Below are 72,089 nucleotides of genomic sequence, written 5' to 3' on the forward strand. Positions count from 1 at the left end.
TCATTAAAAAGTCTAATCAAGGCCAGGTTTTACCACGGCCAAGCAAAAGTGGGTTGTTAGACCTGTTACTACTTAATGAGGGCATGAGGCAGGTCAAACACAATGTATGTTGTTCATCCTCTATACTAGCAACCAATTTGCACAAATATGTCTCTTAATGCCCCCGATGTTCCCGTTCCCGTGACATTGACATTACAACTTGTATTAATTAACTTAGTTCCCGGTGCATTTTTCCTTTTTATGGTAGAACTTGCCATATTTTAGTCCCTGTAATCAACCTACTATAATAATAAAAAAGCTGGAAAATGGAAGGAAACTTCTGTTCTTCATTTTAGTTAACAATGAGAGTTGGTTTTCGTATTTTTGAAGATGAAACATTCCAAACTAATATTAGTTATGGGATTTAATTTGTAGCTTTTTTCCAACTAAAACAGGAGCACCACATATCACAATAACTAAACTAACCAACTAAAACATGGTAATATCATATGGGAATTGGGAGCAGCACGCCAGCACCACAAGTCTACAGACTACAATAACTAAACTAACATGTAATTGCAATAAAATACTTGACTGAAATTGCAGACTAACTCACTCACTAACTCTCAGCCACACACTAACTCACTCACAGTCACACACTAACTCACTTACTTACAAATTGATCAGGGATGAATCGCATCAGATCAAGTTAATTAACAACATGAAGTTCAATGAAATTGATTTGGGCGGGACATTTATAAATTAAAATTTCGATAATACATAAATCAAATTAAAATTTCAAAAATCAAATCAATTAATCAAATGAATGTTGCGAAAATATTAACAGAATATCTGAATTGCTCAAATTGAAGAGGTGAAGAACAAGAAGCAAAAATTTACCTTGTATTAGTCGAAAAATTGGTTGAACTCGTTCCAAACAAGTTATGCACGAGTTCTCGTGAACAGATCGAAAAAGAACAGATGGTGGAGCAGCGGAGAAGAGGAAGGTACGTAGTGGAGCAGAGGAGAAGATGAAGGTACGCAGGCGGTGAAGTAGCGGAGGAGCGAGCTGCAGATGCGGAGGAGCGAGCGAGCTGCGGTGAAGTAGCGAGTGGCTATGGAGATTGGGAGAATATGCGGAGGAGAGAGATTGTGATTCTAGATCTGTGGTAGCTAGGTTGAGAAGATAGATTGAGATTGGGAATTCGAAAAAATTTCCTTAATTGCAGCAAACTCGAGACATGGAGGCTGCGAATATTATGAGTTGCAGCATTCAGTACGGCCACAAGCTGCGATTAATCAGTTTAATTGCAACTTGTACATGGTTCCCGCGCTGCGAAATCATCTTTCAAAAAAAATTTAGCTTTTTCGCAGTGCTTGGTAAATGAAGTTGCTGCGAATAGTTCATTAAAACGTTGACCCGCGTTGACCAAACCCTTGTTGCAACTCGTATGACTTGCGTGAGTTGCAGTTGATGAGTTGCAAATGACGATTTCTCTACTAGTGTTTGAACTTCTGTAAAAAATTCCGTTTTGTGGGACCCACATCTAACGACCAAATTAGATTTCCCTCCTCTTTTCCTTTCTTCTTCCTCTTTATAATCTCTTCCTCCATTAACACACCTTGCTCGAAAAAAAGTTCTCAAAAATCTGCAAATTAATCAATTTCTCTTCCAATTTTTCAAGTACATTTCATTACCAAACAATTTTCGTCAATTCCCCTCAATTATCAGCATGGTGCAAGTAGTTAAACATGTAATTTGTAAAATTTTGAAATTAGGGTTCTTCGTATGTGAATTTTGGGGGTTTTTAACACAATTGATTGTTGCAGGTTGATAGACCACGTGACTATTAATTATTGTGGAGATCTTGGTAGTTTATCATTCCCCTTTATTTACGTTAATGCTATCCACTCATGACAAGGGGAAGAGCTTGCATGATACTTCTTAATAGTCACAGTTCAAGGGGAAGAGTTGTTTGTTGACCGTGGTCCATCAACCCTTAACAATTAATTGAGTTATAAACCCCAAATTAAAAAAAACCCCAAATTTTACAGACTAAGAACCCTAATTTCATAATTTCACAAATAACCCTTTTCACAACGTGCACCATGGAGTAAATTGTCGAATTTTGTTAGCTAATTAAAATTAGCTGGAAAATTCAAAGAGAAATTGCTTAGAATGGGGAAATTTGAAAAAAAAATGAGCAAGCTTTGTTAATGGAAGACCGTGTTAATTGGAGGAAGAAGGAAGGAAAAAAGGAGGGAAAGTTCAAAGAATTGTTGGAAGTGGGCCCCACAAAACGGAATTTTTGACGGAAGTTCAAATTAGATGGCGATTTCCTTAACGGAGTAAATTTAAGGTGGTTATTTAAAAAAAAAAAACTTATAAGGTGGTTATTTCAAAAATGACAACTTTAAAAGGTGGTTTTATCCAAAAAATCCTAGAAAATTTATTCAACAAGAAACTAGTCAAGCTAGTAAATGAGGTGAAACCAAGAAGGAGATGTGAGTAACAATATTTTTAGGAGGGAAATTATGTACTCGTAGGGTGTCAACTGTCAAAGGTGGTAAGGATTTATTTAGTTAATATTAGGACAAAGTAGTCAATTTACATTTTCCTTTCCCAAACCTCTAATTGTAAAAGATTCATACGTTGAACTTTTTCAGAACTAGGTTTTTTCACCCCCAAAACTCTCATCCGAACCTCTTTTAAGCAAACACTTACAATTAACTTTTTTTTTAAAAAATCTAAACCTCTAATTCAACTCAAAAAAAGAAAATCCCCCTCAAAGCTCTCATCACCAACCACCTCCAAAATGAACCTTCCATGAAGGACCCCCTCTTAACAAAAAAAATGGAAAACAAAAACACTAGAGCTGGAATACTAGCAAATACTTCATATTTCTATACAAAGCTTAAGGGGTCGTTTGGTTCATAAAACTGGAATGAAATGGTATGGAGATCCATACCTAGGAGGAATGGATTCTAAACCCCCATACTAATATAAAAGTGTTTGGTTTAGTAATGGAATGAATTCAATATCCAATATTTATTGTTTGGTTCACTCTTTTGAAATGGATTTTTTATCTTCATTATATTTTCCATCTTATTTTCATGGACTTATTTCAATACTCCTTATTCCGTTAACAAAATAATCTGATAGTTACTTTTTAAAAAATGATTACATAACCAGAAGGATAAATTGTTTTTTACCACCTAAAAAATCGATAAATTGTTTTTTACCACCTAAAAAACTAAAACTTGTATTTTACCACCTAAATTTTTTTAAAAAATTATTTTTTACCACCTGAAAAATGGGAAAATAGATGAAAATGTTATGTGGGGGGCACAATAACGGTAATATTTCATATATGTTATTTTCTTCCAATATTTCATGTAATTAACTCTCTTCTCTTCCCCCGCTTTCTTATTTTTCATGAATTCACATAAATTTTCATCATTATTAATTCATAAAATTAACCAAATTTAATGAAAATAAAGAGAGAAGGGTGAAAGAGTTAAAGAATTCATAAAGGGAGTGTAAAAAATTGGAGAGAAATTGAATTAGGTAGCCACACATAATGGTTGCATCTACTTTTTTGTTTTTAGGTGGTAAAAAACAAGTTTTAATTCTTTTTTAGGTGGTAAAATACAAATTTTAGTTTTTTAGGTGGTAAAAAACAAATTTTCGATTTTTATAGGTGGTAACTAACAATTTGTCCTGACCAGAATATGTTAAATAAAAAAAGAAAAAAAAATAAGAAAAGTAGAAAAGTAAAGTTAAAATAAGTAAATTAATGAAATAAAAATTATACATGGAATGAAACATCAACTTCTATTGCAAATTGCAATGGCATTTTCCCCCTCTCCGCCGAAACAAGTACGGAGTATTACATTATTCAACCTAAATTCCAAAATAATCAATCCAGCAATGTCGATATTTCAATTGCAATAGCGAACGACAATTAAAACTGTACAATTAACGTCCCATGTTCAACACCCAAGTTGGAGGAGGAGACCGGTGATGGGTCGCCGACTTCTGAGATGGAGGCTTGGCCGTTGGGCTGTGCTGGAGAAGAAGAAAGGTTGGCGGTGGAACTAAAGTGACAAGGCACCATTGCTGCTTCTCTCTCCTCTCTTATGAGTTAGGGTTTGAATCATGGGAGGAATGGATATTAAATCTTAAGGGGTGAGATGAGTATGAGATCCCAGGGGTTTAGGGTGGAATTAGAACCCTTTGGTATGAGGTTCCATTCTAAAAGTCCCCAACCAAACAATAATATAAGTGGAATGGATTTTAACTCCATTGCAACCCATTCCAAGATCTCCAACCAAACATGGCCTAAGTACTATGAATCCGCGAGTTATCCGTTATACTTGATTTTCTGTTAGCTAAGCATTTGATTCTGGTTCTAACTAAATTTTGAACATATATGGCTAACCGTTGAATCAATTCGATCTAGGTACTTCATGATACATTTTTTTTTGGTGAAGGAGAGGGGCAAAGCCCCTAAAAAGAGAAAATTGAAACAAACACACCTACTGGAAACTAACAAAGACTACCAGCATCAAACCAAAGCTACCTAGTAGACTAAACCACACACAAGTAAAAGAAACAAACATATCTAAACACTACTGTAGGCGAAGCCTTAGGCTGCCACTGCAGGGACTTTCCTAATCAACGCCACCCCACTGAAGTCCTCTAATAAAATAGCACGAAGACCCACTGGGGTCGCCTCTAGCATCACCATTTTCGGAGACAGACCCACTCCATAGTTTGCTAGCCAGTCAGCAGCCCGGTTAGCCTCCCTGTAGCAGTGTTGAATTCTAATCTCCCATTCCGGTTTACTAATCATCATCTTGCATTTATTTATGAGGTGAAAATAAGGAGATGCGTTGTTGTTCTCCTCAATAAGCATTTGTGCCACTACCTTGGAGTCTACCGTGATTACTACCTTCCTATGCCCAGCATTCCATGCCACAGCTAGACCACGGACCACCGCCCACAACTCCGCTTTAGTGCACGAACAGAACCCACAATTCGCAGCATACATCTCATGTAGTTCTCCTCGGTGACCCCAAATGATACCACCTGCTCCTGCCTCTCCCGGATTACCTTTGGATGCCCCATCTGTGTTCAATCGAACCCACCCTTCCCTAGGAGCCACCCATCGCACTTGAATTTCTATTCTTCGTTTCTTATTCGGACCTTCAGTACGTTCCATTCTATCGAAAGCCTGTTGAATTAGCCCCACTCGTGCCATAATAAATCCCAGTTGATCAACAGGTATCTCAGCATTCCTCTCGAAACACCTGTTGTTCCGCCACTTCCATAGCCACCAAAGTGTGGTAGCAAACACCATAGGCCAGTCTGGACCCCTTGTTTGGTAATTTGTTCGAAGATTCCGCATAATCCAGTCATTAATTTCCAAATCAAACAGTTCAGAATCGTTTATTCCTGGGAAACGACGCCACACCATCGTGGCAACTGGGCACTTACGCAAGATGTGATCAACTGATTCCTCCGCATTTCCACATACTAAGCAGCTAGGATCGTCTGCAAATCTTCTGATTACTCGATTAGTGTTAGTCATGAGTCTGTCCCGTAGAGCTAGCCATAGAAAAAAACGGGTTCGTTGTGGCACCGGGGAACGCCACACTACCGCCCAGTCGGGTTGAACTCCCAGAGGAACAGACCCTCGAATGATATTCATTGCTGACTTAATAGTAAAGCCCCCAGAGCTTGAGCCGTTCCAAAACACCTTGTCTATTGCCTCTTCGTCTTCTTGTAATTCAAAGGAGTCGATGCGCTTGAGAATTTCAGCTGGCAAGAAGTCACTAAATATCTCCCATTTCCAGCCGTGTTCCACATCCCACATTTCTTGTACTTTATAGTCTTGAATCTCAAACGGAGGTTCACGAATGGCTACCTCTAGCAAAGTATCTTTTGATGCCCATCGATGTTGCCAAAATAGTGTGCCTTTTCCATTACCAATTGCTATGCTTACCCCCTGTTTCAAAGTGTCAATATTATCAACAATCCCCCTCCAAGCATTGGAGGCGCTAGCCTTATGCTTAAACATATCCACATCACACCGCCCTTCACAATATTTACTTCGAAGAACTCGTGACCATAGTGTGTTGGGTTCCGACAATACTCTCCAACCTAACTTGGTCAAGAAGGCAGCATTTGCTTGTCTCATCGATCTAAAACCTAGACCTCCCTCTGCCTTAGTCTTCGTAACATTGTCCCATGATACCAAGTGGGTCTTTCTCTTTTCATCGTTCCCCCCCCAAAGGAACCTACGTGACAATCTGTCAACACTGTCACATGTCGACCTTGGAAGCTTCGTGGTTTGCATAGCATAATACCGCATCGAACTTATGGCTAATTGTACTAGTGTTGCCCTTCCAGCCATCGAAATTACTTTCGACTTCCAGCCAGCCAATTTGCAATTTATGCGATCCACTATATATTGGTACTCTTGCTTGGAAGTACGTCCGTTAATCGTGGGAACGCCAAGGTACGTTCCTAGATCATCTGTTTCTTGTATTCCTAGATTCGCACATACTTCCGCCCGAGTATGGGCTTGCGTATTACTCGAGAAGAAAACCCGGGATTTGGCTTTGCTAACTTTGCTTCCTGATGCAGCACAGAATTGGTCTAGACATGCTGCCATTATTAGAGCTTGGTCTCCCGTAGCTTCGCCAAATAAAATAAGATCGTCCGCAAAAGCTAGGTTAGACACTTGAGGACCATGTCTGCTGGCTCTAACCGTCTTCCACGCCCCCAATTGGATTGCATTCTCAATAAGGTGTGTTAGGCGTTCCATACAAATTACGTAGAGGTAGGGTGAAAGGGGATCTCCTTGCCTTATGCCCCTAGACGGCTTAAACTGTTCTGTAGGTTCGCCGTTCCACAAAATTTGGAGAGTTGGGGACGAGACACATTGCATTATTATCTCAATCATCGGTACTGGTATGCGCAATTCCATAAGAGATTCTCGAATAAACTTCCACCGTAGTCTATCATAAGCTTTCTCAAAATCAATTTTGATTTCCATGTACCCTGTTGCTCCTTGTTTTTTCCTCATCGTATGTAGAATTTCCTGGACTATAATGATATTGTCTGTGATTTGTCGCCCCGGGACAAAGCTACACTGCGTGGGTGAGACCAAAGTAGGAAGGATACTCTTCAGGCGATTGACAATAACCTTGGTTACCGCCTTATACACTATATTGCACAAGCCTATTGGCCGAAATTGAGTAACCATCTCAGGGTGATCCATTTTTGGTATAAGAACAAGAAACGCATTGTTTAGGTCAACGGGAAAGTCGCGACCATGTAGTACGTCTAGCACTGTTTGAACCACACTTTCCTTTACCAAATCCCAGTATCGTTGGTAGAATATGGGTTGAAAGCCATCCGGTCCTGGCGCCTTGTAAGGTTTCATATCGGAAATAGCATTCATGACTTCACATGCCACATATCTCCCAACACGCGGATGGTGCAGGGGCCTGTACGTAGATCTACGTGCACCTGCACCAAAACGCAAAAAACAAAAAAAAAATACAGAAAGAACTTAAGAAACTAAACAGAAAGAACATAATAGAGTAAACGAAAAGAACATTAACCAGAAGCTGAAAAGAACACTAATGTTAAAAAACTAAAGAAAATGTACAAAATTGAAAATACCATATTCTCTCTCCTGATACACTATAAAAAGAACAACTATTTTACAAAAAGAACATCATGTGCAAAATGCAACAGAAAAAGAAAAAAACATATTCTCGATAATATTATAAAAAATTAAAAAACAGTAAAAAGTTAAAAAGAACACAAAATAATTAAAAAAAAGAATAATAACTTTTTTAGAAAACACAAAGAACAAAATCAAAAGAAAAATAAAATAACAAAAACTCAAAAAATTTTAAGAAAAAGAACAAAAAAAAAAAAAAAAAACAAGAGAACAAAACACATGAAAAAGAACAACATTTTCTTTTTCCTTATCGAACAAAAGAACAGAATGAAAGGGACGAAAAGAACAACAAACCTATGTTCTTTTATTAGTTGTATTTGTTCTTTTCAAACCATTTAGTGTTCTAATTAAAAAGACAAAAACGACGATATTTTGATTCACTTAAAACTAGATCTATATTTTTATTTAAATGTATTTTTGTTCTTATCCAACACATCAGATCTATGTTCTTTTATTAAGTGTTATTTGATCCTTATCAAAAAAAAAAAATTAAGTGTTATTTGTTCTATTCAAACGATTTTATGTTCTAATTAAAAAAAGACGAAACGACGATTTTTTGATGCACTTAAAACTAAATCTATATTTTTAAAAAAAGTATTTTTGTTCTTTTACCACGAATCAGACTATGTTCTTTTTTAAGTGTTATGTGTTCTTTTAAACGATTATATGTTCTTTTTTTAACAATCTATGTACGTTGATATAAAAGAACAAACTATGTTGATTTAAAAGAACAAACTATGTTGATGCCACAGTAAAAGTAAAGTTGTGAAAAGAACATTACAATTTGAAAAGAACATTAGAGGAAAGAACAAGGAAACGTACCTTAAACACTTGATCAACATTTATCAGGAGCATCAATATCTTTTAATAAATCTTCAAAAACTGATCTCAATCCTCGGAAAATATCACGCTCTCCAGAATCCAGATACTCTCTTGCTTCAAAAACTAGCCAAATTGAACTAGTGTTTTTCTTAATTCACTCATTTTTCAACAAAGGAGAAACATTCAGAAGGAATTTTAGAGAGAGAATAAGGAGAAAATACATTTTTACTCTTTCACTCACCATCTCACTCTTTCTCTCTCAAAAAATCTCTCGTATGTTGAGAGAATATAAATCCTCTCCTCTTTCTCTCTCTAAAATGTATTTATAAAATGACTAATGGTTATGATTCATAAGTACAATTATTATATATATAGTTGCTGAAAAATGGAAAATGAAAAAATAGAAAGTAGAATCAAAGAATAACTGAGAAGGAGAAAGGAAAATTTTTTAAAGAGTGCATAATGAGAACTAAGCACGTGTTTTTATTTTGTTCTTTTAGCAGAATATTATAAAAAGAACAAATGAAAAGACTAAAAGAACAAATAGAGAGACTAAAAGAACAAGTCAAGTACCTTGTCCAACAATAATATATGATTCGGAATCATCATTTTCATCATTTTCTTATGAATTATCAAGCACATTATTCAAAATATCTGAAAAAATAATATGTTAACATGTATAAAACCAAGAAAAAGAACGCAACCAAAAGAACAAAGGATAAATAAAAAGTAAGAAGAAAAATAACACAATAAAATAAAAAGAACAAGTTATGAAACGCAAATGAAATTGAAAATAATAAAAAAGAAGAACACAATAGAATGAAAGAACAAATTATGAAACGCAAATGGTCTATTTTTCTACAATAATGAAACTGTTCTTTTAATACGAGCATAAAGAAACTGTTCTTTTAATACGAGCATATGTTCTTTTAATACGTAAAACTGTTCTTTTCTGGAAAAAAATCGTAATTACATAATTTGATTCATTAAAATCATCAAAACCATCAAAACCATCAAAACTCGATTGTTACAAAAACAAAATCATCAAAATAATCAAAATAATCAAAATCATCAAACACACGATTATTACAAAATCAAAATCATCAAAATGTAGAATTAATTATTTCAAAATTGAAAAATTACCTCCCAAAATCTGATTATCAGCTGCAGAATTCAGATTTGAAGAAGAAGAATCGATTTAATTTGATGTTGAAGCAGAAAAATCAACGAATTTTTGGGAATTTTCACTACTTTCTCTCTCTAAGAACCATTTTAGAAAACCTAGTTCATACTTTCTCTCTCCTCTTCACAATTTGAGTTCAAAACATAAAATCTAGAAGAATATATATCGCAAGAAGAAAGCAAATCGAATAAAAAACGCGAATTACAGAGCTGAAAAGAACAGAGCCTTTAATGTTCTTTTGTTCTAGGGTATTGTTCTTTTGTTCAAGGAAAATGTTCTTTTGTTCCCGGGATTTAATGAAACACGCGCGTTTTATGTGTTTTTTATGTCGTTTTGTTTCCGGTGCACCTAGAGCACGGTGCACACGCCTGCACCATCAAATTTGCTGTTTAGCTTTGCTAAGTCTGATTCAGAAATAACAGGAAAGCAGCCTGGTGCAATATATTCAACATGTTCCAGATTTTCTTCTTCTGTAAATAGAGATTTCCAATATTCCACTACCAATTTCTTTACTTCATCACTCTCCTTTATCCAATTGCCCGCCCCATCTTTCAACATTTCTATTCGATTATGGCGTCGGCGAATGACTGTGGATAGGTGAAACAGCTTCGTGTTACAATCGCCATCCCGTATATGGTCCAGTCGTGACTTCTGGAACCATAATAGCTCCTCTTGGTAGAGTACGTCTTCCATTTCTTTCCGTAATTCCGCCTCGAGCTTAATTAGCCGTGTTGAAACATGGGTTGATAGGGCTTTTTGGATGCCCTCAAGTCGTCCCCACAACTCTGATTTCTTGCGAAATATATTGTAAAATACTTCCTTGTTCCATTTGTTTAACTGCATTGCAAATTTTTGTTGGAAGGGGATCAACGGTTCATCATTCTTCCAATTGTCTTTCATAAAAGATTCGAACTCTTTGTGACTCATCCACGCAGCTTGGAATCTAAAGGGTTTTAAAGAAGTTGGAATTGGGGCAAAACCGCAGGTACTAAGTATAATCGGGCAGTGATCTGATTTACTCTTGGGAAGATGTTTAACAGACCCTTCCTCAAATTTCAAGCGCCAATCTTGCGAGGCTAAGAATCTGTCTAGACGAGCGGATTTAAAAGAGGCTTGCGAGTCTCCCCTAAACCAAGTGTGAGTTGGGCCTTTGAAGCCTAAATCTAGCAGACCAGACGAGTTCACCCATTCCGAAGAATATTCTGCACCTACGTTGCATTTCTGAACCACCTACGCCATTCCGTTCTTCCATAGTCAACGTGTCGTTGAAGTCGCCTCCCACCAACCATAGTGAAGGAAATAATGCCCTTGGTCCAAGTATGCATTCTATGTTAAGTCTAATAAATGCGGTTCGGTATTAATTAACAAGTTAATAATTCAGTGAGATCAAGTGAGCTGAATGCCTAGCTAGAGGCCGCTTCAGTTCAAGTGGAATTAATGATATTAATCCACAGCTTACTCTTGACTGAACCCGTAGGGTCACACAAATAGTACGTAAACGGATCAAGTATTTAATGGCATTAGATACTCCATCTATGGATATTCGGAATCGACGGATCTTGGTTTCAGTGGGAGCTGAGATCGTCACAGGCAAGAAATGAATACTCCGGAAACGATGATATTGCCGGAAACGGAAATATGGATCGTATCGGAAATATAAATATTATCGGAAATGGAAATATTGCCAGAATCGGAAATATTGCCGGAAACGGAAGTATTGTCAGAATCGGAAATATTATCGGAATCGGAAAATAATTCCGGAAACGGAAATATTAAATATTGTTCGAAACGGAAATTGATTCCGGAATCGGAAATATTAAATATTGTTCGTATCGGAAATGAATTCCGGAACCGGGAATTTAATCGGAAGCGTATCGTACGAATTAGCATCGGACGAGGCCTGCCGGACGAAGGCCCAGCACGAAGTCGGGCCATCGCCCAGCAAGCCAAACGCGCGCCACAAGCCCAGCCAAGGCAGCGCCCAGGCCCACCGCAAGGCAGGCCCAGCGCGCGCCAAGGCCACGGCTGCGTGGGCCTCGTGGCGTGGGCTGCTGCTCGCACGCACACGCATGGGCGGCCCTCGTGGCTGCCGTGTGTGTGTGAGTTTGTGTTCATGCATGATTCCTAAAACTATTAGAATTAGTATATAATTAAATTCCTATTCCTAAAAGGATAAATTAATTAATTAGAGTTCTTGTAGGATTCTAAGTTTAATTAATTCGTATCCTACTAGGATTCCAATTCCCTTTCCATAACTCTATAAATACGTGCCTAGGGTCACATATTTTAAGAGAGATTAATTCAAGTATTCAAAGTGAGTTTTGAGAGAAAAATTCAGTCATATTTCTTACCTAAGAGTGCCGAAAATTCTAGTACCTTAAGGGCGATTCTAGTTGGTCAATCTTAAGGCGGATCCGGACGTGCTGTGGACTATCTACGGAGGGACGACACTTGGAGTCCTAAAGACTTGTTCTTGTTCGGTTCGGGCGCAGCTAGGGAAGGCACGCAACAAAGAGTATGCATCTAAATTATGCTATATGATTATGTGTAAATAATATATATTCCTGGCTAAATGGTTGTTTCCGCATGATTTATGAATTGTCATATGTATCATAACCTAACAGTGGTATCACGAGCCCCTTATTATTTTCATAATCTAAATTGCATGAACATGGTTAAATATTACAAATTTTCATGAATTAAAAGGGGTGATTAATTTTCGTAATTGTTAATTAATTGCAAATTGCGTTTATTTAATTATACGTACGCAGTTTTTCGGCAGTTTCTTCGTTACACATCCAAATCGAGTGATTTTTGTGTCAATTCCGAACCCAGAATTCTCAAATTCGAAGCCTAACTATGACTTTTCGAAGGTTTTAGTTTTTCGAATGCAAAATTTCGTAAATTTAAGATGTTAAATTAAATATTTGCGATTCTTGTTGATAAATCTTGAATTTTTGATTGACCTAATGTATATGTTTAACAAGTTTGAATGCCTAGCCTTGTTAATTATGCAATCTAATTTGTAATTATGATTAATTTGTTGAAAATTAGAATAATTTAGAATTAATTTGATTTTCATAATTAATTATAATTTAATTAGAAACCTATGATTAAAAACCACCATAAAAATTGTAAATTTATGATAAATTTTAAATTTTTATGACCTAGACTTGAATCCATAATAATCGGAAATCAATTGGATAATAAATTTTCGATTTTTCGCCCTAAAATTATGAAATTAATATTATTTATTAATTTGTCATTAATTTTAAATATAAATTTTAATTTTTATGCGATTCGTTCATATAACTTGCACGCACAAAGCAATGGACGCTTCGTGTTACCCTTAAGGGGTGTTGTATAGTGCGGGCATGCGACGACGAGCAAGGGAGCTCGTCGCCCGTGCGGCACGAATGCAATAAGCAAGGGCATGGTGCACGAGCACAAGGCAGCAGCCCTGCCTTGTGTCGTGGGCCACGAGCTATGAACAAATGGGCATGGGCAAAAGGCAAGCCAAGGCAGTCGCGTGTGGGCAGCAAGCGAGCTGCGCCACGACGCGCACTGCCTCGCGCAAGCAAGCGCAGCCTCGCGCGCAGCGAGCGCAAGCTCGCGTGCCACGAGCGCTGCGCCCAGCGATTGATCGCCCGCAATTGCTCGCGCGCACAGCGAGCGATGGCTCGCGCGCACAGCGAGCGATGGCTCGCGCGCACAGCGAGCGATGGCTCGCGCGCACAGCGAGCAATGGCTCGCGCGCACAGCGAGCGATGGCTCGCGCGCAGCGAGCGCTGGCGAGCGCGCACAGCGAGTGATGGCTCGCGTGCGTCGAGCGCTGGCGCGCGCGCAGCGAGCACCATAGCGTGCGATGGCTTGCGATGGAAGATGCAGCAGCTATGCGACGAGCGCATGGGCTGCGCGCACATGGCCAGCGATGGCTGTGTGCGTGCGGCCCATGGGCGTGCGATGCGTAGGGTGTTTGCGTTGCGATTAGATCGTTTTGAATGTTTAATTTGAAATTTTTCAGTTTACGTAATTTTAATTAATTTTAAAATTAATAATTTAAATTATTTTCTTGGATTTTAATTTTTAATATTGTAATTATAATAAATTTTATTTATTCTAATTATTTTACTAAAATTAAAATCATGAATTAATTTAAATACGACTGAAATTAAATTAAACTTTTTGGATTCAATTATAAATTTTAATGAGCTTTAAATTTTAATTAAATTTGTATGTTTCCGGTTAGACTTGAAATACATTTTTATGTTTAAAATTAGTAAAGCATATGAATTTATTGGTTTAAGTGGGAGCCCTTTTAGTCATAAAACTCTTGATTAGGTCTACAAATCCTTAAGGTTAAAACAACTTGATTAGAATTAATAAGGACTGAATAATTGGTAGATTATTGGTGCCCTTGATTAATTGCTGCAAATGTTTACGTGATGCATAATGTGTTTTACTAACCAGCTATGTGGGCCATTCATGATAATGAATGGGTGAATGGTATATATTGTATGTGTACTGTTTTGCAGGTTATGAAGTGACTAGTATGGCCCAAATAGGATAGAAAATATGGTCTGCGTACCATTAATTTGAATGTAATTGGTCTAAAGTACCAAAGTTATTTTTCAATTCAAATATGGTCTGCGTACCATCAAATAGTTGAAATTAGTTATAGCTTATCCTATTTGAAGAAAATGGTGCCTCCCACGGAGATTTTCAAGACGGACTTTGAAGTCAAAGCTTCAAGATGAAGTCGGGCCATACTAGATCACATTTATCTTATGCATGTTTTAAGTTATTTATTGCTTTTAAATATGTCTTAAAATGCATGAGATCAAAAGCTTGATTATGTTGCATGATTAAGGATTTTAGTTCACTTAAAATCTAACCAACATAGTAAGAGCCTTAAGTTCCAAACTTAAAAATTGAGTTAAAAGGTGCCATGCCAAAATATACACTTGCTTGGATATCCTTTACATCAATCTAGTAATAGTTTTCGCTCAGCGAGGTGTTACTTATTGGTCCTAAAGGGGCAAGGTACACAAATAATTGTGAGTACATGTTAGTTTTGGTGAAACTCAACGATATAAGTAAGGAGTCCTTTTATGTCGTGGCAAAATCGATAGGTTTACCTAATAAGTTCTTAGACGTACCTATCAACCAAGAGTAGTTTCTAGACTATTAGCAAAAGGCTTTTGCTTACCTAAAATGTTTTAGAATTGAGTCGACAAACTGTGCTTAATTCTTCAATGGTTTTAGGGTCTTGGAATCATTTTATTCACACCTGCCGGAACAATAAAATCGAATAAAATGCTAATAACTTGTTTGAATTGCATGGTTGCTTTAATTTCAAGTTATTATTCATGATAAATGTTTAGACTTTGCATGCTTCAATGTATGTTTTAATTATTGTTTATAATTAAATATCTTGCACTGCAATAAATCCTTTTAGAAAGGTAACAGTAAATTTCCTCGATTGGTAGTGAATCCAAGAACGATTCACGGAAAAGAGAGAAAGTGAGCAATTTAAAATGTACGTTTCTTATATCGACTTTTATGGTTGTTTTGGAATATCAAAATCGAATGGCAAACCAATTGGTGCTTGTGAATTCAAAATACACAGTAGTTTTGAGATCATAAAGCATTGAGCTTAAACGCTCAGCTTTACCAATGGTTAACAACCTAATATCTTTGTCCATTTAATTCTCGAATGAGTCTAGTCCCTAGACATTCGAATAGATCGATGCTTAGAGAACTTTAGAAGCTTCTGGTAAGATCATCTAGTTGAAACTTAATATTCAACATAAATTAAATGTTAAGAACCTTGTTGGGGTGACATTGGACATGTCTAACAAAGTATAAAAGTCAACACTAAAGAATTCAATTCTTAAGACTATAGAAAGGGTACAAGAAATAGGAAAACGAGGAACAAATGAAAGGAATTTACGATTCCGTTTCTACCTATAAGTTTATGTTTAAAGAGAAGTGACCTAGCAATCAAACTTCCTTGGTATCATATACCGCTTGAGGTTCTTACTTCGGTAATAACTCAAACAATGGAAGCTAGGATACACTAATGACCTACAAGTGGGAAATGAAGCATGGCAATGCTACATTAATTGTAGGGTCATCTAAGTTTGTTTTAAGTCCTTTCAAAGGCTGGAACTTAATGGCTATTTTGTTCCATAATCAGCATACCTAAATTTCTGCTTCAAACACAGAAAGACTCACATTCAAGAAAAACAAAAACAATGTTTGTTTGTTTATTTGAATGAAATGGTCAATTACAGGTTGAGTCAATATGCTTGATTAAAACAAACAACTCTTTAAAGAACTTTACTAGGTTCAAATCAACCCCTTGATTTGAGTTCCACTAATCTTTGGCATTGTTGCTTAGACCATATCAACAAGTTAACATTCATAAGCTCTATTTTGATGGACTTTTGAAAATTGATTGATTTCTAGATCATTTTAAGACAACTAGTCTTACTTGTTGAAAGTAACAAAAGATATGAAGTATTGTTAGAACGCTTAGACAATAGAGTTCAAAGCTAAAGAAAGGTTTTATGACTTTATTATTTCACACAGATTTGAGTGAATATAGGTTTATTTACTCAAATGTGATATAAGTTGAATCTGTTTGGCTAGTTCAAAGATTCAGAAGTATAAAATCCACTTGGCAAGAAATCATAAAGATCTAGGTTAGATCATGTTGATGATTACTTGAGACCAAATATGATCATCAATGATTGTGTGTTGTAATTTCACAATCTAGGTCCATAAGATATGGCATATCTTAGTTGGAATAATCGAAGTCAATTGGTACTTGATTCGATTAATGATGAATCATAAAAAAAACTTTTCCTATAATTTCTAAAACAAAATGCTCAACTACCACCAAACTAAACCAAATTCGTCAAAGCTATTGAAAAGTAATTTCAGGATATCTTTTCAATTAAATATATCTAAAGAGTTGCTAAACTCAGTGGGAGCTTAGTGTTTGTTATTCAACAAACTAAGGCCCAAGTCTAGATATATGTTTCATTATGATTTATTCAAATGAGACACAAGTGTATTGTTTCTACCACGAATTTTTGAGAACATAATGTTTGTTTGCTCGAAATGATGTCCTTTTGGAGATTCGTTTCCAAAATGACAAGTGGGAGAAAATAGACCTCGAAAGTCTTCGAGGCAAACAACAAACATAAACGGACATTCCGGAGGCTTTTCGAAGTGCTTCAGAAAATCCGAACTTATTCTGTAAGGACTTTACAAGTGGCTTTAAAGAATAGACATCTCTTAGAAGACTTTACAAGTACTTCAAGGAGAACAGAATATTCAAAGGACTTTCAAGTGGCTATTGATATTCTATTGTTTGATGTTCTATACCCAAGTAGGCATAGAATTCAAGCCACTGAAACTATGAGAGTCTTCTATTAGATAGTGAAGAAACATAGAGATCATGTCAATGAAACTATGAGATTCTTCTATTAAATAGTGAAGAAACCTACAACTTGCAGTCAAACTATTATCATATAGATTAATGAGTTTGTGACTTGTAAGAAAGCTATGACGAAATATAGATTCCCTAAAATGGTTAGAGGCCATATATAGACTATATGTTTAAATGGTTAGAGGCCATAAAACATACTCAATGTTTTGATGACAAAATTGAAATTTTGTTGATTTGCAAGAATAGTTTCACACCTATTGGTTGCAAGTTTGTTTTAAGGATAAAAACCATCAAACATGGAATTGTGTTCACGCACAAAGCTAGATTAGTTGCTAAAAGGTTACAAGCAAATTCATGGCATGGATTGTGTTGAAACCTCATGCATAATCGTAATGCTCAAGTCTATAATTCAAGAAATGATTGCATATCGGTACATATAGCAATTGGATGACAAAACAATTCCTCAATAAAATGTTGGAATAAACTATGTACATGGTATGTCATAGGATTTGTGGATCCAAATAAATGCTTGAAAAAGAAAGCTAGCTTATGAAATCTAAGTACAGATTTAAGCAAGCAATTGGGAATTAGAAATGTATTTTAGTGAAGCTAATAAGTATTTTAGTTTCATAAAATGTACATGATTCTTATAGATATATAAGAAGTTTAGTGGGAGTACATAAAACTTAATTGGTCCTATGTGTATCACACACATATCTCTCTATTGTGAAATAACATTCAAATGCTAATAACTTAGGTTTGAAATTATTCATCAATGTTGGACCAAGGCGAAACTTAGTGCATACTGGGTATTAAGATCTATTTACAAAGATCTTATATTAATGTTTTAGATTAAGTAATGGCATTTACTAAATCAAACACGAATGACTCCATTGGAGATATTCGACCCATGTGAATAAATCTAAGTAATGAATGTTTGAACTATGTATAAGCATTTACTAAGTTAAACATCCAAGGATCTAAGTAAGATTCTTAACCTATATTATATGTCAAAGAATTTAGCTGGATTTAGTATCTACTGAAACTAGATGAGCTAAAGTTACATGAATAGAATTCAATTGGGAATTATTCTGCAAAAGAATTTATCATGTATGATATAATATGAGGATCGCCAAAAACGTATCGTATGACTTTAGGCATGACGAACATATACCAATCTCTATTGATCTAAGTGAAGATCAACTAGATTGAGATCAAGAATACTTATGATACTTGAAAAGGTACATAGGAATAGTTCTTGATTCAAGGAAACAAAGATATGTTAAATATTGATGCTACACGCATAAACACTGGCAAAGGATCAAGCAAGACCCTTTGGAGTTAACCATTGATAAGGACGAGCTATAGAGCATCGTGTTTTGAAAATGGCAACATGGGTTGGAGACCATGAGTTGTTGCGTGGGAAATTAAAATAATAATTTCTATGTTCCAAGATATAGTTGGAGAATCTTCCACATATCTATGAACTGCCTGGATAGGTAAATCCAAACAAAGCATCACTAGCAACCTATACAGTTGAAGTAAAAGTAATTATTGCCTAAGAAGCAATAAAACAGGGTTGTTTAAAGTTCTTCACTGAACTTGGGTAGATCACCTATCAGCTGGCTTGATGGTTCTTCATTGAAAAATGCGTAGAACCACTCTTGAAGCAAGAAAAACGTCTGCTAACTTGATGGTTCTTCATTGAAAAATGAGTAAAACCACCATCGAAGTAAGAAAGACTAGATCACATAATAAACAAACTCGAAAAGATCTTATCATCATATCTCGAAGAACATTCGATGAAAAGGATATTAAGATTGGCAAAGCATGATAACTAAACCTATGCAACAAGTGAGAAACAACACTCACGTTGTAGCACTGGAAATCAAGCATAGCTTTGAATTCCATGAATTGTTTTAGAAGATGGGTTTGAGGCCCATGGTTATAAAACATTGGGGTTGAACATTTATCATATATGAAATGTATTTTCATATTCCATTTAATCTTGGTTTAGTATTAAATGATGAGTCCCTTCAAATTTGACGATATATTCAAGATAGACTGTCAGGACCAGTCCTGTGACTAAGAAATGTCTATCAAGTGAACTTGAATGTCAAAGGTTGAAAATGGTCCCTAGTCGGAGTTTTCTATAAAATTGGACGCATAGAAAACGTTAGACGATTAGAATGCAAGATGACTAGTAGTTCTGTTTCTTGAACTATGTGGACATGGCAATGTCATAATCATTTGCATAGATACTTACTTTGGGAAGACTAGTATCGGACAAGACCTATGAAACTTTACTGTAAGAGATGAAAATCTGTCATAAGTAAATTTCATTAAATTATTAGACACTAAATCCTCAATACCTGAGTGATTTGAGATTACTTGTTTGAGAACTGGTTGCTTTGACGTTGACCAACCGTCTCACCGTAAAAGGAGGCTATAAAGGCAACGCTCAGGTAATCACCTATCAAACGAAGTCTAATCTCAAGATCGCAAGATTGGGATTGTCCTCCCATAAATCGGGATGAGATGCTTAAAAGTTGTACAAGGCCACTCGGAGAGCTAGAAACTGTGAAATGCATGGCCGTGCTCGGATGAATCATAGGCTATGATTATCTGTTTATTTGATCAGTTGAACTCTGAAACCGAGGAACACCTCTGGACATAATAAGGATGACGACTCTTACCTTATGTTCAAGAGCAAGCATCGAGCGACAAAGGAATTAGGAAATGCACACTTGTCCCTAAGGACAAGTGGGAGACTGAAGGAAATAATGCCCTTGGTCCAAGTATGCATTCTATGTTAAGTCTAATAAATGCGGTTCAGTATTAATTAACAAGTTAATAATTCAGTGAGATCAAGTGAGCTGAATGCCTAGCTAGAGGCCGCTTCAGTTCAAGTGGAATTAATGATATTAATCCACAGCTTACTCTTGACTGAACCCGTAGGGTCACACAAATAGTACGTAAACGGATCAAGTATTTAATGGCATTAGATACTCCATCTATGGATATTCGGAATCGACGGATCTTGGTTTCAGTGGGAGCTGAGATCGTCACAGGCAAGAAATGAATACTCCGGAAAAACGATGATATTGCCGGAAACGGAAATATGGATCGTATCGGAAATATAAATATTATCGGAAATGGAAATATTGCCAAAATCGGAAATATTGCCGGAAACGGAAGTATTGTCAGAATCGGAAATATTATCGGAATCGGAAAATAATTCCGGAAACGGAAATATTAAATATTGTTCGAAACGGAAATTGATTCCGGAATCGGAAATATTAAATATTGTTCGTATCGGAAATGAATTCCGGAACCGGAAATTTAATCGGAAGCGTATCGTACGAATTAGCATCGGACGAGGCCTGCCGGACGAAGGCCCAGCACGAAGTCGGGCCATCGCCCAGCAAGCCAAACGCGCGCCACAAGCCCAGCCAAGGCAGCGCCCAGGCCCACCGCAAGGCAAGCCCAGCGCGCGCCAAGGCTACGGCTGCGTGGGCCTCGTGGCGTGGGCTGCTGCTCGCACGCACACGCATGGGCGGGCCTCGTGGCTGCCGTGTGTGTGTGAGTTTGTGTTCATGCATGATTCCTAAAACTATTAGAATTAGTATATGATTAAATTCCTATTCCTAAAAGGATAAATTAATTAATTAGAGTTCTTGTAGGATTCTAAGTTTAATTAATTCGTATCCTACTAGGATTCCAATTCCCTTTCCATAACTCTATAAATACGTGCCTAGGGTCACATATTTTAAGAGAGATTAATTCAAGTATTCAAAGTGAGTTTTGAGAGAAAAATTCAGTCATATTTCTTACCTAAGAGTGCCGAAAATTCTAGTACCTTAAGGGCGATTCTAGTTGGTCAATCTTAAGGCGGATCCGGACGTGCTGTGGACTATCTACGGAGGGACGACACTTGGAGTCCTAAAGACTTGTTCTTGTTCGGTTCGGGCGCAGCTAGGGAAGGCACGCAACAAAGAGTATGCATCTAAATTATGCTATATGATTATGTGTAAATAATATGTATTCCTGGCTAAATGGTTGTTTCCGCATGATTTATGAATTGTCATATGTATCATAACCTAACACATAGGCCATTGAAATTTCTTCTTACTTCATTCAGAGCCTCCCATAATTGGGCTTTTAGGGATTAGTTTGGGCTAGCATACACTGCAGAGAACAACCAAGGATCTTCTCCATGTTTAGTAATTCTCACTGTAATATGTTGGGTGTTCGAGGCAATGCAGGACACTGCTACCACATCCGATTTCCAAAACAGCCATATTCCTCCACTAAATCCTTGTGAATCCACTCTAATATGTCCAGCAAAACCTATTTTATCACGCACTTTTTGTGCGTTCTCCCCACTTATGTGGGTTTCTACTAAAGCAAGTACATTGGGTTTATTGATACGAATCAATTCCTTCACTGTTGACAGAAACGCTTGACTTTCGGCTCCTTGTATATTCCATATCATTATTTTTATCGACATATTAAACTTACGCAAGAATTATGTGGTAACGTATTCTCTTTCCCAGGTTTGAGAAACCTAGATAAAGGGAGAGGAGTTTTTCGTTGATCGAAAGACTGGAAGGGAGGTTTATTAGAGTTAATATCCTTAAGATGAGTATGGGCACTAACTCTAATAGGAGAAGGACTCTCTTCACAAACTTTATCATTGGGGTCCTGGTGCGTTGCTGTTAGGTTATGATACATATGACAATTCATAAATCATGCGGAAACAACCATTTAGCCAGGAATACATATTATTTACACATAATCATATAGCATAATTTAGATGCATACTCTTTGTTGCGTGCCTTCCCTAGCTACGCCCGAACCGAACAAGAACAAGTCTTTAGGACTCCAAGTGTCGTCCCTCCGTAGATAGTCCACAGCACGTCCGGATCCGCCTTAAGATTGACCAACTAGAATCGCCCTTAAGGTACTAGAATTTTCGGCACTCTTAGGTAAGAAATATGACTGAATTTTTCTCTCAAAACTCACTTTGAATACTTGAATTAATCTCTAAAATATGTGACCCTAGGCATGTATTTATAGAGTTATGGAAAGGGAATTGGAATCCTAGTAGGATACGAATTAATTAAACTTAGAATCCTACAAGAACTCTAATTAATTAATTTATCCTTTTAGGAATAGGAATTTAATCATATACTAACTCTAATAGTTTTAGGAATCATGCATGAACACAAACTCACACACACACGGCAGCCACGAGGGCCGCCCATGCATGTGCGTGCGAGCAGCAGCCCACGCAGCGAGGCCATGGCCTTGGCGCGCGCTGGGCCTGCCTTGCGGTGGGCCTGGGCGCTGCCTTGGCTGGGCGCGCGTTTGGCTTGCTGGGCGATGGCCCGACTTCGTGCTGGGCCTTCGTCCGGCAGGCCTCGTCCGATGCTAATTCGTACGATACGCTTCCGATTAAATTCCCGGTTCCGGAATTCATTTCCGATACGAACAATATTTAATATTTCCGATTCCGGAATCAATTTCCGTTTCGAACAAATATTTAATATTTCCGTTTCCGGAATTATTTTCCGATTCCGATAATATTTCCGATTCTGACAATATTTCCGTTTCCGGCAATATTTCCGATTCTGGCAATATTTCCATTTCCGATAATATTTTCCGATACGTACCATGTTTCCGTTTCCGGCAACATCTACGACTTGGATAATATTTATATTTCCGATACGATCCATATTTCCGTTTCCGGCAATATCATCGTTTCCGGAGTATTCATTTCTTGCCTGTGACGATCTCAGCTCCCACTGAAACCAAGATCCGTCGATTCCGAATATCCATAGATGGAGTATCTAATGCCATTAAATACTTGATCCGTTTACGTACTATTTGTGTGACCCTACGGGTTCAGTCAAGAGTAAGCTGTGGATTAATATCATTAATTCCACTTGAACTGAAGCGGCCTCTAGCTAGGCATTCAGCTCACTTGATCTCACTGAATTATTAACTTGTTAATTAATACTGAACCGCATTTATTAGACTTAACATAGAATGCATACTTGGACCAAGGGCATTATTTCCTTCAGTCTCCCACTTGTCCTTAGGGACAAGTGTGCATTTCCTAATTCCTTTGTCGCTCGATGCTTGCTCTTGAACATAAGGTAAGAGTCGTCATCCTTATTATGTCCAGAGGTGTTCCTCGGTTTCAGAGTTCAACTGATCAAATAAACAGATAATCATAGCCTATGATTCATCCGAGCACGGCCATGCATTTCACAGTTTCTAGCTCTCCGAGTGGCCTTGTACAACTTTTAAGCATCTCATCCCGATTTATGGGAGGACAATCCCAATCTTGCGATCTTGAGATTAGACTTCGTTTGATAGGTGATTACCTGAGCGTTGCCTTTATAGCCTCCTTTTACGGTGCGACGGTTGGTCAACGTCAAAGCAACCAGTTCTCAAACAAGTAATCTCAAATCACTCAGGTATTGAGGATTCAGTGTCTAATAATTTTAATGAAATTTACTTATGACAGATTTTCATCTCTTACAGTAAAGTTTCATAGGTCTTGTCCGATACTAGTCTTCCCAAAGTAAGTATCTATGCAAATGATTATGACATTGCCATGTCCACATAGTTCAAGAAACAGAACTACTAGTCATCTTGCTTTCTAGTAGTCTAACATTTTCTATGCGTCCAATTTTATAGAAAACTCCGACTAGGGACCATTTTCAACCTTTGACATTCAAGTTCACTTGATAGACATTTCTTAGTCACAGGACTGGTCCTGACAGTCTATCTTGAATATATTGTCAAATTGAAGGGACTCATCATTTAATACTAAACCAAGATTAAATGGAATATGAAAACACATTTCATATATGATAAATGTTCAACCCCAATGTTTTATAACCATGGGCCTCAAACCCATCTTTAAAACAGTTCATGGAATTCAAAGTGATGCTTGATTTCCAGTGCTACAATGTGAGTGTTGTTTCTCACTTGTTGCATAGGTTTAGTGACACGCTAAATCGCACTCCTATCAAAGATAAACCTAACGTTCACCAACTAAAAATATAGCAAGGGAAGCAAGGATCGTATCCACAGGGAAACAATGTTCTTTCTACTATTAATCGGCAATTCTAGACTATTGGGAAACAAGAATATAGGTTGATTTGTATAATGAAACTAGGATGATAATAAAATAGGGAAAGATCAGATATTAAAAGGTCTAGGGCACAGGTTCACCGATGAACAACATTCCAGGATGACAACAATCGATAATAATCAATAAAACAGTTAATTAGACTAGCATGCTCTCTCGAATCGATACTAATCATAGACTTAGAATTAACGGGCTCTCGCTACGTATTAATCCCAATTCTACCTATTGAAACAAGCCTAAACATCAAATTGCATCTCTCGAATCTTAATTTGATATTGCGAAACTAATACAATCAAACCTGCGCAAATCTAATTGCAAAGTAGATAAGGGCAATCAATAGGAATCAACAGCTAAACCAACAATCAACAACAATTAATCATCCTTTCACATTCGTTCATGGATTCCCAAAACCCTAGAAAATCAACTACTCACACATATCAACAATAAGCAAAGCAATTGGCATGATTGAAAACATAATTAAAGCTTAAACAAAGAATTGAAATAAGGAATAATACCTAATTGAAGAACAATGGCAAATGAAAGCTTCGATTTTTTTTGATTGAAAATAAACTAAGTGTTTAGAACAAATTAGAGAGAGAAAATTAAACTTAGAAAAATAAACTAAGGGTTTAGTGCTGGAAAATAAGATGTCCCTAAAAAATAAAACAAGTTTGCTTATATAGTTTTGCCAAAATAAGGCCTAAAAACGGAATTAAAAACGCGAAAAACTGCTGGAGGTTGGCGTCGCCCGATCGGGCGACGCTTCGCCCGATCGGGCGAATCACTCGATAGTCGGCCCGATCGGGCCAAAATCCGCCCGATCGGGCGGGTTGCGAAATCTCCACAAAGCCTCCAGATTGACCGCCCGATCCGGATCGGGCGAGCTGCGCCCAATCGGGCGCGCGTTGATGAACTTGGCTTGCTTATACTTCCGCCCGATGGTTGCATTTCGCCCTCAGCTTCTAGGGCGATTTGCAATCTTCAATGTATCTCGCCCGTATCACCAAGTCTAACTCCCGGGGCTCAACCATAAGCATCTCAGGATCCCGAAAGTCGACGATGGAGGTCCCGAACTTCTCGGACTCATATAGTGGCCTTGATCAACAATGAAACGGGTCTAAAACGACCAATTTCTCATAATCAAACCTGAAACTCAAGGCACACTCAATAACACACATTAGTACTAGAAACGGCTCCTAAGAGCACGTTTGATACATAAAAGTACTAAGGGACGGGGGTAAAAATTCTATATAAAACGCATATATCAAACTCCCCCAAGCTAGATCTTTGCTTGCCCCTAAGCAAAGAAATCATCGATGAATACATAAATCAACTTCACCCCAAACACATCTTAAAACAATGGATACGATTCAAGGCAAAATCCAACAAGCATGCATCAATGTCAACCAATCAAATCCATCCAACCGCTAATCCGCCTTAACAATCGTCACGCAAAGCGAACCAAAAATGCACATTGGAATTCAAGACTAGTGCTCACATACTCGTCACTCATTTATGTGGCGGATAAAAGATGTACCCGTTCGCTCTCCTCCCAACATATGAGTGAACAATGCCCTCCCAAACTCACAACACTCGTGTGTCTAGAAAAACATACACTCAACCTAATAGTCGACTCGAAATGTGTCATGTCATAACTTGCATTGATAAACAACTACTTTCACATTAATACAACTCTATGCACAAAGGTCGGAAGGTCTTTCAAGCTTGTAATGTTAGGCTTAGGTAAGGGTGCGGTAAATTTGGGAAAAATGTGAGCTTAACGCCTTGGCTTTGGGGAGCATAAATCCTAGCAAAACCATGGTCAACCACAAATGATGACCACAACCACAACTTCCCACTCAACACATGATGAAACAACAAACAAACCACACTATATTTTCTTGCCTTTCTTTCACAATTAAAATCAATCACTCATAAGGATAAGAAATTACAATACTTGAGTGAAACAATGCTTTGAAATTTCTTGAGAATAACGATTTTTCCTTCTTATTTTTTTTACTTTTTTTTATTTTTTTTTATTTTTTTTTATTTTTTTTTTGGAACCTTCACACGATTTTTTTTCTTTTATTCTCCTCATCTCATTCATTTTTTTCAACAACAATCATGATAAGAAGAATTTCCCTTTTCAATACTCGATATGCTCAAAATGTACCACACTGCAACTCCCTCACCTCACTACTATTAGCTCCCCCAAGCTAGGCTTGGGACTAGTAACCAATGGGGAATTTACGGGCTTGTAATGTGGTTAGTCACCGAATAAATGGCACAGGCACAACATGGGTAGAAAAAGAGGGAACAAACGTATCTAATTTCATCTGAAGGCTACCTAAATAGAAAAATGCCTTCGTCCTCCACAACGTGCATGTATATGAGTCATAAAACATTACTAATAGTTGCAAACCAATACTCAAAATCAATGGCACACCAGGAAGCTATCACACATCCTAACCAAGTCAACTAGTCAAGCACCAAGTCCACAAGTAGTTGGTCAGAGTTGACTCATGTCAAGGCATCAAAGTAATCGGATCTCAAATCATGGTTAACAAATCAACAATGCTCGTCATCAAAAACCAAGAATCAAAACAGTTTACAATCAAGGGGCACAGGGAAGCATGGTTTTGTATTCATCGGAACGTATTTTTGTATAATTTTTTGTTTTTTTTTTTTTTTTTTTTTTTTCCAAAGCAATAAACTAATCTAGAATGCATTAAACACACCAAAATAAACACACCAAAATAAAGAAATGCAATGCTAAAAGAAAGACATACCTACAATGTACAAGTAGTGTGAAACCCCCCCAAACCAAATCAGACAATGTCCTCATTGGCTCAAGGGTATCGAACCTCATCATCAACATCATCTCGGCATCACTGATGGCCTTGGCCATCATTACCAGCATCATCACCATCATCTCGGCCAGCATGCCCACTAGGACCCGCTCCCCACCCTCCGTACTGGGTGGGTGTGAAGGTGCCCATAGAACCCGGAGCTCCATATCCCTCCGCGGGATAGGTAAACCAGGTAGGGTGCTCGTAATCTGGGGCAATATAGCCCTGCCTGGCATACTGATCATAAAATGGGAACATGGTCCTCTGGTGATCAGCTGCGAACTCCCGGAACCCGAGCTCAAGTCTGCTCAACCTCTCATCAATGGACCCCTGATCCTCATGAACTACCGGGCCACTCTGGGGCCTCCCCGTGTCTCGACGCCCCCTCCTGAAGTAGGTGCGAGGCTCTGGCTGGTACTGATGGGGCTCTGGCTGAGGGTCAGGCTGGGGCTGGGGGTCAGGCTGAGCCTCTCGCTCAAATCCAACAAATAGATAATGAGCCTGACCGGGTCTGAAATTGGTGCGGCCCTGAGGGTCAGGCAAGGTGAAAAGCCTGTTTCCCTCGAACATCCAGTACATGGCTCCCGGCCTAAATAACCCATGCTCCCCCTGCAGCCTACGGAGTCCAGCAAAATAAGCCAAATCAAGCAAGTTGCTACCCAGAACTGGAATCTGGTTAGCCTCAGTAAAATTGGCCGTGGCCATGGCTATGTGGGTGATCAACCCACCAATGGTAATCTTGGTAGTATGTGTGGAGGTGGCTATGGAGTAAAATTGAGAGGCCATGTGATGGGCAAGGTTCATTTTGTAGCTCTCCTCTCCTTCGGAAACGTAGCCACCTAGGATTTCTAGCTCCGTACTTCTAATGTTCTGGGTCTCATCCCTACCAAAGACAGTAAATCCTAGGAACCTGTAAAAGACAATGGGTACCGGGTGTTGTATCTTGGAAGCATGCAAATGTTGCATACTCCCGGGATTATCATTGCCCGTAAGCTTTCCCCACATGGTGCAGTTATTGTGAGTCTCCTTGGGTTTCCTACTATATGTGGTAGACAATCCAAAAATCCTACCAAAATCAGATAAGCTCATGGTGTAGGTCCGGTTCATCACACGAAATTGAACCGATGACACGGTTCGATAACCATCCCTACGAACATTAAAACTACTCAAGAATTCTAGAGTCAACCGCCTAAATGTGAGACGGAGCATACCATACATGCTACTCATACCAACACCAACAAAAACACGTTTTACATCACGCTCAATTCCCATATCATGCAATGATTTTTGACATATAAAGCGAGTAGGGATTACCTCCCTCAATTTGAGGTGCATGAATCGTGTTCGTTGCTCCTCCGTAATAAAGATGACATCCGGAAAATCCGTGTCGGGCTCGAATTGCGGTGGTGGAGATGGTGGTGTCGGTTCCCGAGCTCGGCTTGTGGAAGCCTCATGTTGATTTCTTGGTACCCTCGTGCATTTTCTTTGTGGTCTATTTGCCATTGATGAAAAATCTGAATTTTTGAGTTTTTTTTTTTTTTTTGAGCTTTTTGGGTGAATTTGGGGATTTTGTGGGGATGGGAGAAAACTTAAATCGGTTAGGTGTAGGTTGTAGAGGATGATGAGAGGAAGATTTTGATGAAAGAATTGTTGAATTTGGTGGAGATTTGAGGGAGATATGGTGGTTTGAAGTTTTTGGAGGTTGGGGTTTAATGGAGGAGTGAGAGAAAGTTAAGTTGAAGATGAAGAGGGAGTGAAGAAAGATTGGGGAAACCGTGAGTATATCGCTGAAATCGCGTCTCGCCCGATCGGGCGACATTCCGCCCGATCGGGCGGGATGCGATCCTTTTCTTTACATACGTGCGCGCCCGATCGGGCGCACCTCGCCCGATCCGAATCGGGCGATTTGCGAAAGCTCATTTTCTTGACTTTTTCCTGCCCATAATCATCCTTGACTTTTCCTCGAAAATTTCATCAACCGCCCGATCGGGCAAAATAATTTCGCCCGATCGGGCCTTCCACTCGTCTTTTGCGCTCGATCGGGCAAACAAACGCCCGACTCGGGCGTTCCACTCGCCAAAGCGCCCGATCGGGCAAAATTATTTCGCCCGATCGAGCATTCCACTCGCTGGACCGCCCGATCGGGCATGCTGCGCCCGATCGGGCGGAAATAAACTGCAAGAAACTCATCCGTGTGCGCCCGATCGGGCGCACCTCGCCCGATACGGATCGGGCGGTTTGCAGCGTGCTTGGCCTTGTGCGTAATTTCACTTTCTCGAACTTGGAGCTTTAGGCCTGCACATTATTAAACACCCAAACAGCGTAATGCCCTCTTCTCGCCTCACTAACACAAAAAAAAACAATACTTAAACACACTTAGGTATGGAAATACTAACTAAACACACAAAAATAGAATGAAAAAAATGCAAAAAAAAAAAACTTATACTACTTAAAGCGATAAAATACGGGTTGCCTCCCGCAAAGCGCTGGTTTATTTCTAGGTCCCGCTCGACCTTGTTACCTTGAATATGCAGTTTATGAGGCGGAGGGATGGAGGTGATGGACCTCAACCACTCCTACAGTAGCCCCATCATGGTACAACTTCAGACGTTGCCCGTTGACCTTGAATCGTTCACCATTTCCATTCTCTACTTCAACAGACCCAAACTTGCTTACCATAATCACAGTGAACGGCCCAGACCACCTAGATTTAAGTTTTCCAGGAAATAACTTAAGCCTTGAGTTAAAAAGTAGAACCTTGTCGCCCACCGCGAACTCTCTATGCAAAATGTGATTGTCGTGCCACTTCTTGGTCTTTTCCTTGTAAATCCGGGCACTATCATAGGCTTGTAGTCGGAATTCATCGAGCTCACATAATTGAAGTAACCGCTTCTCACCGGCTAGCTTTGCATCCATGTTGAGCTGTTTGATTGCCCAATAAGCCTTGTACTCCATTTCTACTGGTAGGTGACACGCCTTGCCATACACCAACCGATACGGGGAGGTACCAATAGGTGTCTTAAAGGCGGTTCTGTATGCCCATAGAGTATCATCTAGCTTATCGCTCCAATCCTTCCTAGACTTTGCCACCACTTTCTCAAGGATAGATTTGATCTCTCGGTTGGAGACCTCAACTTGACCACTCGTCTGAGGGTGGTAGGCTAGTCCAGTGCGGTGATAAACTCCATACTTGCGCAGGAGCGCATCCAGATGCTTCTCATGGAAGTGTGACCCTCCATCACTGATCAAAGCGCGCGGAACCCCAAATCTAGGAAAAATGATCTTCTTGAACAGGGAGATGACTGTCTTAGCATCGTTAGTAGGTGAGGCAACGGCTTCCACCCACTTTGACACATAATCTACAGCAACAAGGATATACAAGTTACCCTTGGACGATGGGAATGGTCCCATATAATCAATTCCCCACACATCGAAAATCTCAACCTCAAGGATCCCGTTCTGTGGCATCTCATACCTCCTCGAAACAGTGCCGGCTCTCTGGCACGCATCACAAGCCATAATAAAAGCCTGTGCATCTTTGAACATAGTAGGCCAGTAAAAACCACATTGCGACAGCTTAGCGTTTGTTTTCGACGGTCCATGGTGGCCACCATAAGGTGAAGAATGACACCTACTGATAACACCTTGAACTTCCCATTCTGGAATACAACGCTTGTATAACCCTTCAGCAGTCTCACGAAACAAGTAAGGATCGTCCCAAAAGTAGAACCGGACATCATGTAGGAATTTCTTCTTCTGTTGATATGAAAGATCGGCCGGAAGCATTCTACCTACAATGTAGTTAGCAAAATCTGCGAACCATGGTGACTGACTGGCAAGTGCAAGTAAATGATCATCCGGAAATGAATCATCAATCGGTGTAGATCCCTTACCATCGTCATACCTCAATCTAGACAAGTGATCTGCAACCACATTCTCAGCCCCTTTCTTGTCGCGGATCTCTAGATCGAACTCCTGTAGCAGTAGTATCCATCGAATAAGCCTAGGCTTGGCTTCCTTCTTAGAGAGCAGATACTTAAGGGCCGCATGGTCAGTATAGACTATCACCTTGAATCCAATCAGATAGGTGCGGAATTTATCCAAGGCATAGACTATAGCTAGAAGCTCCTTCTCAGTAGTTGCATAATTAACTTGAGCTTCATCCAAGGTCTTACTTGCATAATAGATGGCATGTAAAACCTTCTCCTTTCTCTGACCCAGCACTGCCCCAACTGCATAATCACTTGCATCACACATTATCTCAAACGGAATATCCCATTTGGGAGAACGGATGATGGGAGTCGAAATCAGTGCCTGTTTAATCCTGTCAAAGGCTTCAAGACAAGCATCAGTAAACACAAACGGGGCATCCTTGAGAAGGAGCTGGGTAAGTGGTTTAACAATTTTAGAGAAATCCTTGATAAAGCGGCGATAAAACCCCGCATGACCAAGAAAACTTCTAACACCCTTCACATTAACTGGAGGGGGTAATTGTTCAATCACTTGGACCTTAGCTCGATCCACCTGAATGCCCTTATCAGATATCAAATGTCCCAAAACCACCCCTTCAGTAACCATGAAATGACACTTTTCCCAGTTCAAGACTAAATTGCACTCTTCACATCTTTTCAAAACTTTTGTCAGATTTAGCAAGCAAGAATCAAAAGAAGTACCGTAGACGCTAAAATCATCCATAAACACTTCCATGATAGACTCAATAAAATCAGAAAAAATACTCATCATGCAACGTTGGAAAGTAGCAGGCGCATTACACAGACCAAAAGGCATCCTACGATATGCAAAGGTACCATAGGGGCAGGTGAAGGTGGTCTTTTCCTGGTCGTCTGGATGTATGGGAATTTGAAAGAAACCAGAATAACCATCCAGATAACAGAAAAACTTGTGACAGGCTAGCCTTTCTAACATTTGATCAATGAAGGGAAGGGGAAAATGGTCCTTTTTAGTAGCAACATTAAGACGCCTATAATCAATGCACATGCGCCAACCTGTGACTACCCTAGTTGGTATCAACTCATTTGTTTCATTTCTCACCACAGTTGTCCCCCCTTTCTTAGGCACTACCTGAACGGGACTCACCCACTTAGAATCAGACACAGCATACACTATACCCGCATCAAGCAATTTCATAACTTCAGCTTTTACAACATCTTGCATGACAGGGTTCAAACGACGCTGGGGTTGAATGCATGGTTTATGATTTTCATCTAGATGTATCCTATGCATACAAAAGTCAGGGCTAATACCCTTTAAATCATCAATACTGTACCCAATGGCCTTTTTGTGCCTTTTCAACACAATAAGAAGTTGGGATAACTGGCCTGCATCAAGTGCAGTACTGACGATCACAGGGCAAAGTTGTTCATTATCTAAAAACGCATACTTAAGGTTAGCAGGAAGAGGTTTAAGTTCGGGTTTCTTTACCTCTTTAACAGAACAAACCGGCCGAACTAACCTCTTCAATTTGATGCCCTCCGGCTCAGATTCTCCACCATTAAGAGCCAACTCCAGAGCATCCACATCAGCACTCCAAGAACTGCTATCACCTGCAGAAGACTCACAACAAAGCACTGCCTCCAAAGGGTCTCTTTCGAGAACTTGGGAGACGTTATCACGAGTAATAAAATCGACTACATCTATGTGATAGCATTGTTCCTCCTCTAGCATGGGACTTTTTAAGGCACTATTCAGATTAAAAGTCACCTTATCATCCCCAACAGACAATGTCAATTTCCCACTTTTAACATCAATTACCGCCCCCGCCGTATGAAGGAATGGTCTACCTAAGATTATGGGAATTTGAGAATCCTCCTGCATGTCTAATACTACAAAGTCCACAGGTATATAGAATTTACCTACTCTAACAGGGACGTCCTCTAAAACACCTAAGGGGTATTTGACAGAACGGTCGGCCATTTGTAGAGTGATATTGGTAACCTTAAGCTCACCCATATTCAGTTTAGTACAGACAGACAAAGGCATGACAGACACACTAGCACCTAGATCACATAAAGCTTTATCAATAAATACGGTGCCAATGTTACATGGGATGGAAAAACTCCCGGGGTCCTTAAGTTTAGGTGGAGACTTGTTTTGCAAATAAGCACTACATTCCTCAGTGAAAGCTACAGTCTCTACCTCACAAAAGGCACGTTTTCTGGTCAAAATATCCTTCATGAATTTAGCATAAGCAGGAACTTGTAAAATTAATTCAGTAAAAGGAACCGTTACCTGCAAATTTTTGACCACTTCCAAGAATCTGCCAAACTGCTTGTCTAGTTTATTCTTGAGTTGTCGGTTTGGGAAGGGGAGTGCAATAGGTGGTACTTGTATATCCGCTCCCTTCTTAACCGCAGTTGTAGCCTCATTTTCATTGACTATCTTTTCAGCTGGTTCCTTTTCACCCATAACTATCTTCGGGATTTCCTCACTGACCAGATCACTAGCAGACACCCCGGAATCAACCTCAACCGGCATAGAAGGACCATCATAATCCCTACCACTCCTCAATGTAATTGCATTAGCAGACTCCCTATTTTCGGGCTGTGAAGGAAGTTGGCCTGGTGGCCTCCCTGCAATAGTAGTAGCCATCTGTGCCAGCTGTGTATCAATGATCTTGTTATGAGCAGTAAGAGCATCGATTTTTGCATCCTTTTCACTTAGAGATTTTTGCATTTGTAGCATCATGTTTCTCATCTCTACTAGCATAGGGTCAGGCTGTGTGGCTTGAGGTTGTGGTTGTGGGGGTGATGTGTGTTGTCTAGAGAACCCAGGTGGCCCACTAGACTGTTGGTTGTAGTTGTTTCGGGGTTGGTAAGATTGTTGGTGTGGGGGTTGATATGGTTGTGGTGGTGGATGTTGAACTTGGTGAGGGTTTTGGGTGTTGTTGCTCCTGTAGGAAAGCAGAGGGTTATTTTTGTAGCCCTCATTGTAAGAGTTGGAGAATGGGTTGTTTTGTTTGTAGGATTGAAAAGCATTACATTGTTCAATAGAGCTTCTACATTCCTGTGCATAATGACCAGACATTCCACAACTTTCACAAATAGTAGTAGGTTGGGCACTCATAGCAGCTACACTAACAGGTTGGGCAGATTGAGCATTGGCCGCTTGCATATTATCGAATTTATAATGTAAAGCAGTCAATTGGGCAGTTAATTGTTCAATAGAATTTAAATCATGCTTACCACCCCTCTTAGATAGACCTCTAGGATTTCCATACTGGGCATTGTGAATGGCTATCTCCTCAATCACCTCCATAGCTCTAGGCACCTCAAGTTGCATGAACCTCCCACTGGCAGCTGAATCCAACAAACATCTAGACTCATTGCCCAGACCATTATAAAACTGCTGAATCAAGAACCAATCTTCCAAACCATGGTGCGGGCATTCTCTTTGCAAATCCATGAATCTCTCCCAAACCTCGAACAAACTCTCATCCGCTTGTTGTGAGATACCTAATATCTGACCCCTCAGACGAGCCGTTTTCTCAGGTGGAAAATATTTAACATAAAAAGAAAGAGCCAAGGATTCCCAATTATTGATTTTCAAAGCCGCCCGATTCAACCCATTAATCCACAGTTTAGCTTTCCCACTCAAAGAGAACGGGAAAAGTATCTCCATAGTCTGCTCCGGAGTCAATCCCTTTTGCTTGATGGTGGAGCAATATTGGATAAAGGACTGAATGTGAAGATTCGGATCTTCACCTGGTTCCCCACCGTACTGGCGTCTCTCGATCATGTTAATCAATGCGGGCTCAATCTTGAAGGTCTCAGCTGCAATAGAAGGCATGATCGCTTTTGGCAGCACGGACAGACTTGGCTTAGAATAGTCCGTAAGCCGTGGGGTAGGTGGCGGTATCAGATTTTCGTCACCCATCTCTATCTCTGAAACTGAATTTGTATCTGAAGGAAAAAGATCGCCAATATTATGATCAGAGTCAGAGTAATTCCCACACTGTGCAATGAAAGTTCTTCGTCTACGAAAAGTTCTTTCGGGCTCAGGATCGAATGGAGTAAGATTACTAGTACCTACGGTCCTGGGCATAGACAAAGACTACAAAACAATGTGAGATCCGGTCTCAAGGAACGTGAGTTCCTTGAGTAGTAACAAACAATAATCTAGGATAATCAATCAACAACAGAAAATAAAACCGTCTCCCCGGCAACGGCGCCAAAATTTGACAGGCTAAATCGCACTCCTATCAAAGATAAACCTAACGTTCACCAACTAAAAATATAGCAAGGGAAGCAAGGATCGTATCCACAGGGAAACAATGTTCTTTCTACTATTAACGGCAATTCTAGACTATTGGGAAACAAGAATATAGGTTGATTTGTATAATGAAACTAGGATGATAATAAAATAGGGAAAGATCAGATATTAAAAGGTCTAGGGCACAGGTTCACCGATGAACAACATTCCAGGATGACAACAATCGATAATAATCAATAAAACAGTTAATTAGACTAGAATGCTCTCTCGAATCGATATTAATCATAGACTTAGAATTAACGGGCTCTCGCTACGTATTAATCCCAATTCTACCTATTGAAACAAGCCTAAACATCAAATTGCATCTCTCGAATCTTAATTTGATATTGCGAAACTAATACAATCAAACCTGCGCAAATCTAATTGCAAAGTAGATAAGGGCAATCAATAGGAATCAACAGCTAAACCAACAATCAACAACAATTAATCCTCCTTTCACATTCGTTCATGGATTCCCAAAACCCTAGAAAATCAACTACTCACACATATCAACAATAAGCAAAGAAATTGGCATGATTGAAAACATAATTAAAGCTTAAACAAAGAATTGAAATAAGGAATAATATCTAATTGAAGAACAATGGCAAATGAAAGCTTCGATTTTTTTTGATTGAAAATAAACTAAGTGTTTAGAACAAATTAGAGAGAGAAAATTAAACTTAGAAAAATAAACTAAGGGTTTAGTGCTGGAAAATAAGATGTCCCTAAAAAATAAAACAAGTTTGCTTATATAGTTTTGCCAAAATAAGGCCTAAAAACGGAATAAAAAACGCGAAAAACTGCTGGAGGTTGGCGTCGCCCGATCGGGCGACGCTTCGCCCGATCGGGCGAATCACTCGATAGTCGGCCCGATCGGGCCAAAATCCGCCCGATCGGGCGGGTTGCGAAATCTCCACAAAGCCTCCAGATTGACCGCCCGATCCGGATCGGGCGAGCTGCGCCCGATCGGGCGCGCGTTGATGAACTTGGCTTGCTTATACTTCCGCCCGATGGTTGCATTTCGCCCTCAGCTTCCAGGGCGATTTGCAATCTTCAATGTATCTCGCCCGTATCACCAAGTCTAACTCCCGGGGCTCAACCATAAGCATCTCAGGCTCCCGAAAGTCGACGATGGAGGTCCCGAACTTCTCGGACTCATATAGTGGCCTTGATCAACAATGAAACGGGTCTAAAACGACCAATTTCTCATAATCAAACCTGAAACTCAAGGCACACTCAATAACACACATTAGTACTAGAAACGGCTCCTAAGAGCACGTTTGATACATAAAAGTACTAAGGGACGGGGGTAAAAATTCTATATAAAACGCATATATCATTTAGTTATCATGCTTTGCCAATCTTAACATCCTTTTCATCGAATGTTCTTTGAGATATGATGATAAGATCTTTTCGAGTTTGTTTATTATGTGATCTAGTCTTTCTTAATTCGATGGTGGTTTTACTCATTTTGCAATGAAGAACCATCAAGTTAGCAGACGTTTTTCTTGCTTCAAGAGTGGTTCTACGCATTTTTCAATGAAGAACCATCAAGCCAGCAGATAGGTGATCTACCCAAGTTCAGTGAAGAACTTTAAACAACCCTGTTTTATTGCTTCTTAGGCAATAATTACTTTTACTTCAACTGTATAGGTTGCTAGTGATGCTTTGTTTGGATTTACCTATCCAAGCAGTTCATAGATATGTGGAAGACTCTCCAACTATATCTTAGAACATAGAAATTATTATTTTAATTTCCCACGCAACAACTCATGGTCTCCAACCCATGTTGCCATTTTCAAAACACGATGCTCTATAGCTCGTCCTTATCAATGGTTAACTCCAAAGGGTCTTGCTTGATCCTTTGCCAGTGTTTATGCGTGTAGCATCAATATTTAGCATATCTTTATTTCCTTGAATCAAGAACTATTCCTATGTACCATTTCAAGTACCATAAGTATTCTTGATCTCAATCTAGTTGATCTTCACTTAGATCAATAGAGATTGGTATATGTTCGTCATGCCTAAAGTCATACGATACGTTTTTGGCGATCCTCATATTATATCATACATGATAAATTCTTTTGCAGAATATTTCCCAATTGAATTTTATTCATGTAACTTTAGCTTATCTAGTTTCAGTAGATACTAAATTCAGCTAAATTCTTTGACATATAATATAGGTTAAGAATCTCATTTAGACTCTTTGATGTTTAACTTAGTAAATGCTTATACATAGTTCAAACATCCTTTACTTAGATTTATTCACATGGGTCGAATATCTCCAATGGAGACTTTCGTGTTTGATTTAGTAAATGCCATTACTTAATCCAAAACAATATCATAAGATCTTTGTAAATAGATCTTAATACCCAATATGTACTAAGTTTCGCCATGGTCCATCATTGATGAATTATTTCAAATCTAAGTCATTAGCATTTGAATGTTATTTCACAATAGAGAGATATGTGTGTAATACACATAGGACCAATTAAGTTTTAAGTACTCCCACTAAACTTCTTATATATCTATAAGAATCATGTATATTTTATGAAACTAAAATGCTTATTAGTTTCACTTAAAATACAGTTCCAATTCCCAATTGCTTGCTTAAATCTGTACTTAGATTTTATAAGTTAGCTTTCCTTTTCAAGCATTTATTTGGATCCACAAATCCTATGACATACCATGTACATAGTTTATTCCAACATTTTATTGAGGAATTGTTTTGTCATCCAATTGCCATATGTACCAATATGCAATCATTGCTTGATTTATAGACTTGAACATTATGATTATGCATGAGGTTTCAACACAATCCATGCCATGAATTTTCTTGTAACCTTTAGCAACTAATCTAGCTTTGTGTGTGAACACAATTCCATGTTTGATGGTTTTTATCCTTAAAACAAACTTGCAACCAATAGGTGTGAAACTATTCTTGCAAATCAACAAAATTTCAATTTTGTCATCAAAACATTGAGTATGTTTTATGGCCTTTAACCAATTAAACATATAGTTAATATATGGCCTCTAACCATTTTAGGGAATCTGGGTTTCGTCATAGCTTTCTTACAAGTCACTTCTTTTAGTTTGACTGCAAGTTGTAGGTTTCTTTACTATCTAATAGAAGAATTGCATAGTTTCAGTGACCTGAACTCCATGTTTCTTCACTATCTAATAGAAGAATCTCATAGTTCCAGTGACTTGAACTCTATGCCTACTTGGGTATAGAACATCAAACAACAGAATATCAATAGCCACTTGAAAGTCTTTGAATATTCTGTTCTCCTTGAAGCACTTGTAAAGTCTTCTAAGAGAAGTCTATTCTTTAAAGCCACTTCTAAAGTCCTTAAAGAATAAGTTCGGTTTTTCTGAAGCACTTTGAAAAGCCTCCGGAATGTCCGTTTATGTTTGTTGTTCAAGGACTTTAGAAAAGCCTCCGGAATGTCCGTTTATGTTTGTTGTTCGCCTCGAAGACTTTCGAGGTCTATTTTCTCCCACTTGTCATTTCGGAAACGAATCTCCAAAAGGACATTATTTCGAGCAAACAAACATTATGTTCTCAAAAGTTCGTGGTAGAAACAATACCCTTGTGTCTCATTTGAATAAATCACAATGAAACATATATCTAGACTTGGGCCTTAGTTTGTTGAATAACAAACACTAAGCTCCCACTGAGTTTAGCAACTCTCTAGATATATATTATCGAAAAGATATTCTGAAATTTCTTTTCTATAGCTTTGACGAATTTAGTTTAGTTTGGTGGTAGTTGAGCATTTTGTTTTAAAAATTAAAGGAAAAGTCTTTATGATCCATCATTGATCGAATCAAGTACTAATCGACTTCGATCATTCCAATTTAGATATGCCATATCTTATGGAGCTAGATTGTGAATTTTACTAACAATCATTGATGATCATTCTTGATTTAAGTAATCATCAACATGATCTAACCTAGATCTTTGTGATTTCTTACCAAGTGGGATTTATACTTCTGAATCTTTGAACTAGCCAAACAGATTCAACTTATATCACATTTGAGTAAATAAACCTACATTCACTCAAATCTATGTGAAATAATAAAGTCATAAAATCTTTCTTTAGCTTTGAACTCTATTGTCTAGGCGTTCTAACAATAGTTCATATCTTTTGTTACTTTCAACAAGTAAGACTAGTCGTCTTAAATTGATCTAGAAATCAATGAACTTTCAAAAGTCCATAAAAATAGAGTTTTTGAATGTTAACTTGTTGATATGGTCTAAGCAACAATGCCAAAGATTAGTGGAACTCAAATCAAGGGGTTGATTTGAACCTAGTAAAGTTCTTTAAAGAGTTGTTTGTTTTAATCAAGCATATTGACTCAACCTGTAATTGACCATTTCATTCAAATAAACAAACAAACATTGTTTTTGTTTTTCTTGAATGTGAGTCTTTCTGTGTTTGAAAACAGAAATTTAGGTATGTTGATTATGGAACAAAATAGCCATTAAGTTCCAGCCTTTTAAAGGACTTAAAACAAACTAGATGACCCTACAACTAATGTAGCATTGCACTGCTTCATTTCCACTTGTAGGTCATTAGTGTATCCTAGCTTCCATTGTTTGAGTTATTATCGAAGTAAGAACCTCAAGCGGTATATGATACCAAGGAAGTTTGATTGCTAGGTCACTTCTCTTTAAACATAAACTTATAGGTAGAAACGGAATCGTAAATTCCTTTCATTTGTTCCTCGTTTTCCTATTTCTTGTACCCTTTCTTATAGTCTTAAGAATTGATTTCTTTAGTGTTGACTTTTATACTTTGTTAGACATGTCCAATGTCACCAACAAGGTTTTTACCATTTTAATTTATGTTGAATATTCTGTTTCAACTAGATGATCTTACAAGAAGTTTCTAAAGTTCTCTAAGCATCGATCTATTCGAATGTCTAGGGACTAGACTCATTCGAGAATTAAATGGACAAAGATATTAGGTTGTTAACCATTGGTAAAGCTGAGCGTATTAGACTCAATGCTTTATGATCTCAAAACTACATTGTATTTTGAATTCACAAGCACCCATTGGTTTGCCATTCGATTTTGATGTTCGAAAACAACCATAAAAGTCGCTATAAGAAACGTACATTTTAAATTGCTCACTTTCTCTCATTTCCGTGAATCGTTCTTGGATTCACTACCAATCGAGGAAATTTACTGTTACCTTTCTAAAAGGATTTACTGCAGTGCAAGATATTTAATTATAAACAATAATTAAAACATACATTGAAGCATGCAAAGTCTAAACATCTATCATGAGTAATAACTTGAAAATTAAAGCAATCATGCAATTTCAACAAGTTATTAGCATTTTATTCGAATTTATTGTTCCGGCAGGTGTGAATAAAATGATTCCAAGACCCTAAAATCATTGAAGAACTAAGCACAGTTTGTCGACTTAATCCTAAAACATCTTAGGTAAGCAAAAGCCTTTTGCTAATAGTCTAGAAACTATTCTTGGTTGATAGGTACGTCTAAGAACTTTTTAGGTAAACCTATCGATTTTGCCACGACATAAAAGGACTCCTTACTTATATCGTTGAGTTTCACCAAAACTAACATGTACTCACAATTATTTGTGTACCTTGCCCCTTTAGGACCAATAAGTAACACCTCGCTGAGCGAAAACTATTACTAGATTGATGTAAAGGATATCCAAGCAAGTGTATATTTTGGCATGGCACCTTTTAACTCAATTTTTAAGTTTGGAACTTAAGGCTCTTACTATGTTGGTTAGATTTTAAGTGAACTAAAATCCTTAATCATGCAACATAATCAAGCTTTTGATCTCATGCATTTTAAGACATATTTAAAAGCAATAAATAACTTAAAACATGCATAAGATAAATGTGATCTAGTATGGCCCGACTTCATCTTGAAGCTTTGACTTCAAAGTCCGTCTTGAAAATCTCCGTGGGAGGCACCATTTTCTTCAAATAGGATAAGCTATAACTAATTACAACTATTTGATGGTACGCAGACCATATTTGAATTGAAAAATAACTTTGGTACTTTAGACCAATTACATTCAAATTAATGGTACGCAGACCATATTTTCTATCCTATTTGGGTCATACTAGTCACTTCATAACCTGCAAAACAGTACATATACAATATATATCATTCACCCATTCATTATCATGAATGGCCCACATAGCTGGTTAGTAAAACACATTATGCATCACGTAAACATTTGCAGCAATTAATCAAGGGCACCAATAATCTACCAATTATTCAGTCCTTATTAATTCTAATCAAGTTGTTTTAATCTTAAGGATTCGTAGACCTAATCAAGAGTTTTATGACTAAAAGGGCTCCCACTTAAACCAATAAATTCATATGCTTTACTAATTTTAAACATAAAAATGTATTTCAAGTCTAACCGGAAACATACAAATTTAATTAAAATTTAAAGCTCATATAAATTTATAATTGAATCCAAAAAGTTTAATTTAATTTCAGTCGTATTTAAATTAATTCATGATTTTAATTTTAGTAAAATAATTAGAATAAATAAAATTTATTATAATTACAATATTCAAAATTAAAATCCAAGAAAATAATTTAAATTATTAATTTTAAAATTAATTAAAATTACGTAAACTGAAAAATTTCAAATTAAACATTCAAAACGATCTAATCGCAACGCAAACACCCTACGCATCGCACTCCCATGGGCCACACGCACACAGCCATCGATGGCCATGTGCGCGCAGCCCATGCGCTCGTCGCATAGCTGCTGCATCTTCCATCGCAAGCCATCGCACGCTATGGTGCTCGCTGCGCGCGCGCCAGCGCTCGACGCACGCGAGCCATCGCTCGCTGTGCGCGCTCGCCAGCGCTCGCTGCGCGCGAGCCATCGCTCGCTGCGCGCGAGCCATCGCTCGCTGTGTGCGCGAGCCATCGCTCGCTGTGCGCGCGAGCCATCGCTCGCTGTGCGCGCGAGCCATCGCGCGCGATCAATCGCTGGGCGCAGCGCTCGTGGCACGCGAGCTTGCGCTCGCTGCGCGCGAGGCTGCGCGCGCTTGCGCGAGGCAGTGCGCGTCGTGGCACGCGAGCTTGCGCTCGCTGCGCGCGAGGCTGCGCGCGCTTGCGCGAGGCAGTGTGCGTCGTGGCGCAGCTCGCTTGCTGCCCACACGCGACTGCCTTGGCTTGCCTTTCGCCCATGCCCATTTGTTCATAGCTCGTGGCCCACGACACAAGGCAGGGCTGCTGCCTTGTGCTCGTGCACCATGCCCTTGCTCATTGCATTCGTGCCGCACGGGCGACGAGCTCCCTTGCTCGTCGTCGCATGCCCGCACTATACAACACCCCTTAAGGGTAACACGAAGCGTCCATTGCTTTGTGCGTGCAAGTTATATGAACGAATCGCATAAAAATTAAAATTTATATTTAAAATTAATGACAAATTAATAAATAATATTAATTTCATAATTTTAGGGCGAAAAATCGAAAATTTATTATTCAATTGATTTCCGATTGTCATGGATTCAAGTCTAGGTCATAAAATTTAAAATTTATCATAAATTTACAATTTTTATGGTGGTTTTTAATCATAGGTTTCTAATTAGATTATAATTAATTATGAAAATCAAATTAATTCTAAATTATTCTAATTTTCAACAAATTAATCATAATTACAAATTAGATTGCATAATTAACAAGGCTAGGCATTCAAACTTGTTAAACATATACAGTAGGTCAATTAAAAATTCAAGATTTATCAACAAGAATCGCAAATATTTAATTTAACATCTTAAATTTACGAAATTTTGCATTCGAAAAACTAAAACCTTCGAAAAGTCATAGTTAGGCTTCGAATTTGAGAATTCTGGGTTCGGCAGAAAAATAAAAATATTTGTCAAAATTTTAGAATGCCTTTTACATGCGGAATTGACACAAAAATCACTCGATTTGGATGAGTAACGAAGAAACTGCCGAAAAACTGCGTACGTATAATTAAATAAACGCAATTTGCAATTAATTAACAATTAAGAAAATTAATCACCCCTTTTAATTCTTGCAAATTTGTAATATTTAACCATGTTCATGCAATTTAGATTATGAAAATAATAAGGGGCTCTGATACCACTGTTAGGTTATGATACATATGACAATTCATAAATCATGCGGAAACAACCATTTAGCCAGGAATACATATTATTTACACATAATCATATAGCATAATTTAGATGCATACTCTTTGTTGCGTGCCTTCCCTAGCTGCGCCCGAACCGAACAAGAACAAGTCTTTAGGACTCCAAGTGTCGTCCCTCCGTAGATAGTCCACAGCACGTCCGGATCCGCCTTAAGATTGACCAACTAGAATCGCCCTTAAGGTACTAGAATTTTCGGCACTCTTAGGTAAGAAATATGACTGAATTTTTCTCTCAAAACTCACTTTGAATACTTGAATTAATCTCTAAAATATGTGACCCTAGGCACGTATTTATAGAGTTATGGAAAGGGAATTGGAATCCTAGTAGGATACGAATTAATTAAACTTAGAATCCTACAAGAACTCTAATTAATTAATTTATCCTTTTAGGAATAGGAATTTAATCATATACTAACTCTAATAGTTTTAGGAATCATGCATGAACACAAACTCACACACACACGGCAGCCACGAGGGCCGCCCATGCGTGTGCGTGCGAGCAGCAGCCCACGCAGCGAGGCCATGGCCTTGGCGCGCGCTGGGCCTGCCTTGCGGTGGGCCTGGGCGCTGCCTTGGCTGGGCGCGCGTTTGGCTTGCTGGGCGATGGCCCGACTTCGTGCTGGGCCTTCGTCCGGCAGGCCTCGTCCGATGCTAATTCGTACGATACGCTTCCGATTAAATTCCCGGTTCCGGAATTCATTTCCGATACGAACAATATTTAATATTTCCGATTCCGGAATCAATTTCCGTTTCGAACAAATATTTAATATTTCCGTTTCCGGAATTATTTTCCGATTCCGATAATATTTCCGATTCTGACAATATTTCCGTTTCCGGCAATATTTCCGATTCTGGCAATATTTCAATTTCCGATAATATTTTCCGATACGTACCATGTTTCCGTTTCCGGCAACATCTACGACTTGGATAATATTTATATTTCCGATACGATCCATATTTCCGTTTCCGGCAATATCATCGTTTCCGGAGTATTCATTTCTTGCCTGTGACGATCTCAGCTCCCACTGAAACCAAGATCCGTCGATTCCGAATATCCATAGATGGAGTATCTAATGCCATTAAATACTTGATCCATTTACGTACTATTTGTGTGACCCTACGGGTTCAGTCAAGAGTAAGCTGTGGATTAATATCATTAATTCCACTTGAACTGAAGCGGCCTCTAGCTAGGCATTCAGCTCACTTGATCTCACTGAATTATTAACTTGTTAATTAATACTGAACCGCATTTATTAGAGTTAACATAGAATGCATACTTGGACCAAGGGCATTATTTCCTTCAGTTGCATCCTTCCAATTATTATTTGTCCGTCGAGTGAAGTTTAACTGAGATCCATTATTTTCCAAATCCACAGTTGGCAATGCCTCATCAGTTTGCATCTCTGATGACTTTCCTTGTTCATTTTCCCCTTTTCCTTCTATTATTATGTCATCCTCCCCTAGATTAGGGGTATCCCCTTGTTGATCCTGTTCACTTTCTTCCCCAATTGATTGCTGTCTAGTCTGGTTTCTATCCACTTGGTCAAGTGCCATGTCCTCTACTTCTCCCGTTGCTAGAACTTCAAATCGAGACCCTGAGTTGCTACCTATTGGCGCTTGATCACGATGGTTTTGTTTAGCATTGTCTTGGCTCTTATGATTCTGATTATTTCCATTTGGTCCATTAACTGCCTCCTTGTTGCTTTGTTGACCTTGTTGGGTCTTGTTTTGCACACCCTTGTTCTTTGTTAGAACCCTTCGAGGAGCTTTTTGGACTAGCATCCACGAACCATATTGTCCCTTTTCTTCGAGTTTAGAGTGTGCATCTCCCCCTGGTTTCGAGTTACTCTCTTGATCATTTCCTTCCTTAGTTGTTTCCTGTTGGTTCTTTCCTCCCTCTTCTGTCTTGTCAAAGAGAGTACATTCGCCTTCCTTGTGCCCTAAGTGACCACATTTGAAGCATATGAGCCGTAATCCCTCGTACTGAACTTTCCATATTCTCCCGTTCAATCTGAACTTTGATAGTAGTGGCTTTGTCAGGTCTACTTCAATACATAGTCTGATATACTGCCCTCGATCCATGGATTCTGTGTTTTTATCGATTCGAACCACTTTTCCTATTTTTTCACCAATTCTGAACAGGAAATTTCTATCAAAGTATTCCACCGATAGGTTTGGAATCCGTACCCATGCTGTAAGGGCCTTGATAGGAGCTTCATCTGGCACAAAATTAGGTACCCATTTACGTATTGTGAGGTAGCTATCCCCGATCATCCATGGTCCTTGGGTCATGACAAAGTCATAGTCTTCCATCGATGTGAATCTAACTACATAGTAATCACATCCAACATCAGTTAGGGCGATATCCCCCTTCAAATTCCACTTGAGCCTTAATCTGCGAATCAGAACCGCATAACTCAACCTTTTATCAAACAATTTGATGATTAGGGCATTTCTCCATGGTCAACGAAGTCTCGCTTTTTCCTCCTTAGAGAGTCTAATGACAGGGCAGAGTTCTCCCTCAACATCACCTTCTATTGTCTCGTCGTCATCAGATTCACCATCTTCATCCCCTTCCGGGTATTTCAAGCCAAGTAGTGGCTCTTCATAGTTGGTCCCCCTCGCAATGTTCCTATAGGAAATAGGGTTTTTGTCTGTTCTCAAGGTATCGGCCACATACGAAACGTCCATTTCATCTGTATTAGTTATCGAGAGGATGTCCTCATTATTCTGGTTCAGGATTACTCCATCATCTCCTCGTTTATGTTTCTTGTTTGATCTCCGTAACTGATCTGCTTCTTCTTGCGAAATTATTTTCGGCTGCGGAGAGGAGTTCATCTCTAGGGTTTTTTGTATACATATTTCCTTATTACTTGCACTATAAGGGCCCATTCAGTATCGTTTTTTGTTTCTAGTTTTCTAGTTTTTGATAAAATAAAACCAAAATATGAAAACCTTGTATTTTGTTGTCAGTTTCAGAATAAACAAGATTGCAATAAGCATGACTAATTTTTAGTTCATGATTCAATTTAAATCATTTGACTTTAAAACCCAAAAACCCAGAGGTGGTGATACAAAACGAACCTAATTCCCTAAATTTCATAAATTGCAAAGTAAGAATTTTTCTGCGCATGTCAGCGAGATTTTGCAACTTAGCTTTTACTCCTGGCAAAAGCGTAATACACGGTTGATTTTGGTTAAGCTCAACAATATAAAATATTAATTTCTTATATATTATGGCAAAAGGGACAAATTTTCCTAACAAATATCAAGTACTTAGACATATTTATCAACCAAAGTAGTTCAAATACTATTAAAAAGGAATTTCCTTACCTAAAATAATTTAAGATTAAGACAAGTAAAAGTATTTTGAATTTTTAATGATTTTGAGGGTCTTGAAATCATGCTATTCAAGCCTAAAGAAACAATTTAACTCGAATTAAATGTCTAATTACTTGTTAAAATAAAAACACAAAATCTAGAATATGATGGAAGTGATAAATAAAAAAAACCAGCAATAACAATAAAATCAAGGCAATTATATATGTCGTCTCCAAGAATAGTTATGAATGAAAATATTAGAGCAACTCCAATGGTGAGCTACAATCTATCATGGCTAATTTTGCCACATCAATTAATTTAAGCTACAAATATTCACATTGGTGGGTTACAATACATTGTAGCTCCCTATACTATTTAATTTAAACAATTAATTTATTTGAGCTACCTTTTTTTGAGCTACCTGTCCAAATTAGCTACAAGGTTTTAAAAACTGCTTATGTCATTGTTGTAACAATGGTGGGCTACATGCTCACATGTTTTTTTTTTGTGAGCATGTCCCTTTTTTAACCATTAGAGTTGCTCCTAGTTCATACCCCATCCGTTCCATTTTTATTTGACAAATTTGCCAATGCACATGTTGCATCATTAATATCTCTAAATAAATGTTACAAAAAATTATAGAGGCTTGATATTGTAAAAGTACTTAATGAGACGAATGATACAAGACATCATATGACTATTTTTTTAATCTATATTGAACAAATTAGAAGGTTCTCCTCAATTGCGAATAGTTTTAAGTAGGGCAGAAAACAAGTTGAGCCGATCATCCGAGTTTTACCTTGTTAGAGATAAGTTTTAAGAATTTTAATTGTTTGGGTTTTGTTCGAGCATGACCGGACTTTGCAATTTGTTGTTCATGTTTTAATTGTTAAACATCTAATTGAGTCGCGGGCTCGAGCTAAACGAGTTGTAGTCGAGCTTAACAAATAAGATTTGAAAAAAAAATTATATTGATTTAAATGATGTAATCAAGAATAAACTTATCAAAATATGTGAATATTACTGAAATATTCTATGGGGTATTATATTACATGATTGATTCGCTTTCGTTTTATATATTTGTTGACATTTAAGGATCATATTTCTTTTTAAAAAGCTTGTCTTTTATTCCATAATAAAATTATATATTTGAGCTTAAACGAGTTATAAACGGGCTTATAAACGAGTAATAATGAGCTATAAAAAACGAGTGTTGGTGAATATATATTAACGAGTCGAACATGATAATGTTCCAAATTGTCTCGTTAACTTATCAAGCCTAAAGTTTTTTGTTCAAGCTCATTCATTACTTAATAAACGAGTTTTGACCGATCTTGTTCGCGAACGTATCAGCTCATTTGTAAGCCTAGTTTCAAGATTCCAAATGGAAAATCAAAAAAGAATGAAGGAAATACTAAGCATTCATTATACCGATCGACGTGTACTTTAATGCTTACTTACAGCATTAAGGGCTAAGTGGGTTGCATATATCACTACCATAAAATGAAATACTTCCTCCGTTTCGGAAATATCGCACCATTTGTATTTTACACTATTCACACTACAACTTTAGCCATTTTTTGTGATTTGTACGTAAGAAAATTTCAGTCATGTGGGGTCATGTTATATTCATATCGATATATATTTTCTAAATATTAATTTTTATATTTTTTACTTGCACACAATTTGAGATATTAAGCGTCAAAGTAATGGTTAGAGGAGCAAAAGTCAATCATGGTGCGGTATTTCCGGAACGGAGAAAGTATTTTTCTTTTATGATTCTCAAGAGTGTAATGATAAATAGGACTCAACGCTCCAACGCGCGGATGGTGCAAGGGCCTGCACGTAGATCTACGTGCACCTACACCAAAACGCAAAAAACAACAGAAACGAAAAATAACATAAGAAACTAAACAGAAAGAACATAATATAGTAAACGAAAAGAACATAACCAAAACCTGAAAAGAACACTAATGTTAAAACCTAAAGAAAATGTACAAAAATGAAAATAATATATTCTCTCTCCTGATAAACTATAAAAAGAACATCATGTGAAAAATGCAACAGAAAAACAAAAAAAAACATATTATCGATAATATTAAAAAAAATTAAAAAACAGTAAAAAAGTTAAAAATAACACAAAATAATTTAAAAAAGAACAACAACTTTTTTTCAAAACACAAAGAACAAAATCAAAAAAAAAAATCAAAAAACAAAAAAAAAAAACTCAAAAAAAAGGGACAACAGAATAAAGAAAAAAGAACAAAACACATGAAAAAGAACAACATTTTCTTTTTCCTTATCAAACAAAAGAACATAATGAAAGGGGAAAAAGAACAACAAATCTATGTTCTTTTATTAGTTGTATTTGTTCTTTTCAAACCACTTAGTGTTCTAATTAAAAAGACGAAAACGACGATATTTTGAAGCACTTAAAACTAGATCTATATTTTTATTTAAATTTATTTTTGTTCTTATCCCACACATCAGATCTATGTTCTTTTATTAAGTGTTATTTGTTCTATTCAAACGATTTTATGTTCTAATTAAAATACGAAACGACGATTTTTTGATGCACTTAAAACTAAATCTATTTTTTTTGAGTGTTATTGTTCTTTTACCACGAATCAGACTATGTTCTTTTTTAAGTGTTATTTGTTCTTTTCAAACCATTATATTTTCTTTTTTAACAATCTATGTACGTTGATATAAAAGAACAAACTATGTTGATTTTAAAAAACAAACTATGTTGATGACACAGTAAAAGTAAAGTTGTGAAAAGAACATTACAATTTGAAAAGAACATTAGAGGAAAGAACAATTAAGGAAACGTACCTTAAACACTTGATCAACATTTATTAGGAGCATCAATAATTTTTAATAAATCTTCAAAAACTGATCTCAACCCTCGGAAAATATCTCGCTTTCCAAGATTCTTTTGCTTCAGAAACTAGCCAAATTGAACTAGTGTTTTTCTTAATTCACTCATTTTCAACAAACGACAAACATTCACAAGGAATTTTAGTTAGAGAATAAGGAGAAAATGTATTTTTACTCTTTCACTCACCATCTCACTCTTTTTCTCTCGAAAAATCTCTATTATGTTGAGAGAATATAAATCCTCTCCTCTTTCTCTCACTAAAATGTATTTCTAAAATGACTAATGGTTATGATTCATAAGTACAATTATTATATATATAGTTGCTGAAAAATAGAAAGTGAAAAAATGGGAAGTGGAATCAAAGAAGAACAGAGAAGGAGAAAAGAAAAATTATTAAAGAGTGCATAATAAGAACCGTGCACATGTTTTTATTTTGTTCTTTTAACAGAGTATTATAAAAAGAACAAATGAAAAGACTAAAAGAACAAATATAGAGACTAAAAGAACAAGTCAAGTACTTTGTCCCACAATAACATATGATTCTGAATTATCATTAGCATCATTCTGTTATGAATTATCAAACATATTATTCATAACTGAAAAAATAATAAGTTAACATGTATAATAACAGAAAAAGAACACAATCAAAAGAACAAAGGATAAAAGTAACACGAAAAATAACACAATAAAATAAAAAGAACAAATTATGAAACGAAAGTGAAATTGAAAATAATAAAAAAGAAGAACACAATAAAATAAAAGAACAAATTATGAAACGCAAATGGTCTATTTATCTACTATAATGAAAGTGTTCTTTTAATACGAGCATATGTTCTTTAAATACGTTAAACTGTTCTTTTCTGGAAAAAAATCGTAATTACGTAATCAAAATCTTCAAAATCAACGATTTCAACGAAATCAGCGTGTTATTACATAATTTGATTCATTTAAATCATCAAATCCATCAAAACACGATTATTACTAAATCAAAATCATCAAAATAGTCAAAATCATCACAAACACGATTATTGCAAAATCAAAATCATCAAAACATACAATTTTTTATTACAAAATTGAAAAATTACCTCCCAAAATCTGATTATCAGGTGCAGAATTCATATTTGAAGAAGAAGAATCAATTTAATTTGATGTTGAAGCAAAAAAACTCAACGAATTTTGGAGAATTTACATTACTTTCTCTCTCTAAAACCCTTTTAAGAAAACCTAGTTCACAATTTCTCTCTCCTCTTTCGAATTCAAAACATAAAACCTAGAAAAATATATATCGCAAAAATAACAGCGAATCAAATAGAAACGCGAAAAACATAGCTGAAAAGAACAGAGCCTTTAATGTTCTTTTGTTCAAGGGCAATGTTCTTTTTTCTGGAAATTTAACGAAAACGCGTGTTTTGTGTTTAATGTTGGTCGTTTTGATCCCGGTGCACCTAGAACTATGTGCACATGCCTGCACCATCAAAATTGCGTCAACGTTCAATTTCGAGTTCATCGAAATTTAATAAGCAAGGTAATATTTGGCTCAGCTCCGCTTTCTGGCTTTTAGACAAAAAACACTCGTAATAATAAATCCACTTGTAAAAAAACTAAAAGGGTTAGAGAAGTAAAATGTAGGAAAGAGTGAATAATAATAGAAGAAAAATTAAGGGACGAAAGGAGGGGAAGCAACCACGTCGTTAAGATACTAAACAAAACCTCGTACCGTTGCCAATTGCCCTTTGCCGACATCACAATAAAAAATTTCTCCAAAAAACTTCTTATAATCAATCATCTTGCTTTTGCCTTTACTAAGTTATGGTCCAACCATTGCTTGACCCAACTTTGAGGAATCATTGCTTCTTCACATTATACTTCATATTATTTTAACCTTAAAATTCATTGTTGTGTGGTCACATTCCATCACTACCTCGTTGTCTCTCTAGGGAACAAGTGGCCACAAGAATCAATTCCATTGATTTCTTTATTTACTCTAGTCTTTTAGGGATGTTGGGTTCGGATAGTGGTATCATCAAGAATTACTCCATTCGTATTTATTTAAGGGATACACTTGCCTTTTTCGGCTGTATTTATTTAAGAGATACACTTGCCATTTTTAGTAACTTATCAACTCCACCATCTAATAAAATAATACATCTAATTTACCCTATGACCCACCATCTTATTAAACAAATAATTTCATAAACGCACTCCACCTCCCACCCCACAAAATGACATGGTCCCCACTTACAGTGGCGGACCTAGGCTTGGGCAACCTAGGTCACGTGACCCACTAATATTTAAAATAATAAAAATAAACAAATAAAATGAAAACCCAAAAACACGCTGACTCTATCTCCCTGACTCCCTCTCTCTTCGACGCAACCAAACCAAAAGCCAAAACCTAAAACCTTCTCCCTGACTCCCTCTCTCTTCGACGCAGCCGCAGCCACCGGCGGCCGGCCCACCAGGTCATCCGACCACCGGACCCAGATCCGCAGCAGAACCGAGTCACCGTGGTCGCGGGGAAGAAGAACCGAGCAGCGAGCAGTCGAGGGCTTCGTGGCCGTGTCGAGCACCGAGGAAGAGGAGTAGCAGCCGACTAGCCGAGCACCGACGGCCCGACGCAGCGTTTTCATCATTTCCGAGCAGTAGCAGTGTAGCACCGAGCCACCGAGGACTCGAGGAGGCGAGGAGGAGCCGCCGTCGAACCAAAACCCCATTCAGTGCTGCGCAACTCGTGACTTGAGTTGAGGTATAACCGATTAATCGTATAAATTGTATAATTTTAATTATTAAACATTAAAATTTTAATTATTAAACATATAAATTTTAAACTATTGATAATAATTGAATTTCGATTTGTGAATTTGTGAATTTGTGAATTGTAATATCTTGATAATTTGTGAATTGTGATATTTGTGATATTTACATATTGTTTGTGAATTGTGATATTTGTGAATTGTGATATTTGGGAATTTGTGAGGAATTGAATTGTTGAATTGAATTGAATTGAATTGTTAAGGAATTAGGAATTGAATTGTTGAGGAATTAAGAATTGAATTGAATTTGTGAGGAATTGAATTGTTGAATTGAATTGTTGAGGAATTGTTGAGTTGAATTGAATTGTTGAGGAATTAGGAATTTGTTGATTTTGATATTTAAATAGTTGAATTAGGAATTTGTTGATTTAGGAATTTGTTGATTTTGATATTTAAATAGTTGAATTGAATTGTTGAGGAATTAGGAATTTGTTTTTGAATGTTAATATGGAGATATAATAAATAGATATCAAAACATGAAAAGCCGTAGAGAGCAATTGTAATTTTGAAGTTTGGTTGTAATAATTAATACTTGTTACATTTGGAATATTTTTTTCTTAAGTATTAATTTTTTTTCTTTAATTTAAACATTGATTTATGATTGTATGGTGAGCGGCGTAGAATGGTGACCCACCATCCGTGAAATCCTGGCTCCGCCACTGCCCACTTGTTTACTTATTAAAATATCTACCCAACTCCACTTGCTTTATTATTATATTTCATTCAATTCTTCTTCTTAATACCCGTGTCAGGCCAAGTGTATCTCTTAAATAAATACGGAGGGAGTATATCAAAATGAAATGATATGAGTTTGGCATTTAAATCTTAATATTATATGTGCGTATAATGTATACTCCCTACGTTTCGAAATAATAGGAGATTTTAACTTTGACACTATTCACAAATTTAAACTTGACTCTTATTTGTGATTTACGGGCTTGTTAGAAGTGGTCAAAATTCGGGCAGAGCCGGACTTTAGCACAAAAATTCATGCCCATACCCATAAAATTTGGTGTGGGCTGAAAAAATATTTTTCGGGTCAGACTCGGGTTTTGATCTTAAAATGCGTATTTTAGATTACCCAATACCGCACTTTTTTGGCCAACGGGTCGGGCTATAGTTGATCAGGTCTAAGCCTTATGGGTAAGGAAATTTTCGTCGTGTGAGGTCTTGTTTGATTCGTCTCGATATGTACTTTCGTAATGTCAACTATTTATAATTTTTAGGAATACAAACTTAGAGATATTAATATTCAAACATTTACATTGACAAGCGTGAAAAGGTAAATCGTCCCCATTATTTCAAAACGGAGGGAGTACTTTGTAGCAAATGTATGTGTCAAACTTACCCCCCTACGTTTCTAACCTCATACCTTAGAGATTTGAATTACGCATTTTAAAATTTTAAAATTATGAATGAAACACACAATATGAGTATAGAACATTCCTACACTCACACTCATATTCATTTTAACTTAGCAAGATTTTAGAACATTCTTTTTAACTCATTCCTTAAAATTCTTCACTTAAAGCCTAATGAATTCTATTCGTGCCAAAACCCGTAAGGTTTAGCACTTATGGTCCAGAACCTTTGCTCTTGATACCAAACTGTAACGCCCCGACCTCTAATTCAATAATTTAAAGCATAATTAGCAGCGGAATTATCCTAATTGGTCGGGACATTACCTGCCGTAACTTCCTTTTCGGAAATTACAAGGCAGACATCAATCAAAAGCCTTTAAATGCTCCAAAATATATAATAATCCTTTATATTACCAAAATGAAAGTACATAACTTACTAAAAGTCTTTAATTAAAACTTATTAAACTATTAGAACCGTAAACATAAACTAGGTGGATAATATTAATGTGAAACTCCTCGCCACTACTCGTGTCCATCATTCCCCGCAGTACCTAAAACGGAAAACAAAACGGTGAGCCGAAGACTCAGTAACGAACTATTCTAGCAGCGTAAATTCATTTCAATTCATTTTATTTAATAACACAGGGAGAATAGAATAAGTAAAACATTTAATAAAACATCATATTCACTTCATTCATAAACTTTGCAATTTAACATGCTAGTTGTCGGCAAGTACGAACCGTGAAGGAATTCTCCACTGGGTCTGGGCCCATAAGAGCCTGGGCTCATCGTAACATGGGCCTGGGCCCTGAGCCTGGGCTCATAAACCATGGGAGCCTGGGCTCGTAATCCATGGGTGGACAGGTGTCCGTGGTGCATGCATGACCGATAGATAGGAAGATGGTAGTTTATATACCGCCAGACAAACCAGGTCTTTCACTTTCATTTTATCATGTTTTATGTATTTTTACTAAGCCTTGGCTTGTATTTCAGTTCGAAATAACATAACTCATTTAGCTCATAAAACATCATTTTGATCCTGGGATCAATAAACATATTATTTCTTTCAAAGCATTGCATAAACATAATTTTATGAGAAAACTCGATCAATCAAATCATATTATAATAAACAATTCAAACAAATCATATTTCATCCCACAATCCATAAAACACATCAAAACATTTAATTCAAAAATTCAATCATAACGTCATAATTTCATAAATCATATTTATAAGGGGATTGCGGGTACTAGCAATAGCCGTTACCTCACTTCCGCGATTTTGCTAAGGAATTCGCTTGGTTCGTTCGTCCTGAGCTCCGAGTCCAATTTCTTTCAAAATATTAAATTATTGAATTAGTATTAAATCGATGAATAATCTAAACTAAATAGTTTATAAATAAATTTATAAGTAATGAATAAATAATGAATTTTAAATAAAAAAATAATTTCGAAATTTATTGAAAATATTATTACTCAAAATTTCAATCGAAATATATATTTATATTCATAAATCGATTTTCATTTGAATTTCATTATTGTTAATTAAAGCCTTTAATTTATTTTAGTAAAATCGATAATTAAACCTGAAAAATAATAACAATCTATTAGTAAATAATTAATTCATAAAATGTATTAAAACATTATGCACTTTTTCCAAGTCGGTTGGTAAAGCTAGTCGATATGCTACTGTACCTACTCTTTCTAATATCTCATATGGCCCGATGTATCTTGGGCTCAACTTTCCTGTTTGACCAAATCTCATTATTCCTTTTGTTGGCGAAATTTTCAAGAATACGTGATCTCCAACCTCAAACTCTAGTGGTCTTCTTCGTTGGTCCGCATAACTCTTTTGCCTACTTTGCGCTGCCATCATTCTTGATTGGATTAAACGAAACTTGTCAGTAGTTTCTTGAATCAATTCTGGTCCTATAACACGTACCTCATCGATATCACTCCAACATAGTGGTGTTCGACATTTCCTTCCATAAAGTGCTTCGTAAGGTGCCATACCAATAGTGGCCTGATAACTGTTGTTGTACGAAAATTCAACCATAGGTAGAAACTTCTCCCAGGTTCCTTGAAAATCCAAAATACATGCTCTCAACATATCCTCGACAATTTGATTGGTACGCTCTGTTTGTCCATCAGTCGTTGGGTGAAATGCGGTACTGAAGTTAAGTTTCGTCCCAAGAGCTTTCTGCAATTCTTTCCAATAGGTTGATTGATACCTCGTATCACGATCAGAAACGATCGAACTAGGCACTCCATGCAATCGCACAATAGTGTTCACATATAGTTCAGCAAGTTGATCCAAACTCGAATTGTTCTTCATGGCTAAGAAATGCGCTGACTTTGTTAATCGATCAACAATGACCCAAATAGCATTCATTCCCTTGGTTGATCTTGGTAATCCTATGATAAAATCCATTGAAACTGAATCCCATTTCCATTCTGGCACATCCAGAGGTTGCAACAAACCTGCTGGTCTTTGATGCTCGATCTTGATTCTCTGACATGTCAAACATTTAGCCACATACTCTGCCACTTCTTGCTTCATGTTGCTCCACCAATACACTTGCCTTAAATCCTTATACATCTTATTTCCTCCAGGGTGAATCGAGTATGGTGAACTATGAGCTTCTTCTAAGATTCTCTTTTTCAACTTCTCATTATTAGGCACACATAATCTTCCCTGAAACCTTAACGTGCCATCCTCTTGAATGACAAAACCAGGTGACTTCCCATTTTCCACTTCACTCCTTATTCTTTCTAATTGCAAGTCCTTACATTGCGCTTCCTTAATTTCATCAATCAAAGTTGGCTTCATTACCAACACATTCAAGCAAGCATTTCCTTTGATAAACTCAATTTCCATCTTTTGTAGATCATCTCGGTTGACTCGGGAAAAAGTTAGGATAGAATTTAGGTGAGACTTCCGACTTAATGCATCTGCAACAACGTTAGCCTTTCCGGGATGGTATTGAATATCAAGGTCATAATCTTTAAGAAGTTCTAACCACCTACGTTGCCTCATATTGAGTTCTTTTTGGGTGAAAATATACTTAAAACTCTTATGGTCGGTGAAAATTTGACACGAAACTCCATACAAATAATGTCTCCAAATCTTAAGGGCGAAAACAACAGCTGCAAGTTCAAGGTCATGGGTAGGGTAGTTTTGTTCATGGACTTTGAGTTGGCGTGAAGCATAAGCTATAACTTTTCCGTTTTGCATCAAGACACATCCTAACCCATTCTTGGAAGCATCACTATAGATTACAAATCCGTCGGTTCCAGATGGAAGGGTAAGAATAGGGGCGGTGGTGAGACGTTTCTTGAGTTCTTGAAATGCACATTCACAATCATCATTCCACACAAATTTGGTATTCTTTCTAACTAATCGGGTTATGGGCAAGGCAACCTTAGAAAAATCTTGAACGAATCTTCGATAGTATCCAGCTAAACCCATAAAACTCCGTACTTCGGGTACATTAGTTGGTCTAGGCCATTCCACAATTGCTTTTATTTTCTCAGGATCAACAGATACACCTTTCTCAGAGATAATATGTCCTAAAAATGATATTTCCTTAAGCCAGAATTCACATTTCGACAACTTAGCATATAACTAGTTTTCAATCAACATATCTAACACTTTTCTCAGATGCTCTTCGTGTTCCTCATTACTCTTAGAATATATCAAAATATCATCAATGAAAACAACTACAAACTTATCAAGGTATGGTTTAAAAATACGGTTCATCAAATCCATAAATACAGCTGGCGCATTGGTTAATCCAAAAGGCATCACAACAAACTCATAGTGACCATATCTGGTTCTAAAGGCTGTCTTTGGAATATCCTCGTGTTTAATTCGAAGTTGATGGTAACCTGACCTCAAATCAATCTTAGAAAACACTTTTGCACCTCGAAGTTGGTCAAACAAATCATCAATACGGGGTAAGGGATACTTATTCTTAATGGTAATCTTGTTTAACTCTCGATAATCTATGCATAGCCTCATAGTTCCGTCCTTTTTCTTCACAAACAAGACAGGGGCTCCCCAAGGTGAAACACTAGGTCGAATATATCCTTTTTCAAGTAACTCATCTAATTGTTTCTTTAATTCTTGTAACTCAGCTGGTGCCATTCTATATGGTGCCTTAGAAATAGGGGTGGATCCCGGAATTAATTCAATGCTGAAATCTAATTCTCTTGGTGGGGGCATACTAGGTATTTCTTCTGGAAAAACATGTGGGTACTCACAAACAATAGGTATGTCGGTAATGGAAAGTCCAGAGGTATTTAAGTCAATAACACTACACAGATAACCAGATAAACCACTCTCAATCATTTTATGTGCTCTCAAAGCATGGACAATTTGAATCGTTGGTTTTCTTACTAACTTATGGAATGAAACTCTATCTCCATCTGGCGTTATAAGGGTCACACTTTGCCTCGAACAATTAAGGTTAGCTTCATACTTAGTCAACCAATTCATCCCCAAGATTACATCAAATTCAGATAGGTCAAAAGCTATTAAGTCTGCTCGAAACTCAACTTTCTTTATTATAATAGGGCAATCCTTATACATGGTTCTACATTTCACAATTTCTCCACTAGGAAGGGAAACACTCATAGCATGAAAGTCACAACATGGTTTCAAATTTAAATACTTTGCAAACAATGGAGAAATAAAGGAATGTGAAGCTCCAGAATCAAAAAGAACATGGGCTGCTAAAGAATGGATAGAGAAAGTACCGGTGATAACATTATCATTCTCATCTGCCTCATCCTGTCTCATCACAAAAACTCTTCCAGCTGGCGGTGGTCGGGGTGGGTTGCGGTTTGAACCTCCTGTGTTGTTGTTGTTCCGACCACGATCGTTGTTAGTTGAAACTGGTCCTCTCGTGGTTGGGGTTACCTGTTTCGGACAATCTCTGATGTAATGATCATGGCTCCCACATCGAAAACATGTGTTTGATCCTACACGGCATTCACTCTCGATGTGGCCTCTTCTCCCACATTTGGCAAATTCTTGCGCCCTATTATTCTGGTTTCCACGATAACCTTGTCCTTTGTTTCCAACATCGTTCCTCCTTTGGTTTCCCTGATAGCCTTGGTTAGGCTTCTTTGCTCCTCCTTGACTCTGGTTTTCATTTCTCCTTTTATACCCAACATTCTTCGCTTCTCGAAGCAGTACCACTCTCTCTACATTAGCTGCAATATCAACCATATCCTGGTATGAAGTAAACCTCTGAGTGGACAACCTATCCTGGTACTTAAGGTGCAGACCTCGCTCGAAACGGTTCATCCTGGACTGCTCTGTCGACACCAGGTCTGGTGCAAACCTTGACAACTCCATGAACTTATTTGCGTATTCCAACACGCTCATTGTTCCTTGTTGCAAGTGTAGAAATTCATCTTCTTTTTGTTTCCTCAGGCATGGTGGATAAAACTTGTCTCTCATTAACTTTTGTAGCTCGTTCCAACCAAATCCAGACCCATTCTTTCGTTCCTTGTTAACTTTCCACCATAATCCTGCTTGACCCGTCAAGTAGAACACTGCGAAATCAACTCTCCATTTCTCAGGGCATTGCAGGGTTTCAAACAACTGATCAATGCGACTTATCCAATCCTCGAACTCAACTGGATCGGGCTTGCCATCATAGGATGGTGGGTTAAGCGACGAAAAGTTCTTGAACATCGTTGCGCTCTCGTTCCCACTAACATCTTTCTTTTTCCGAGAATCATGGACCAATTCGGCCAACATTGCACTCACATTTTCCAATCGTTCCATCCTTTCCTCATGGCCATTAACATGGACATACTCCTCGTGAGTAATGTCGTTATCATCGTGAACATGATGCTCGTTGCGAGCTCCGTTGGTAACATCGTTGATAGCATCAATGGTCGACATTCTGCATAACATATCTTATCAGATTGAAGCGAAGTAATAATATAAAATAAACCCTTTGATCCCGTTCCTACACTCACACTCATATTCATTTTAACTTAGCAAGATTTTAGAACATTCTTTTTAACTCATTCCTTAAAATTCTTCACTTAAAGCCTAATGAATTGTATTCGTGCCAAAACCCGTAAGGTTTAGCACTTATGGTCCAGAACCTTTGCTCTTGATACCAAACTGTAACACCCCGACCTCTAATTCAATAATTTAAAGCATAATTAGCAGCGGAATTATCCTAATTGGTCGGGACATTACCTGCCGTAACTTCCTTTTCGGAAATTACAAGGCAGACATCAATCAAAAGCCTTTAAATGCTCCAAAATATATAATAATCCTTTATATTACCAAAATGAAAGTACATAACTTACTAAAAGTCTTTAATTAAAACTTATTAAACTATTAGAACCGTAAACATAAACTAGGTGGATAATATTAATGTGAAACTCCTCGCCACTAGTCGTGTCCATCATTCCCCGCAGTACCTAAAACGGAAAACAAAACGGTGAGCCGAAGACTCAGTAACGAACTATTCTAGCAGCGTAAATTCATTTCAATTCATTTTATTTAATAACACAGGGAGAATAGAATAAGTAAAACATTTAATAAAACATCATATTCACTTCATTCATAAACTTTGCAATTTAACATGCTAGTTGTCGGCAAGTACGAACCGTGAAGGAATTCTCCACTGGGCCTGGGCCCATAAGAGCCTGGGCTCATCGTAACATGGGCCTGGGCCCTGAGCCTGGGCTCATAAACCATGGGAGCCTGGGCTCGTAATCCATGGGTGGACAGGTGTCCGTGGTGCATGCATGACCGATAGATAGGAAGATGGTAGTTTATATACCGCCAGACAAACCAGGTCTTTCACTTTCATTTTATCATGTTTTATGTATTTTTACTAAGCCTTGGCTTGTATTTCAGTTCGAAATAACATAACTCATTTAGCTCATAAAACATCATTTTGATCCTGGGATCAATAAACATATTATTTCTTTCAAAGCATTGCATAAACATAATTTTATGAGAAAACTCAATCAAATCATATTATAATAAACAATTCAAACAAATCATATTTCATCCCACAATCCATAAAACACATCAAAACATTTAATTCATAAATTCAATCATAACGTCATAATTTCATAAATCATATTTATAAGGGGATTGCGGGTACTAGCAATAGCCGTTACCTCACTTCCGCGATTTTGCTAAGGAATTCGCTTGGTTCGTTCGTCCTGAGCTCCGAGTCCAATTTCTTTCAAAATATTAAATTATTGAATTAGTATTAAATCGATGAATAATCTAAAATCAATAGTTTATAAATAAATTTATAAGTAATGAATAAATAATGAATTTTAAATAAAAAAATAATTTCGAAATTTATTGAAAATATTATTAATCAAAATTTCAATCGAAATATATATTTATATTCATAAATCGATTTTCATTTGAATTTCATTATTGTTAAATAAAGCCTTTAATTTATTTTAGTAAAATCGATAATTAAACCTGAAAAATAATAACAATCTATTAGTAAATAATTAATTCATAAAATGTATTAAAACATGAAATTTAATAATTAGGAAATCTGAAATGGTAATTCAATTTAACTCACCAAAGGCCCAAATGAGTGTGGCCCAATTTAATTTGTGGGTTTTAAGGGAAGTGAATCAAAACCAAAATAAGTTTTGGTTTTCTGGGAGCAGTGCTCGAACGAAACAGGGAAGGGGGAGGGGGCCGAAACAGGGGAAGCGGAGCAAGGAGGGCACGAGGAGGAAGGAGGGAAGGGGGGTGAGGCGTCTGGCTGGGCGACGCAGCGCCGGAAGGCGACGGTGAGGGCGGTGGTTTGCGGTGGTGGTCCAGGCGAGGGGAGGAGGGAGTGCGAAAATGAAGGGGAAGCAGGGGAGGGTTGTGAGGGAGAGCGAGTACGAAAGGGTGGTTCTGGGCGGTGGTTGAGGTGGACGCGGTTGCTGGTGGTTATCGGAGGGATAAGGTGGTGATGGTGGTGCGGTGGTTGTGGTGTTGGTGCGGTGGGGCGAAAGAGAGGAAACAGGGGAGAGTAGAGGAGGTGGGTCGCGAAGGAGGTGAGAGAGCAGGGGGAGGTACGGTGGGCGTGCGGTGGTGCTGGAGGGAGACGGTGGTCAAGGTGGTGGTTGGGCGGAGGTGATTCGCTGTGGTGGTGGTCGAAGGTGGTTATCGATGGTGGTTCGAATCAGAGAAGAGGAAGGGAGTGGAATTGGAGTTTTTGATTTTGGTTTTTGGTTGAGGGAATTGATCTCTGATTGTTGAATTTGTAAAGGGAAGGAGTAAGAATTCAATTTGAACTTGGCAATGAATGTGTATCAGATTGAGGGAAAAGGAGAAGGAAGGAAGTTGACTTCCTGGTTTGAGCGTGGGGAGCAAGAAAATAAAGCTGACATTTTCATTTTTTTTTTTAAATAAATTCACAATATTTGGCAAAAATTCAGAATTTGTAATAAAATGTTTAATTAAAATAATTCCTTAAAAATAAATAAATTATCGTTAACGAAAATAAATAATTTCAGTTTATAAATTTGTCGTTTAAAATAATTCGTAAAAACGATTAAAATGACGAAATTCGATTATTCGTAATTTAATTAAAAACGAAATTAAGTTGATAAATATTTTTAATTTTAATAAATCGAGTTTAAAATTTCGGGGTATTACAGGTTGTCATAACGTTTAATTTTTTTCCTTTTCAAAATAGTCCATATATAGAAATTAAAAAGTCACATAAAAATTTATTTGGTTTAGATTTCATGTGAACATTTATTTATAAATTAATGTGAAGAGATAAACCACAATTGGTGGTTGGTTAAGATGGTAATGAGAATTATCCTCCAAATTGGAGGTCTGGTGTTCGAAACTCATTGTATTGATTTTTGGTTGCCATTACATACTACATGTTAAGTGGATGATGTGGCGTGAGGAGAGTACTACGTGACACATATACATTTTCCACAACGCCTTTTAATATATTAGTATAGATTAAACTTTAAAAAAGAATAGCGCAACTTTTGGATAAAAAATAAAATAAAATTAGTAAATTTGCGTTTATACATAGCCATCATGAAGTTAGAATATATGGTAAGAAAGCATATTCTACTGTTTTTGTATAAAACGTGGATATTTTCCCTTTCTAAATGCAAGAATATCAAAGTAATTAATCTATATATTCTACTAAAATAGAGAAAATCAATGTGGTGATGGAAAAATGTCACTCATTGATTCCCCTTTCTTTTAATATAAATAATTAAATATAAAAAAAAATTACAACATCCAATATTTTACAGCCCTATAATCTCAAGAAAATAGTATACATATTCTCAACTATAGGGTTAAGAATTGTGAATCAAATGGTTCATTTCTTTTTACCAAATATAATATGCATAACTTACAATTATTAAAAGTGCAACTACGTTGATTATGAATGTAAACAAATTTTACAAACTTACATACTGTAATTATTTATTTAACTATTTTAACCAGACAAACAAATTGTCAAAAGACTGTAGCATATAGTTTTAAAATCCAAAAATGTCTTACAAAAAAAAAGAGTTGAGCCTAGGGTGGGTTTGAGTCGGGTGTGGATACATGGGAGGGGGTGATGAAGAGGGGATGCATTTTATTTTGTACCTCTCGAAACGGGGATTGGGAGAAGTGAGTATCTTCCCATCGTGGATGGAGGTAGGGATGGCAATCACATCCGAATCCGAACCGATTCCAAACCGATCTGAATCTGATTAAAAAAAGTTCAAATCCAAATCTGATTAAAAACATATGAATCCAAACAGGAGGTTGGTCGGATTTGGACTTTGTGCAGACTCCGACCCGAATACGACAGGAGTCCGAATCCGACCGAGTCCGAATCAGGCTCGAAATTATTTCAATTAGTATTATTTTTCATATATAGTTTGTTTTTTCTAGGGAAGTTCCCAAATTAATCTAATATATATAAATTAAACGGGTATATTTGTAATTTTTTAATTTATTAGAGTGTGTTAAGTAGAAAATCATTAGATTCTTGCAAATGAGTTCAGATGCAGTTGGATCGGAGGATTCAGACTCTTTCGGAGGTCCGTCGGATCTGATTGGATCCAGAACTCCCGTAAGGGTAAATAGATCGGAGTCGGATTTCTAAGTTTCGGAGTCGGATTCAGATGTAATTTTGGGGTCTGGATTGTAAATGGATCGGATTTTGAGTTTACTGCATCCGACCCGACTCCGTTCCATTGCCTTTCCTAGATAGAGGGGATAAGGATGAGATTTGTAGGCAGGTACGGATGTGCATGCTAATTTATCGAGTATAAGGATGCATTCAATGTGTATTCCTGAATAATCTCATTTTTCAATTATTCAACTATTTCATTTTACCAAGTTCAATGTTAGCCAGATTAGTGAACATTTATATGTTTCGATGCAACAACAAGATGTTATTTGTAACAAGTAGTTTTGTTGGTTGGTTAATTGGTCACATTTTATTCATGAAATGGGTTGGATTGGTATTAGTCTGGATACAGCAAAATAATTCTATTAGATCTAATAAGTACCTTGTGTCAGAATTGAGAAATTCTATGGCTTGAATCTTTAGTATTCTCTTCTTTATTACCTGTGTCTACTATTTAGGCAGAATGCCGTCACCTATTTTTACTAACAAACTGAAACAAATGCTAGAAACGAACGAAATTGAGGAAGAAACAAATTTAGAAATAGAAAAAACTTCCGAAACAAAGGAGACTAAACAGGAAGAAGAGGGATTCACCGAAGAAGATCCTTCTCCTTCCCTTTTTTCGGAAGAAAAGGAGGATCCGGACAAAATCGATGAAACAGAAAAGATCCGAGTGAATGGAAAGGACAAAACAGAGGATGAATTCCACTTAAAAGAAGCATGCTATAAAAATAGCCCAACTTCTTATTCTGGGAATCAAGATATTTCGAAGTTAGAAATACTTAAAAAAGAAAAGAAAATCCTATTCTGGTTTCAAAAACCCCTTATTTTTCTTCTTTTCGACTATAAACGTTGGAATCGTCCAATGCGATATATAAAAAACAATCGGTTTGAAAATGCGGTAAGAAATGAAATGTCACAATATTTTTTTTATACATGTCAAAATGATGGAAAACAAAGAATTTCTTTTACATATCCACCTAGTTTATCAATTTTCTGGGAAATGATACAAAGAAAGATTTCTTTGGCTACAACAGAAAAATTCTTATATGATGATGAACTATACAATTATTGGATTTATACGAATGAACAAAAAAAAAACAGCTTAAGCAATGAATTTGCTAATAGAATTACAGTTCTAGACAAAGGACTTTTTTATATAGATGTACTTGATAAAATAACTAGATTAAAAGTAAAAATGAATAAAAAAATGGATACATATAATAAATACCAAAAAAGATACGAAGAGATTCGGCCACCTCCTAAATATTTGATACCTTCACCTACAAAAAAACTTGTAACACCAAAACCATTAGGAATTCCATCAATTATTCGTCTATCAAAAAAAGAAACTAGTTCAGACAAACTTCTTATACCCTTAATTAAGAATGTTGAATAAAAATCATCTATATAACCACGGTTAGCAGACCAATTGTATATAATAGTTATTATATTGTCCCCAAAAATCCGCTTTTGACCCCTTTTATCAAATGAATTAATTAAGTCAAATTTTTTTAAGGATGAATAAATAGGTTTATAAAAAAAGAAGGCTATAAATATTCCAAAAAAAGCTATACTAATTGAAAAAATTGCATTTATCACAAATTCATACCAATCCACAAAATTTTCTAAATTGGAATGTAAAAGATTTATAGATGGAGTTAACCATTTAGTTAATATATCCAAATCCATTCCTTCTTGATTAAATGGGATTCCTATGAATCCAACGAATAAAGTAAACATGATCAATATAATCAGAGGAAATAACATAGTGTTGTCCGATTCATAAGGATATAAAGAAATATTCTTATTTTCAAAATAAGTAATAGTAATAAAAGATCGCAGCAATTTTGTTAACTTTACATTTATTTCATATTGTTTTTTCGAAAAAAAGAAGCCCTTTCTTTATTATTCATTGTTAAAAAGTTTAATAAAGAAATTTTTTGATTAATCGTTTTCAATTCTTTTTTGCCCCATAAAGATATTGAATAAAAAGAACTACTTTTTTTTCCACTGTAATTTTTACAAAAAAGGTTTAAATGCCCTTCAAATGTAAGTAAATAGATTCTAAACATATAAAATGCGGTTAATCCGGCTGTGAAATAAGCGATTATTGCGAAAATCGGCGAATACACCCAACTATCATTAAGAATTTCATCTTTGACACACGAACTATACTAGCTTAGTTTCTGATGTTTGCTTTCTGGTGGTTGATGATGGATAAGTACATAAAAACCGTTTTGAAGATGACTTTGTTTACAATTTGATACTTTGCTTACAGTATGGTGTAATTTACATGTTTGAAGGTGTAATTTACATGCATGAAGTACTGTTTTAGCTTCTCAGTGCACTGATCAGTTCTGTTCTGTGCACTGATCTGCACTGCCCAGATCAGAACTGTGCAGATCAGTGGACAAAACTGATCAGAACTGTGCAGTTATGTGCACTGATCTGCACAGCTCAGATCAGAACTGTGCAGATCAGTGCACAGAACTGGTCAGTTCTGATCAGTTCTGTGCACTGATCTGCACAGCTCAGATCAGAACTGTGCAGATCAGTGCACAGAACTGGTCAGTTCTGATCCGTTCTGTGCACTGATCTGCACAGCTCAGATCAAAACTGTGCAGATCAGTGCACAAAACTGGTCAGTTCTGATCAGTTCTGTGCATTGATCTGCACAGCTCAGATCAGAACTGTGCAGATCAGTGCACAGAACTGGTCAGTTCTGATCAGTTCTGTGCATTGATCTGCACAGTTCTGATCTGAGCTGTGCAGATCAGTGCGTAGAACTGGTGAGTTAAAAAAAACTAAGATTTGGTTTTAAGTCCAAACCTTGGTCTGATGGCTGATTCTTCTATTGCAAAATGAGGAATAGATGGATATAAGGAAGACAGGGTTGAATAGCTTGGTCTGAAGTTCCTCGAGAACTGGCACCAAGAAGCATAAAACAGAACATCTACACAGTCCTGATTGAGGTTGTACACCAAATGCAGCGCTTTTTGCAATGATGCTTCATCTCCCTTGAAAATTAGAAGTAAGCAAATGCTATTAGATTTAGTTGAAAAGTAACAGAAAGGAAAAATCTCCACATAAAATAACATAGCTATAGAATCTCCTAATTTGGTTATTAAAGTCCTTTCTTAAGTTAAATATCAAACCACAGTTTGTTTCCATGCAACAGGATGGATAACTGAATGAGCCCCTATGCATGCAACTATGCAAGAGTTAAGCTACAAGCACCTGGCACTACTCATACTCAGCCATAGTCAAAAGCCTTGTAAGTAGAACTAGTTAATATGAGACTGGTCCTCGGCAAAGGAAGAGGCACGGAGGTTTGCTGCGGACTGTGCATACATTTTCAAATTTTGACAGGTGCTCGACGACCTGGCTTGATTAAATTTTTAACCAAGAAACAAAAAAAGACTAAAAAAATCTCTAGGGGGGCAGACTAGTTTTTTTCACACCGTTAACATAATACTTGCAATAAAGAAGTGTTTACAATCTGCGTTATTATCAGATACTGTAGCAGGCTATATCAGGTACACCAGCTGGTTGCATCAGGTACACCAGCTGGTTGAGCTGCTGCGAGCCCAAACCACAGACCGATAAATCCAACCTTGACCGAAAATGCCATAACAACTAGTACAGGCAATGCAACCAAGTAGAAGGTGACAAAGTTTATTGTTGCACCTATTTTAGTCCTTGTTGAACCTGTCAAAGCCCCACAGGCAGCTGTCTATGGACAGTTTCCGATCTCACAAAACCCCAGAATAGGAACTCAACAATAGCAAGAGCAATATTGTAGCATAATAAAAATGGAACTAAAAGAACTTGAAAATCAAAGCAGCAGCAACAACAGTCTCCACTGTCATACATCAGAATATTGTAGATAAGCGTGTACAAAAAACATCACAATATACTATAGTGAATACATCAAGCTATGGTAATTTTAGAGCCTATAAAGCTACAATCCAATATCAACGATTAGTTTACATCATTAATAAACTATCAATATTACAATGAACACATGAGTATATTTTATGCAGACATATTTTCAACAGATTCATATCGATTCGCTCCACTTAAAAGTTCAAACACTTCATTTCATCTGCATACTTTGGATCGAGCTACTCACATAGCTTACATAAACCATCACCATAAAAGAGACCTTCATCATTTAGACACAAAACCCATATCACTAACTTCTATTTTGTAACTGAACTAGAAAAATTTAACCTAACATCTATTTTGTAACTGAACTAGAAAAACCACAAATATCAAACCCTAATTTGTAAATTCATCCAATATTGAAACATTAGCCTAAATTCTCTGCATAATCAACTCATTATGCTCAACTAATTGAAGAGAAACTGAATTTTAAGACCAAGCAAAACAAGAATCAATTATAACCTAACCTTGATATATTGCGGCACTGTGTGAAACAGAGTCAACCGAGATAGGGAAGACGACGGTGGGGAAACTCTCCTTCAGATGGTGGTGGTGGAGCCGCGCGGTGAGGAAGGTGGTGGTGGTGGTTATGGTGGTGGTGGAGTCGCGCGGTGAAGAGAAGAGATGTGAAGAGAAGAGAAGCTTATCGATCTGTACGTTTGGCGGTGGTTTTATTTTTTTAAAATTTAATGTAGCCTATTGAGGCGGGCAATTAAAAGCCCCCTTCAACAGATAGACCCTATTGAGGCGGGCAATTAAAAGCCCCCTTCAACAGCTTCTATCTATTGAGGCGGGCAAGGAAAGCCCCCTTCAACAGCTTCTGTAGAAGCGAACACTAAAAAAGCCCGCCTCAACAGAATAGTAAAATATTTGACCCGCGTTGACTAAGTAGCTATTGAGGCGCGCTTATGTATGCCCCCCTCAACAAGGGGGCTACAACAGGGGTTTTTTCCACTAGTGAAAAACAAGCAAGAGGCGGAATACCACAAAGAGAAAGTGTACCTATTAAAAAAGAAGTTTTTGTAATTGGTACATGTTTTGTTAACCCCCCCCCCCCCCCATAAGAACCATATTCTGACTTTTATCCGGAAAATATCCAACAATAGTTTCCATTGAATGAATAAGAGATCCAGATGGTAAAAACAATAATGCTTTTGAATAAGCATGAGTAATTAAATGAAATAAAGTCGTTCGATAAGAACCCATACCTAGAGCTAACATCATATAACCCAATTGAGACATTGTAGAATAAGCTAAACTCCTCTTAATGTCTTTTTGAGCAAGAGCTAAGGTCGCTCCTAATAGTACTGTTATTATACCTATAAAAGATATTACATACATTATGTAAGGTATAACTACAAAAAGGGGCAGGAGACGAGCAACTAGAAAAATCTCCGCCGCTACCATGGTAGCAACATGGATGAGAGCTGAAATAGGAGTAGGCCCCTCCATAGCATCAGGTAACCATACATGAAGGGGAAATTGAGCTGATTTAGCAACTGCACCGGCAAATAACAAGAAAGCACATAAAATACAAAATAAGGAATTGATCTCGTTATTCTTAATTAAATTATTGAATATTTCAAACAAATCCCGAAACTCGAAACTACCTGTTATCCAATAAAAACCTAAAATTCCTAATAATAAGCCAAAATCTCCTACACGATTAGTCACAAACGCTTTTTGACAAGCATTTGCGACAATAGGTCGTGTAAACCAAAAACTATTAATAGATAGGAACACATTCCCACTAATTCCCAAAAAATATTCACTAAGTTGGTGGGGATGGAGGGAGGTTTGGTGGGTGATGGGGTTAAAAAATATATATGTTGCGGGTTGACGGGGCCGTTACGGATTAGACTGGACTCGCTGCGTCGCTCATCCAACATATAATTGATTATGAATATATAGAAGAAGAAAAACTACTACTAACTTTGGAGTACATATTATAATGTTTTATTCATTTACACAATTATTCTAATTAGACAAACAAATTCTCAAAGAATAATGTTTTAAAATCCAAACCCTCTTGCCAAAAAAAAGTTGAGTCTAGGGGTAAGTTAGAGGCTGATGTGGATACCATTCATATTGTGGTAAGTTTGATGGTGATGAACCGAGGATGAATTTTATCTTGTATCTATTGGGAGGGGTGAGTATCATTCCTATCGTGGACGGGCGGGGATGAGGATGAGAATTGTAGGCGGGTACGGTTGTGCATGCCCCACCCTGCTTTAAAGTTATCTCTAAATGAATAAAGTAACATAATGAAGGAAATAATGCACTTGGTCCAAGTATGCATTCAATGCTAAGTCTAATAAATGCGGTTCAGTATTAATTAAACAAGTTAATAAATTCAGTGAGATCACGTGAGCTGAATGCCTAGCTAGAGGCCGCTTCAGTTCAAGTGGAATTAATGATAATAATCCACAATTTACTCTTGACTGCTCCCGTAGGGTCACACAAATAGTACGTGAACGGATCAAGTATTTAAGTGAATTTATTATTCATTAAATACTCCATTTATGAACATTCGGAAACGACGGATCTCGATTCCAGTGGGAGCTGACATCGTCAAAAGGCAAAATATAGAATGCTCAGGAAATGATGATATTGCCGGAACGGAAACATGGATCATGAAGGAAATATAAATATTATCCAAGTCATAGATGTTGACGGAAACGGAAACATGGTTCGTATCGGAAAATATTATCGGAAATGAAAATATTGCCGGAATCGGAAATATTGCCGGAAACGGAAATATCACCGGAAACGGAAATATTACCGGAATCGAAAATATTGTCGGAAAAGGAAATAAATTCCGGAATCGGAATTATTAACGGAAACATAAATATTTGTTCGTATCGGAAATAAATTCCAGAATCGGAAATATTAACGGAAACGTAAATATTTGTTCGAATCGGAAATAAATTCCGGAATCGAAAAACGAATCGAAAACTTGCGAGACGCAAGACCCAGCGCAAGCGCCAGGCCCAGCGCCAAGCAATCTCGCGCGGAGCAGCAAGGCATGGGCCGAGCAAAGGCAGCAGCTCACATCGTATGGGCCGCGTGTTGCTGCTACGCCCAGCGCGCATGGGCCGATCATGGCAGCAGCGCCCATCCGTGGGCCGCGGGCTGATTGCTGGACGCCAAGCAACGTGGGCTCAAGGCCACACGTGCAAGCCCTTGGTCGGCCGGTTACTTGCGAGTCAAGTAATCTTGTGTTTTCCTAAATCTACTAAAATTAGATGTTTAGGGTAAATCTGAAATACTTAGTGTTTGATTGTCCCTAAATTCTAATGTTATTAATTAACTAGAATGCTAATGGATTTAGTTAATCGATTCCTAGTAGGATTGAAACTCCTTTATTTCCACCCTATAAATATGTGGTTCATGATCACAATTTATAATGCAATTCAATATACTATTCTAACACATTAAACTCAAGAGAGAATTTAATAGTTGCCTATCACTATTGTGAGTTTTCCGAGTGCACATAAAACCTTAGAGAATATTCTAGTTGGTTGAATCTAAGGCGATCCGAACGTCCTGTGAACTATCTACGTAGGGGCGACATTTGGAGTTCTATACTTGTTCTTGTTCGGTTCGGGAGCAGCTAGGGAAAGCACGCATCACATTGTATGTATACTAATTATGCTAATTGACTATGTGGCAATTAATTTGGATTCCTGGCTTTATGGTTTTTCTGCATGAATTATATTGTTTATATTATTCATAACCCAACACATAAATGGTGTAGGTAGGTATTAAATGATCAGGGTAGTGAGGTTGATGGGGAAAATGTGCAAGTGTTAAGTGGTTATTAATATCGAAGTGAAGGGTGGATGAGATAATTTTATGCTTGACAAAATTGGTGAATGAGAATCAAAATAATTTTATTTATGTACCCATATTTATTTTAATAAATA

The 72,089-nt window shown here is 37.3% G+C and overlaps 1 protein-coding gene, 1 non-coding gene and 1 pseudogene across 2 annotated transcripts; 1 reads left to right on the forward strand and 2 right to left on the reverse strand.

Moving 5' to 3' along the window:
• Nucleotides 1–34,604: 34,604 nt before the first annotated feature.
• On the forward strand, nt 34,605–34,711 carry LOC130466489 (small nucleolar RNA R71). Its single transcript, XR_008926713.1, has one exon. It is a non-coding gene; the product is annotated as a small nucleolar RNA R71 (small nucleolar RNA).
• Nucleotides 34,712–35,003: 292 nt separating this feature from the next.
• Nucleotides 35,004–45,993, reverse strand: LOC130465529 (uncharacterized). The gene is made up of 2 exons (XM_056834327.1): nt 45,029–45,993; nt 35,004–35,007 (listed from the first exon to the last, which is right to left on the reverse strand). The coding sequence occupies exons 1-2, from the start codon at nt 45,991–45,993 to the stop codon at nt 35,004–35,006; spliced, it is 969 nt and encodes a 322-aa protein (XP_056690305.1).
• A 19,161-nt stretch (nt 45,994–65,154) lies between these two features.
• LOC130465530 (NAD(P)H-quinone oxidoreductase subunit 5, chloroplastic-like) overlaps nt 65,155–72,089 on the reverse strand; it is an 18,349-nt pseudogene continuing 11,414 nt past the window's right edge.

Source organism: Spinacia oleracea, chromosome 1 (genome assembly GCF_020520425.1).
Source record: "Spinacia oleracea cultivar Varoflay chromosome 1, BTI_SOV_V1, whole genome shotgun sequence".
NCBI lineage: Eukaryota > Viridiplantae > Streptophyta > Magnoliopsida > Caryophyllales > Amaranthaceae > Spinacia > Spinacia oleracea.

Excerpts from the sequence above, each read along its gene's own strand:
- LOC130465529 (XM_056834327.1), bottom strand. The coding sequence starts at position 45,993 with ATGGAAGACTATGACTTTGTCATGACCCAAGGACCATGGATGATCGGG.